Source organism: Echeneis naucrates, chromosome 3, assembly GCF_900963305.1.
Source record: "Echeneis naucrates chromosome 3, fEcheNa1.1, whole genome shotgun sequence".
Classification (NCBI taxonomy): domain Eukaryota; kingdom Metazoa; phylum Chordata; class Actinopteri; order Carangiformes; family Echeneidae; genus Echeneis; species Echeneis naucrates.
In genome coordinates this window covers 9181294-9238442 of record NC_042513.1, presented here as the reverse complement: position 1 = coordinate 9238442, position 57149 = coordinate 9181294, and the positions used below count along the sequence as shown (strand labels likewise).

General features: G+C 41.1%; 1 protein-coding gene across 1 annotated transcript; it reads right to left on the bottom strand.

The window, feature by feature from the left end:
• Nucleotides 1-11522: 11522 nt before the first annotated feature.
• Nucleotides 11523-38558, bottom strand: acsf3 (acyl-CoA synthetase family member 3). The gene is made up of 10 exons (XM_029498306.1): nucleotides 38530-38558; nucleotides 37138-37915; nucleotides 33416-33571; nucleotides 30075-30229; nucleotides 29355-29500; nucleotides 26273-26370; nucleotides 25967-26093; nucleotides 16663-16797; nucleotides 15122-15233; nucleotides 11523-12983 (listed from the first exon to the last, which is right to left on the bottom strand). Exons 2-10 carry the CDS (start codon nucleotides 37849-37851, stop codon nucleotides 12869-12871), a joined length of 1758 nt encoding a protein of 585 aa, XP_029354166.1. The 5' UTR covers nucleotides 37852-37915; nucleotides 38530-38558; the 3' UTR covers nucleotides 11523-12868.
• Between the last annotated feature and the right edge of the window lie 18591 nt (nucleotides 38559-57149).

Here is a 57149-nt window from a genome sequence, read left to right as displayed (position 1 = left end):
GTCTTGTTCCCACAACATTAAGAGAAAAGAAAAGAATGGGAACATGTCCAGGGTCAGCTTAGCGATGCCTTTTACGATGTATTATGATTACTTTAAAGACAATCTATAAAATACCCATTAGGTTGTAAATACAATATAAAAACAAGTAAATGCAATAAAACATAACACAATCAATTGCTCAGACCAACTGCAGGAGACACAAACATAAACCGTCGGAACGGAAGAATAAAATTTCTCTGATCATTAATGTGGCTTCGCCCTGAGAACAGAATACACATCAACTATCTCTGTTTTTTTGAAAAATTCTCCCATCTTGGCTCTCTTTACATCCAGATGAGAACCAGTCTGCTCCTTAGCTGAGAAGTCCCTATGCAAAGACAGAAGTCAAGCAGTCAAGCATTTATATCTATATGGCTAACAGTGCTCTCGCCTCAGTGACCTGCCCATGGCACCTGCCACGAGGGGCTTTCAGACCGCCCGTCAATCAAACTGCCTCCTTTTTCTTCCGACTCTCATTGGTAACTCATTACATGTCCCCCCTCCCCTCCTCTCAGACTGCCAGTTTCTGCACAATGATGATATCTCTGCATGTCCACCAGAGCACACCGACTCCCTGTCTCACATTGCATGTTCGATGTCAACCAAAAAAATCTAACGTGCTCTACAATATAGCTACAAAAATGAATTTTGTAGCTATATTGTAACATATTCAGCTATAGGCTGTAGTTGTGAGTCTGTATTCTGAGCTGTTATGAGCCCATGTGAAGATTTCTATTCTACAGGATATTAATGCAAAGCAGCTTTAACCAGGAGCAGGTCAAGTGTCACATTAAAGTCTCTGCACTGCAGACTACTTGTGAAAAGACTGATTAGTGTTAAAAAAAAAAAAAAAAAAAAAAAAAAATAGAGTGCTGTGTTAACTTCAGTGCTTCCAGAAACTAGGGAATTTTCCGGGTCAGGTTGAGAGGCTTTTATGATTAATGTTAATTTTTGCCTCAGAAATAAATTGCATGATTCATGAAAAGTGATCAATGAGATAAAGCTTTCATGAGGAATCCTGATGCTTTTTTATCAAAATACACCCGCTCACAAACACTGAAAACTGTAAAACGGACACAAACGCGCACAACTACACACGCTCACACACTCCTCCTGGCTATGAGTACCCATGCTCCAAGTGCTCCCTAGCTGCAGTCTCCATAGCAGGCAGAGAGACTGTCTGAGTGCTTTATGTTTGCTGTAACACAGAGTCATCACTGTCAGAGCCATTGATTTGTCAACAACATAGTGATACACTGTAGATGGATAATGGCCCATCTTGTGCGCAGTTGCTGCATTTTTCTGGCAAGCCAAGGAGTATCCGCTGTTCTCCTTTTTCTCTCTCTCTTTCCTTACTCCTCCTCTTAAACCTTCCTCTGCTTCACCCCCCCACTCACACACATCCCTGCAGTTTGAAAACAATAAAAGAAAAGCAATGTGTCTTGTTCAGCCACTAAATAGCTGTCTGGTTTGAGTCTTCTGAAGTGGTTGCACATCAGTGGCCAGCCCATCCATCAGCCCAATGCACAGCCCTCAAACCTCCAGGTATAAAGATGATAAATACCCCACCTACTGAAAAGGGCATGGAAAAAGATGGATGGATATGGAAAGAGAGAGACAGTTACAGATATCGAAATGGAGTGACTGTGGGAGAAAAAAAGTGGTGAGCTGAGGGAGAAAAATGAGAAGAAATTCATGGTGAAAGAAACTGACAAACAAGAAAGAAGGTGAAAACAGAAAGAAGGACCAGGATGCCCTTTCAGTGCACCAGAATCTGCTTGCAACTGCTCGTCAGATCTGCTCTTTCTGAAGAATTTCCAGAAGATTTCCTAAAATACAGATAAAGGCCTGAGGCTGTTTGCTTATTTATTTATTTAAGTTTGTAAGAGTTTGTGATTGTATTGACATCCAAATTAATTACCACCAAAAAACCAACCAAACAAACAAACAAACAAACTCTATTTTACCTGTAATTGGCAGGCTACCATGTTGGATGGTTCTTCAAAACATCTTAGATGATGAGCTTCTTTGGAAATAAATTAGAATTTACCGACCCATAAAATAGCTATTTTAGGTGCTATTAACACATCACTGAATTAAAAAGGGTTTCACCACATAAGCTAGGTACCTTAGTTATTAGCTTGAGTTCAGTCATCAATAAATATTTCCATACAGCAATTGTCAAGTACTTTAAGACAGCTAAGTGAGCTGATTAGCAAAGCTAATGTTAATTACCTAATATGCTTCCCGTTTAAAATAAAGGCTAAAAATGAACTAATATGAAATAGGGTCAACAAATATGTCAGTACAACTTGAAATTTGGTTTGATAATTGTGTATTTACACTACAAATTACATAAATACAGCACTCATTTAATTTATAAACATTTTCAGAATGCCAAAATCTAAAAAGATTTTACCCAGCCATGGACTGCAGTGATGTTTACATGAAAGGTAATTCAATAAAGCACAATTATGAAGCTAGCTAGTATTATGAAGAATGTGAGGAGTTTACACACAAAGTTAGTTATGAATAGCTCATGCAGCCTAGTCCCGACTCCCCATTATTATTCCTTATTCCCTCCACTGTTTGATTAAACAGCATTTTCCCCCTTATCTGGGCTGTCGCTGCATGAAGGAGCTATCTGCTGTATGACTCGCACACTACTGCCTGCTGCCTCTGATAGCATTCCACTTTGGTTAGGTAAATAGGAACTTAACTGAACTGAGACAATTTAAACAGCCTAAATGTAAGGAGATTAAAACTGGCCAAACAGTGGCTGAGCACAGGGATGCATCACGCTAGTTATGCACAACCGCAAGAACGAAAAATACACATGAACTGTAGGCTTGTGCAATGTGTGCACGTACCAAAGTCAAGCAGAAAGAAATAGGTATCCGAGATGCTCAGACAAAGACATACAAAGCAGGAGGACATCAAGAGGCAGCCTCTAGTGTTTTTTGATGCTTTAGTGCACCCTGACCCACAAAATCTCTCTCTATGCTTGCAAAATCACACACACACATACACACAGAGGGACAAACAAAGAGATACAAATGGCATGAGGCAGGCAAAGCAGGATGGTCCTGGGGACACATTTCCGCCTGGACGCCCTCATATCTAAGCCAGTCCTGCCCTGATCTGCCCACAGGCCTTCCCAGACTGGCCAGTCGAGTGAGTGACCTACCCTGACTCTAACACTGTGTGGCAGGGGGACCTAGAGACAGATGCTCCCTGCCACTGGCATGGTGCCGAGGAGGAGATGGTATCCCAGGCGCAAACAGTATATTTGTCTGTGAAGACAGAGTGAGAGACACTGAACACTTGGATGGTAACATTGGGAGGAAGGAGGAAGAGCTGGTGAAGGTAGCAGTGTTGCAGTGTACGCGTGGAATGCGCGGTATGTGTGTGTTCATGGAGGGTGGGGGTATAAAAAAAGACGTAAATCAAGTCAAAGCTATTCATGGCAATAACTGCTGCAATGTCATTAGGAAACCTGTCACGCAGTCAGCAGACAGATTGACAGCAGGCCAAAGAGGAATCTTCATTTTTCCTCCAGTCTCACAGGTCCCACCTCAGATACATTTCCCAACCATTGGCTCACGCTGGAGGCACGCAGCCTCAAACTCATCCTCAACATCACCGGCACGCCGTTAAACTATGTGTACACAGTTTTGAATCAATTTCATTGCTTTTTGAAAAAATAAACCAGAGCCACCTACTTTGCAGTATAACATTGTGGTGTGTAATGCAGACTGAATGTTTTTCAAACCAGACCTTTCTTCTCTTTATATTAAAAAAAATAATAAAAAATGTTTTACTTAATTTCAAGGTGTATTATTTCAACTCTAACTCTGCATCAGTAGTGTCATGGACACTGCAGGGGCTAGGCTGAGAAATGTGAATGTCATCAGGACTCGGTGCCTTCTTTGGGGCTGTTGTGCCTGCAGGGAGGTTATAGGTGGGTCATGGTGGAGTGGCCTCAGCCCGTCACACAGAAGGAACTTCAAAGGTTCGTTGGTTTTGCAGCTCCTACAGGAGGTTCATACAGAGTTACAGCTCTATTGCTGCTCCTCTAACTGCTGGTACCTCTCCCGAGGTTTCCTTTTCCTGGTCCGTGGCTACTGAAGATGTTGGAGAGGGAGCCATCTTATTCCAGCGCTCCCTAAAAAATAATAAAAATCGCATTCATGTGCTTTTTCCAACATTGGCAATCTTGAACTGTTGGTTAAGATGCCATTAGAAGAGTGGAGACACTGGTCTGGACAGATCATACAGATCACTGTTCGTTGTTTGTGGTCCTTCCTGCTTCATATCCTGCCAGTCTTTATGTACTGCCTATTGAATTTTTAATTTGTGCTTGTTAACCCGGTTTGAGCCCTTTGTGCTTCTGGCTGGTAGTTTGGATTTTTTGGTTTTTAATCTCTGGAACAGAATGCACTTTGCTCTGCCTCTACCTTCCATGAAGTCACTGTATTGCCTCCACCCTGTGATTCTGCATTTGGGTGTTCTGGGGCCTGTGCCGCCCAGTGGGATTAAGAAACCCCAGAAATGTTCCAGTGATCCAGCTTCACTTCATGAAACACCCTCGTTTAGCAATTTTTCGAGTCGGTAAGTCAAGCCAGGCCTGTGTGGTTGTCAGCGCGTGCACATAAAAGAGGTGGCGTCAACAGCATCTGACCAAGAGGAAACATGGACAACTCTTTGGCAGAGTGGCTTACTTCACTAATGAAGTAATTATCATCAGCAAATTAGAAAAATGTAAGGACAGCTGAAGGTAGCACTGCTTTACACTGTTTGCATACTGAAGCTTCCAAACGATGGAAAAAAATGACAACAGTGTAAATACATAATTTCTAAAATCTCTAAAATACAATGTAGAAGGTTCTGATATTTGATTGGTCAATCATGTGGACATGTTTCTGACAATAATTGCATCGCCAAGTCGTCACATGGGTTCCTGATAATCCGCCCTCTGATTACAATCACTGTGATTGTGAAATATTGTACAACACGATACGTCACTGCTGCATCTTCAAGTATCACACCTGATGCCTATCATTACATACTGCACTATCTGTTGATACTTCCACTTATTTACTTAAGACCTCACCTGAATTATCTATCAATTTGTACAAATTATTATCAGGTCTATTTATTTATTTATTTATTTTAAATATAGATAATATTATAATTTGTTTGTACATATTCTTAGAATATTACGACTTTGCTCCCTGAGTAAAGAACAGCATTTCTCCTGGGGATTAAAGGAGTATTTCTGATTCCGATATCTAACTTTCCTGCTGTATCATAGCAGCTCTCTGTTATGGCCTGAGATCTCAAGTGTCCTGGGAATACAGCAAACCCGTGACTCTTCTGTGTAAAGACAGACAGTCTGTGGGCCCTCAACGTTCCTCTGAGTACCTCTATACTCGTACAGCTCTAGAAGCTGTCTCATTCCATCGGGTGAATATACCTCATCTGTTATGATGGTGTCTGAAAACTCTTGCTCTTCTGAGATTCCTAACAATCCGCTCTCAGCTCAACGGGGCCGTCTTCAGATTGTGATGTCTTTTTCTGAGAGACTCGACTGGTCAGAGTGCGGGACTTTTATACTGAGTGATCTCCAAAATAACCTTCTCTGGAGCAGGTTAGCCATTCAGCACAAGTTACTGTAATTATATATTCCAGTAAGAAGTGATTGTAGGACGGAAAATCCTGATTTGAACAGTATTTACATTGATAGCTCTGAATCAAGCTTTGTGGTCCAGACCCCTGGTTTGTTACACAATGACATGTAAACATAGCTTAAAGGGGATGTGGTGGAGGCATGGCACTGAGCTGCTGTTACCTAGTTATGGCGTAATTAGGCTTTGCATCAGCCTTTCACTACATCAGCTTGCCGAATCATTTTCCAACATTTGCTCAAATTGGTAAAACGTGTAACGCCTTCCTTTTCAGGTGTCAAATGTAAATGATAAGACGACTTAGTTTTATGTGTCCACTTTGCAGAGATGTGGCAGACCAAAAAACTGAAGAGGGAACGTTTTTCCATTTGAGAAAAAGTTGAGAGTAATATTTTTATTTGAATTCTGTTAACTGAAATTCACGCACAAATAGCTTAGAGCGATGAAAAGACATAACTGTGGCTGAAGTATTTCAATCTATACATTACAGATGGCACACTGATCTTGTTAGAGATAACATCTTAAAGAAACAGTGTACCAGCAAGAAAAAGATTAGTATTAAAAGAGTAGTTAGGAGAGAATTCGCACCACAAACACACACACTCTTACACATGTTGCGTGTCTACCATTGAGCGAAGAGGATAATGTCGTACCAATTCTGCTGGAGCAGAGCAGGGCAGAATAATGCTGCACATTTCTCCTTACAGCTGCCACTTTAATGAGCAGACAAAATGGCCACCGCTGAATAATTAATATGTGGGTCCATTAACAAGGCATTAGAATGCTTTCTATCTCTTATTGATTTTTTTCCCCAAGTTTTTTATTTATTTATTAATTTTTTTTTTGTTGAAAACTTTTACTCCATCCACAGACCACTCTGCGTCCGGCACTGCAGTGAGTGAAATATGGCTGTTGCTGTTTAAATGTCAGCCTTGTAATTACACATGGAGCCATGAGCTAGGCTATCCCATGACCTGAAGGTCTCTGATTTATGGTCAGGCACTGAAGGTAGCAGCTCACACACATATAGCCAAAAAGTATTCACATATAAAGCATCCTTTCCGCTCATGCTTGTACACATCACACCTGAAATCCGATTACAGACCTTTACACATTAACACGTTTTCATGTAGGAAACAAAGTAGTGAGTACTATGCAATCTGGTATTCAAATAAAAAATAAAAAGTAAGTAAAAAGTAATTAACCTAAATTAAGACGTCATATATTTAATAGGGACCATGTTACCTGCAATCTGATTCATTTAGATGTTTGCCTAATGTGCTGATTACATCATGTTTGGTCTGTGCCATTTTCAGAGCGTTTATCGTTTATGTGTAAGCACAGGAAATATAACAAGTTGAAAGATTTCAAAATCTTTAATTATATTTTTTTACTTAGTTACAAGTTAACTTAAATAATAATAGTAATTTATTCAGATAAAATTGGATCTACTGTTTTAAGCTTCTTTTTGCTGTTTTTTCTCTTTTTTCATTACATTGAAAATGTAATTTTTTTTTTTTTATTTGGATGAAATGTGGCATGAAAAAGTCAGTTTGGACTTTCAGCTATGACTCCTTATGGACATAATTAATCAATGAATCTGAAAGTAATGCAAAAGGTTGATAAATATTGAAAATGATATTTACAGCCCTGCAGCTTTACCTTTACCACTTCATTCCTTCAGAAATAGAAAGCAGACTCACTCTTCCACCCTGTATTGGTTACACTTGTCTGTATAAGTATAACCTTCCCTCCCTCTCCTCCTCACAGAGCGTTTTTGCTCAGCGGTCTTACACACTCTAGTGGCGTGTGGGACACCCTGGTTCAATACACCCTCTGAACGCACTCTGCCCATCACTCACATTCTAGGCCCAGATACCTGCTGGGAAAAACCAATCTATATCTGGACGAATGGAAGAGGAGAGGCAAGGCCAGATCAATGTACAGATATTGATACACGCAGCCATGCAAGGAGACTACACTCACTCTGAACTCATTCTCTCTCTCTCTTTCACAGAAAAAATTAGGAATTGAGATGAACTGCTGAGTAAGGTGTGTATGTGTGTGTGTAGATGACAAAAGAGACATTGTAACACACTGGCTGATAGTAATGATAGAGCAGTGAGAGGGAGCAGAGAAGAAGGAGGGAGTTGAGATGCGTAGTAGAGACACAGATTACCACCACAGAGCTCAGTAATGGTGTGAGGGGAGCACGTCAATAATAAATACCTCCCATTACACCACAGTGGACTGCTGCAGGAGCCTGTACACCACGACACCTGCTGACTCCCTGATCTACCTCAAATTACTGTGATGCTCTCACACTGAGCTTCTGTGTGTGTCCAACACACACTGGATGCATCAAACATGGGCAGATTTACAGCAAAGCTATGCACAAATACATGCATTAAGCCGAACATGTGGCCGCAGCACTGACTTCATTTTCCAGCACAATACAGAGGTTGAGCATAAGGTTTGATCCCCTTCCATGGCTCGCTGTTGGGGTCTCAGTTTTTTTTCTCCTTCTCCTCCCTCCTCCCTCTCTTCAAAGAGACAAGGCTTGACATCCAGGTGTTTTATAGTATTTGTGGCTCTGATCATCCATCAAGCCGATCGATCACTCTCCCAGCAGCTTTTATTAATGATCTTGTCAGCCAGCCCGCTCTTGGGTGCAGCCGCTTGTCCAGAATGATAGATCATTAGCTAGTCTGCTTGCTATTTATACTCTCATGACCTTGTCTCTCTCCATCGTGGAGTGGGCCAGGTTATGAGAGCTAGAACATGATAATTCAGTATTGATTGTTTTTTTTTTTCCCCCCCCTTTCCAAAAAATATTTTAGGGCTATGTTCAGCTGCAAAGATACAGATTGTGGTGGAGTGGCAAAAAAATGGCAATTAACAGCATGTTATAATCAATATAAGTAAAAACTTATATACATCCATCTGAAAGGAAGTAGCATTTAAGTATAAGCTGGAATAAAATGGAAGCACTAAAGTACAGAACAAGTTGGACTTCGGTACAGTCACTGAATAAAGTGAGACATCTCAAATAAATTACATTCCACCAATGGACATGGAAGTTCTGCACAAGTGTTGTCTCTTTCATTTAAAAAATGTTGGGTAACGTCATAGGTTCAAACAAGATAAATACAATAAACAGCGAAGGATGAGGGACAGAGAACGGACAGGAAGAGAGCGACAGAGGAATGCAAGAGGGGAAAAAAGTTAGCAGGGAAGACTGCTGATGATTAAACGAAGAGCGATTCAGCAGGAGTTTCACAGGAACAAAGTCCAAGGCTGAGCTACTGAGGTGAGAGTAGCTCTGGAATAAACATGAGCGCCACATAAACAACAACCTGCCACCACAAGCATTGGTTGCGCAGGTTACGAGGCTGAGGAGCCTTGACTGTCATCCGACCATCACTCCTCCTCCTTCCCATTTACATGCATAAAGCCTGTCATGTTGATCAAGTAGCCGTGAGCCCGAAGCTTTTTGTGATTGTCAAAAATGTGAACCTGAGAGCTGAAACTGTAGCTTGATTTTCTGTTTGTGTCTGAAATGTTCAGTTGACCAGCTCTGCCTGAACCAAAAAGCTGTTGTGTGTCTGCGGGTTATTACTTCATACTGACCTGTTTATTATGTGGCTGGTGTTCAAAGAGAAGAGGTTTGAACTTTCTCAACTCCAGAATCATTCATGATGGATCTCTCTCTGAAGCTTCTGAGGAGGCAGAATAGCAGGATGAGTTTCACAGTAACACACTGTATGCACACATGAAATGAGTGTGGGCAAAACAACACTGCAGTGTTGACAGTGAAATGTAAATATAAAATGGTGATTACAACCCATAAAGCTTGGCATACATATACATATAGTCTGTATCTATAGATATACATATAGTGACAAAAAGTATCTTGAGGTAAAAAAAAAACAAAACTAGATGTTACCAGAAAAGAGGTTGAAACTAAAGGGAGACCGTCTGCCTTGGAATAGTTACCGAATGATCATCAGTTCATGAAAAAGAAAACAAAATGATATTGACATCTCTGTGTAACAGTATAGCTGAGTTCCAGCACTGGAGATCACGTAGCTAGCTTAATCTAGTCTGGGTCTGTTCGAACATGCAGTCCACTTCCACATCGTCATTCAAGCTACACAAATGCCAGGAATGAAATTGTTTTTGCTAAATTTTACTTTGGAGTTACATTGGTTTTAAATTGGCTGTGAAACAGTCAATCAATTGAATAAAATTCACTACCATCCATAACTGTGATGTCACACACGGTGTTACAGAGCTACATCACAGTGAAAAGGTAAGAGGTTAAATAATTAGTATAAAGTTGCTCTTTAGATGCAAAAAACATCTCCATACGCTGCGTAGATGTGATCACATAATGGCTTTTTTCATCCATACCTGAGCTTGTGTCCATGTCCTGAAGAGGAGGCCAAATGAGTCTAGAGAACTTCATGCTGTGTTTGAAGCATATTTACATAAATCGTGGAACCTGCAAAGGGGGCAAAATGACACCAGCACCAATGTATCAACCTAAATCCCTGTCATTCAGCTCTCTGTAATCTCTGTCGCCTTCAAAACCTTTGTCACTCTATCCAAATTCTCAAACACATGAGCAGTCTCCCCTGTGAGCGACCATCCACAACCTGAGGGGCCAATCAGCGGCCATCTACAGACAACTTCTCTAACCACGCTTCAGCAAGCACAGCCATGGAGTGTGTGTGAATGTTCGAGGGAGCCACAGAGAGGGGAGCTGGACTTAGTTCAAGGGCACTAGAACTCCAACAAGCTTCAGTCCAGGGAGTATCCACCAACTGCCCCTCCCTGTCGTGTGCAACAGGAACTGAGGCTTTTCCTAAACACAGACACCTACTACTGTACAACAGCTCAACACACTTGGTTTTGATTTTAACCCTCTGCTGCTGGCTGCAGTCTCACCCTGGCCAGCTCAAGCGTGGGTGGTGAGGGGGGTTTGGGGGCACTGACGCTGTCCTCTGGTGCTCCTGAAGCCCTGCCTGCTCATCCATCCTAGCCTGCCAGCCCACAGATCGATAGCTCTGCTCTCTTAATCAGGTCTCTGGTGACTGTGGGCGGACCAGCGTGAGCACGTGTGTGTGTGTGTGTGTTTGGACAGGAGCTTGTATCAGCTGGAGGTTGCACTTCCATCTTCAGTCCTCTGGGTCTTTGTGATGACACTTTATCTCCATCCTATTTTAGCAGCTCCTTCTCTCTTTCCCTCCATATCCTTTGCATGTCATTCATTTAAAACCCTACGCTGACGTATTGTTTTTGCATTTTTAGTTCGTTCATTCCTTCCTCTGTAAAACTTTCTCTAGCCAGCTCTCGTGGAGGCTCCAATCTCTCTGACAGTCCTGCTTTCTATTCTTCCTCCTGTGTGGCTTCGCTTTCATCTCTTCGTGCACTCTCTCTGCCTATTATGGCTGCATGCCAGCAGTCGTTCAAAAGTCAGAGTCAAGTTGGCCTTGGTGGCACTGCAATCTGTTTTGACTTGTGACGAAGACAGAAGAGGTGAAGTATTGGAGGAATGGAGATGAGACAGGATGAGAGGTGAGAAGAGCGAGCGGAGCACGAGTCAGATGGCGTGCGGGGCACCCAGCTGTGGTGTTGTGCCTTGCCAGAGAATCCGCCTGTGTAACCACAGCTGCACAGATACACACAAAAACAAAAACAAGTGCAACAAGACTGTGGCTTATGAAAAAAAAAGCTAACAAAAATAACCCCCAAACACTTTTTAATTTTGATTGTATAAAACTTTTTTTAATTTTCAGACAAACATTTCGAGTGTATCAGAGTGTGTACAGTGCCGAGAAACGAATATTAACCATGTTTACTCAATACCTCCTTCTCTACCAACACATTGTGTTGTATTTTGTTTTGTTTAGTTTTTTACCGAGGGTGTAATTCAATATGATTCATGATTATGAACACACCAAAAATTTGTCGTTCTCTGATCACACTAGATATGCACCAGCAAAAAGTGAAAGTATCAATAAGAGAAATGAAAGTTTACCATGAGGTTTCAGTGTTATTACAGGAACAGTTGAGCGCGTAGCTCAGGGTACGTGGTTATGAGGTTATTTATCAGGAACCGAGGCAGACTCCACTAGCTGGTTCCTGTCTGATTATGGCAGATAGACCCAATCTGAGTGCAGACACTTCATGAATAAGTATAGTGTCTTTGAGTTCTGTCCTTCAATCTAACTGAATACAGCATGTATACTGTTTCCCAGGTAATGGATGAACGGCACAAATTCGAATGAATTAAAAAAAAAAAAAAAAAAGAGACAAAATGTTTTCTAAAATACTTTTGATTTAGGTTATTTGTTTTCCAAGAGCTGTCTTACTATCATTAAGTTATTTCAATGTTTCAGTGGCTGTGTGTCACATAAGGTTCTGTGCCAGTGTTACTACATGAAGCTTCTAAATATATTCCTTCATAGTTTGGATTTGAACTGCCATTTGGTGCTATCAAAAGATTTTTACTCTTGACTAATTCATGTTGTGCTATTAATTGATCTGTTTCATAGTGCCTAAAATTTTTTAACCTTGAAAGCGTTTATTTCCAAGCCTGTCTTATACAGTAACTGATAAAGAATCCATCCATTATCTACACAACTTATCCGTCTGTGTTGCCAGGGATTGGAACACACCCAAGCTTACATTGTGTGAGGGCGGGACCCTGGACAGGTCATCAGTCAGGGGTTCAGGGCAGACACACAACCATTCACACTCGTGTCAGTAATTAACCTACGGGTGCATGTCTCCATACTGTGGGAGGGACAACCTGGAGAGAACCTGCACAGACACAGGGAGAACATACAACCTCCACAGAGAGAGGCCCAAAGACCTTTCGTGTTGTCGAGCAACATTGCCAAACATAAAGAGCACTCTGAATAATTAGCATTAAATTGATTGACAGAATCCCTTCATAGCATTTTCTGTAGCTGTGATTGAGTTACCGTGTCATTTTCCAAGTTGGTCATCTCTCCACTACTTTGTATTCCCTCCGTCAACCAGTCTGTGATGTTTACTAGATCTAGGGACCAGCTGGAATCGCCAAGGAAGTGACCAGGAGCCTGCGTGTCGTTATAAATATTAAAGTGGTGCCTTCATGGGAAGAAGAGCTGCAGGAGGTCCTTCTTGTTGACCTTGCCCATCTGATTCCTGGGCATCTCATCCACCAGCACCAGGCCCGTGGGTATGGTGTAGGGGGGCATATGTTCCCTGCAATAAACACCGGTGTTAATAAAGTGATGACAGAATGACGCAGAAAGACACACATAACGCTGATAGATGCACAAATGTACTGAATGTACTTGTGCACACGTGTAACAGCAAAAACAGAAAACAACTGCAAAACAAAGTCGAGCCCTGTGGCAGAGTAGTCGAGATAAGGAAAGAAATGTCCTTCATACACTCTGCAGCTCTCCTCCCTAATACCCCCAATTCGCCTTCCAGACACAGACAATTCCCTTCGTACAAAACAATATAATCACTGTGAGATGAAATAAAAAAACAAATAATAAAAAACAGAAGGCTGGGATAATTAAAAGTGCTTTATTTTTTCAGTTTTTAGTGTATGGTTGTTACATCATGTTTCGAAGCCTGGAGCTTTTTTATTATCTTCTTACTAAGTTTGTTTGTTTGTGTGTATGTGTATGTCCTTGTGTGCATATTTGTGGTGCAAGTGAGCATAATGAGTCATACTGCTGCTATCAAACACCACTTTCAGCAGATGTCTCTGTCTCTCTGACTCAGAGAGGTAAGTGTGAGTGAGTATTTGTGCATACATACACGTCTGTGTAATAGGGCTTCGCTCGTGTCACCAGTTTCTCCAGGGCAGTGTGTGCGAGTGTGCGTGTCCAAGGCAGCACGGGGCGCAGAGGCTGTGATAGAGATTCAGACTGACAGCTGAAGCCAGGGCACTGAAGAGTGAGCATCCATCTACTTGTTTATGTCTCATTTTATCTCCCACTCTCTCCTCTACATCCTGGCCTCAGCAGTGGGCTGTGTGCTGGCACTGCCTGTCCGCTGGCAGCGCTCATGGCTGGAAACACGGCGTGTGTTTTTAAGTGTGCATTTGTGTGTGTGATCCCTGGTAACAGGGAGCAATAGCAATCCACCATGCTAGACCAGCAGACCACAGCAGTAGGATCTAACACCTACACACCATATGGAGCTCAAAGCACACACAAACACTCACTCACACACACACACAAACACTCACTCACACACACACACACACACACAGAAAATAGCACGGCCCCCACTCAAAAAATTTACTTGTACAGAATTGAGAAATGTGAATAAATAGCAATGGCGAGGATATTAAAGAGGAAAGAACAGGAAGAATAGGGTGAAATGCAGCACGAGAATTAGTGAGGGAGTGTGGAAGACATGGGTAATTGCAAAGTTGAGGACTGCATGTCACCGGCAACTGTGAGCGCAGAAGACAAAGCTTCCCGTAACAATCATTTGTTCGCTCTCCCCACATCTTTTTTTTTTTTCATCTCCTGTCCTTGCTTCAGCTCCCCTCATTAGTCCATCTCTGGCCTCTCTTTTTCTCTCATCCTTTCCTATTGATCTGAAGACTTCAGGGCCAGTCACTGAGGATGCGTTTACTGAACTGCTGGGAGAGTTGCAGAGTCCACGAGAAGGGAAGTCATTTGTTTAGCACGGCACTGACAAATAAAAGCCGTGAAAATTGTCTCCTTGAATCACCGTTGTTAGATGGGATCAGTGCTCCTTTTCAGCACTGAGATATCATGCTCTTTTTATGTTTTGCTTTTGTGACTCCAGGATGATGGATTTGTCGGAAGTTATTCAGGTCACAGGCTCCACTGGTGGTACTTTCTGTCTACCTGCTGCTGTAAAGCACTTTTAAGGGTGGCAGGTGGTCCAGTGGTTACTTTACCCAAACTGGTCGTTCAGGCCAAAAACAGCTCTGCGAGGGGCTATATTGGTGGGGGCATGTTGTTTTAGGTACTTGTAAGATGAAATATAATACAGGAAGGCCAGCTCAGAGTAATACCTCCATTAGTAGTATGACTTATTAGACACTAAAACACTGCACTGTTGTTTATAACATTAGGAAAAAGACTTTTTAAAAGCCTAAAAAAATTATCACAGCATCCATAAATTTGTGCTCCATCTTGTCAGTTGCAAAACAGTATAATTAAAATGTTCTCATTACAAAGTCCAAGCAATTATCAATCCTACCTCTAACAGATAAATGAACTTGGGCGTTTTAACTGGCACACATTGAGCCTGGCTGGATGACGTTACATTTGGTCGAGACATCAGTTGCAAAATTGCATCAGTTATAATCCTTTAAAAGAGGATTGAGCTGAAGGTCACAGTACCTTGCCCAGGTCTTCAACTCTGGCAGCGTCATGCTCTGCCCCTTCTTTAGCTGAACCACCGCAACCACTTTCTGACCCCAAATGGCATCTGGTGCCCCAATGACAGCCACATCTGGAGAGATAACACCACACAAAATTGAGACTGTGTTGCACAGCGATTAGTAATTAGAACATTTTTCTCATTTTTCTTTGTTTTTTGTTGTTGTTGTACCCACTTTGGGCCCCATACTGCTTTCTGTGTATATATGCTGCCCCTGCGTTTCATCTTCAAAAAATATGATATCTCATTCCATTGTTTTGCAGATGATGTGCAAATTTGTTTGCTGATTAAAACAAATAATACATACTCTCTGCAACCCCTCTGTTAGAGATCTAAAAAATTGATTGGATTGGATCTTTCTGTGCTTCAATGAAAATAAATTATAACCAAAGTTATTGTGTTTGGTTGTTCTGATCAGCTGGATGGAAATGCTGCCACTCTTGGCCCTTTAGGATCATACATTCAACCATTTGTTAATCATGTGGGTGTTTTTCAACAGTACATTTAAATTCCGCAAAAAAATTAGCTCTGTTGTCATAACCAGCTTTTTCCAGCTGAGGCTTAGGGCCAAAGTCAAGCCATATCTGTCTTGTGTCATACATGCTCTCATAACAATTTGGCTGGACTATTGTAACTCTCTTTATGTGGGTTTGGACCAGTCACTACACTAACTGCATCACTCTGTCAATTGGTGCTGCTCCGCTTTTAACTAAAACTAGAGAAAATGAGAACATCATGTTTTGTTCTCACTTCACTGGCTTCCTGTCCACTTCAGGATTGACTTAAAGATTTTATTGTTTGTTTTTAAGGTTTCAAATGGCACAGCACCTCCATGTTGATGTGAGCTTTTACGCATCCACACCTGTCAGTGTTATTAGGTCATCCTCAGATATTGCTGGACATCCCTAGATTAAAAAATAGAGGTGACCAAGCCTTTTCTGTGACTGCTGCTTACCTTATGCATGCAAATAAAAGCTGCTGCGACCGTTGAATCTTACTACTCTATTAAAGATGTACTTTTTTTCCTTTGGCTTTTGATGTGAGGTGATCTTTGATATTTTGATTTCACATATTGTTTTCTTATGTGTGTTTGCCGTGTATTTTGTAAGTTCCTTTGCTTGTGAAGCACTTTGGTCAACTCTGGTGATAAATAAATTTGACTTTGACCTTAAAACACTGACCAGAGTTATCTTTAATTAAATAGAGGCCACATTAAAGGCCACATTAAATGTAGCCTTAATAGTACTTTATGTAACAGAACACTATCTATTCTTGTTTGCGTGTCTAAGATCATTGTTTTGCTGCAATGTCTGCATACTGTAGAAAAAACAACCACAGTTTTATAACATTAACCAACGTTGGTATGTAAATTCCTGAACACCTTAACCTCATTTAAATTAACAGACTGTGATACACAACAGCTGAACAGCTGAACTGCAGAACTATGAAAGGTAAATTACTGCCCTCACGCTTACATACTACATATGAGCAGCGGTCTTACCCATGATGTCTGCATGAGCCAGTAAGTGACGCTCCACCTCGAGTGCACTGATCTTGTAGCCACCACTCTTGATGATGTCGACGCTGGTGCGACCCAGAATCCAATAAACACCATCTTTATAGGTCGCCGTGTCACCTAAACCAAGTACAAAGACACACAAGGAAGTCATGAGTGAGAAAACTTCCAGGTATATTTTAATGATTATTATTTTCATTTATTAGGTTGCCCGAGGATGTAGCTCAGTGGTAGAATGCTTTGCATGCAGAAGCCCCAGGTTCAAACCCAAGCCACAACACAAACCAGTGGTAGGCTTGTGCTGGTACCAAGCCCGGATAAATAGGGAGGGTTGCGACAGGAAAGAAACCTGGCATAAGAACTGTGGCCAAACTTTTTTTTTTTTTTTTTTTTTTTTTCAATGATTACTTTGTTAAGAAGTGGGCAGCACAGCAGCATAGTTGTTAGCGCTGTCGCCCTACAGTGAGAAGGTCATGGGTTCAGTTCCCAGCCTGGGGCCTTTCTGCATGTTTGCATGTTCTCCCTGTGCCTCCGTGGGTTTCCTCCAGGTACTCCAGTTTCCCCCCACTGGCCAAAGACATCATGTTTGGGTTAACTGGTGACTCTAAACTCTGTGACTCTACGTGACTCTGTCCGTAGGTCTGAGTGAGCGTGTGAGTGGTTGTTGGTCTCTGTCTGCCTCTGTGTGTTGGCCCTGTGATGGACTGGTGACCTGTCCAGGGATTACCCCGCCCTCACCCAGTGCGAGCTGGGATTGGCTCCAGCAGCCCCCTGCGCGGAAAAGCGGAAGAAGCTGGCTGAATGAAAGGTTGGAAATAGATAAACTGATTTAAAAGAAGGAATTCATTAGTATGTTTTAGTCAGGAGAAAATATCAATTGTAGCACATTGTTTTGATATTCAACTACACACATACGTCCTACTATGTAAAGCACATTCTAAGCTAAAACAGCATGACTAACTTCAAATGGTCATGAATGGTGTCTTTCAGCAGTAACTATCACAGTTCTACAGTTTAACAGGTTTTTTTTTTTTAATTCCATCTTCATGACACGAGGAAAGAAATATCAGAAAAGTAGAAGTGGTTGAATAAAGGATATGCATGTGTGTATGTGTGTGCGCATGCAAGTAGATGGATGAGACTTACGCACGCACGCACGCACGCACGCACGCACGCACGCACGCACGCACGCACGCACGCACGCACGCACGCACACACACACACACACACACACACACACACACACACACACACACACACACACACACACACACACGGGTGTCTTGGGGACAGGTGTTGGGGAGAATGAGTACAGTACGTGGGACGAGGAGCTCAGCTGGGCCTTGGAATGACAAGCAGAAGAAATGGGTCAGTATGGATGAGTGGAAAGAGACAGAGGGAGAGAAAAATGGACTTAGGATGGGAGAGAAGAAGAAGTGGGAACAGGAAGGTGTCCTTTTGTATTACAGGTGGGACCGAGGAGAGAATGGATGTGTGTCTGGCCTCTTGGGGTTCAGGTTGGAGGGCTGAACAAAGGCAGAGTAAAGAGATCAGTAAAGCTCAGGGACAGACGCTGGGGCAGAAGCTCCTTCACAACTGGGGACAACACATCTGTTCTATATCTAAAAGTCTGTCTCAAGGTGTTTACATTTCAAACGTTTAAACAGACACAGCGAGTTTTAAGTTTGCAGGCTAACTGCCACTTCCCAATGTCCCCTACCATTATACAAATGTTATGCAAAACATGCTGTTTTCGGTTGGAAGGTGTTCAGGGAATAGTCTGATTGTTAATGGGTTAAATGAGGAAATTGATGCCACTCTAATATTTCTTGCTGTCAACTGTCCTTCCTGGGTGTAACCTTGCTGGCACATTTCCACCAGTTTAACCTGGACCTGTCTACAGACAACACAGTAGGAGTGTATGGAAGCCTGAAATATGGAATCAATCAAAGAAACCAACTGGGCCTGCTGAAGCTGAAATCAACATGAGGCATTACAGGAGACGTATTATATTTTGATTGTAGTCTGTCTTTACTGCCACCTTCTGCCTGTCCTCTGCTCCATCATTGAATCTTATTTGTTTTCTCTCTTAGCCGGGTATCCTTCCATTTTTTCAGCTTCTCTTACTCCAGTGTTAGACAAACATACCCAACTGCAGGATTTTTTTTATTTATTTATTTTTTGTATCTTTGCCCTCTGTATTTTTCTCAGAACGTTGGGAGCATCTCTCATAACGTCTCATGTTTCCATCTCTCCACCTATCTTCCTGTCTCCCCTTCCCCCTCTTGCCTCTTTGCCTCAGCATCAATAGAGGGCCCATCTGTTCCCATACATCACGCACTTCATTTCAGTTTATTAGCTGGGATAAATCATAAATATTTCATTATACATCACGGGCGGCTGTCGCCTGCACACCGACAATTTATCACCGCTGCCCTCTCTGCCGGCTTGCCAATGCGGCTATAAGCTTTCCAGTCTATTAAACAAGATTGATACAGTGTGTAAATTTAGATATTGGGAATTTCTTCACAGACCACTGCTCCGCACTGATAGGCCATGGCAACAGAGGAGGAGAGGGAGGATGGAGAGAGGGGGAGAGAGTGGAGGGGGGAGTAACAGAGCTTGGTTTGCTGTTAACACCACTAACAGGGTAGTTCTCCTCCTCTTTTGGATTGGACATAAAACAAACAAAAAAAAAAAAAAAGAAAAAAGAAAAAACTGAAATAACTTGGTTAATGTAATTCTCTCATCTCATCTCAAGTATTTACGAGGAACGAGAACGCTTACATGGACATTATTAACCTGCCCTAAGTGTGCGTATTCACAAGCTGAAATGACTAAAAACACCATAATATCCATTAATTTGACTGCAAATGTTTAGGCATGGAGTAAAGATAGGACAATAATGAAAGAATGTCTGATAAAAGTGTTTAAAAGAAACACTTTCACTTGAGTTAAATTTCAAGTACAGGATTCTGACCTTGTCTCTTTGAGAGGAAGAAAATAATGCATAGAACAGCATATTTGGAGAGAGGCACAAGTGGGAATAGTGATTGGAGAACACAGACTGATAAAAGAGGAAAGACAGGCGGGAGAGAGATAGGTGGGAACTGTGTTACTAGGACACACACACACACACACACACACACACACACACACACACACACACACACACACACACACACACACACAGTGTATATATACATAGAGACATGGATACATACAAAAACTACTTCAGGCATCAGAGACTCTCTGCCATTATGTGTTATGGCATTGGAGGCAGATATGGCCGAATGGCTTTCTTAATTAAAACGATAAGAGAACCTAATTGCACTGGGCTTTCATCTCATTCTGGGACATTAAAGAAAGTGAAGGCAAACAGTGTGGAAAAAAAATAAAAACAAATCAAGACTTCAACTGAGGATGGAGGGCAGAGAAAACTTCTCTAATGTGTTTCTGAAAACAAGAAAATGACATGAGTTGGTTCTGCAGAAAATCTTTTTGTCACTATAATTGACATGGCAGAAAAATTATTATTATTATTTTCTTTTTACATTTTTTCCATTCATGTGACCGCACACACAACTGCAAACCTTTAATTATAATTTCATTCCAAGGAATAAGTCAGCCCAACCACTTTTCAGTGAAATGCTATGAATTGCTTTCTGTGAAATGGGTTATGTGCTAAAACTCTTACAAAATTGATTGGTTTTCATTTATGCTGTGATATTTTTTTATTTATTATTAAAGAAATCCACATTGACGGCAACATTTTTTATGATAAACCAACAAGATATATTGAACAAAGTGGAGCAAAAAAGGAATTCTTACTTTTCTGCTGGGACAATTGTGAATTTAAAAGCATAATTTATCATTAAATGTTTCATTCCCATACAGCAAAAAACATTTGCAGAACATTTAACTTAACTGCACAGTAAAGTAAAATTAAATCGACTTAAAGATGTATCTCAATACATTTAAAGGTCACATTTTTCTATTTTTCTTATCTACACATCTACATTTGGTTTCAAGTACCAAAGATCATCTCAGTTTAATTTGACATCTTCTCTCTGGAGTTCTTATTAGGAGGTCGTGGAGCTGAGACTGAGTGATCAAATAAAGAAATATTTACACAAATTTCCGGCACACCAAATCCTCCAAGGTTGGATGGCAGTCTCGATTGTGCTGGGCTCGTGCATTGGTTCAGAGGAGTTATGAAAGTCCTTGCCCTTTGTTTAAAACACTTTCAGAGAAATATTATAACACAGACCTGCTTCAAATTCCAAAAAGATAAGAAATTTTCATCTAATGTAAACTAGGACTTTTAACACAAGTGTAAGTGTATTATTACAAGACCACGTGTGTCGTACCTCGGATGGAGCTTAGATTTACCCCTGTAGAGTCAGGTAAAATCCTCCTGGTTGCACCAGGCTGCGGGTGCTTAAACCATTAAACAAACTCTTTGTCTCTCTTGCTGAGCACCCACTCAGCAAACACTCAGAGCTGGCAGGGAAGCAGCACAGGGGGCTCCACAGTCCCAGTACCATGTCATTTCAGAAAATGTGAACTATGATTTCATAAGATTTAAAAGATGCTGGGTGCTGTCAATGTCTTGCCCTCATCATTAATTGCCAACATGCTGGTTAGGTTCTAATGCAGGCAGCGATTCAGATTCTGGACAGAGTTCTTCTTTGGTAAAAAGCGTGAAAGAGTAGGGCCAAAGATGACATAACACAAAGGCCAACAGCACAAAAACAATTCAGCCTGTTGCCAGTACCATTGCTGCTGGAAGTATTAGGAAAGAGAGAAGAAACTAAAAATGCAAAAGAAATCATTTGGACTTTCCAGCCCTAAAACACAGTTCAACTATCACTGCAATGGTTAAAATAAGTGCCACATGAGTGTTTGTAATCGAATGTGATTGGAGTCTAACCTTGGTTTAAGTACTGCGTGCTTGTTTTTGTGTGTGCACTCCACTCAATGCAGGAGATGCCGCATGAAAGTGCACACTCAGAGATAAAATGAGAACTGCCCACATTCACTTTATGGTCTTATTCTGGCTTTCACTTTCTAAACACGCAATCCAGACTCCAAGAAATAAACAAAAAGCTAATTCATCCAACCAAGGTTTCTTTGCTTTCCTGAGAGAAATAATGAATCAGCATTATCAGTCAATGTTAAGTACTAACATATCAAAAGAATCAAAACTCACTATTGACAATAACCAGAGGGAAATGAAGATATTTTGACCTGACCACTCACAGCTCTTTTGGCAGTGCCATAATTCCTACTGGCAATTACTATATTTACATTTTAAAGTAACTACACTCAACTAAATATTATGTAGACCACATGTCTGCGCACACACAATAGCATGGCAATATAAAACTTTGTACAACTGAACATCTTTAACTAAAAATTCAAATGTTTTCCGTCAGAAAAGTTGACATTTCATAAACACTCTTTGTCTGATATTCTGTGTTTATGCATGCCTCTGCACTTGCGTCACTGAAGTGTCTAAAGTAAGCCTGCTTCTCCTCTGTGAGAAGGTAAAAGTGGTGTCACAGTCTTTCATCGCATTCAGCATAACCTCAACTCTTACACTGTGGGTTAAAGCTGAGTGCCCTCCACCGCCGTGGAGAGGAAAGCCTTATCTGAAAAAAGATGACAGAGGTCTGCATGTGAGTCGTGCCTCTTCTCAGAGCGACTGTTAACACTTAGCATATATGAATATTAATGTTCCACATTAAAGCCCACGATGCCTAGATAGAAGAGTTAATGAGGATAAATAACAGACAGCCAAGCAGTGAAATCTCAGCTCTGACATTATTTATCATCCTTAACTTTTGTCACCGCTCCTTTTTAGTAATTAATATCATACAAGAAAGCTCTTTGCACTTGGATGAGTGATCTAATTTGTTTAATATAATGCAATTAAAGGAGCGTGTATTGCTTTATGTTAATGCTAGTGATTGTATTTCTTGCTGGGCTGCCTCTCCACAAGCAGATAACAAGCTGAACTTGAGGATTGATGTCTGTCTCAGATCTGACATGTTCATGAAGAATATCACTTAAATGTTGTTTACATGGTCCCTACTCTGCACTGAATCACACAAATCTCTTTGTCACCCATCAGCTCCAGAACACAGCCATCAAAGATGAAGTCTGACTATGAGCAGGGCTTGGGACCCAAGGGCTACTTCAGAGGGTTCCTTGGGTTTCCCAGAAAAAGGGAAATAATTCATTTTGATAATTCAGTTTATTAGTAACATAAGTGGTGCAAGAGGGAGCACTGAAGGAGAAGGTGAGAGCCCCTTATATGACACTAGAGAAAATGCCTCTGGTCAGATTAGAATTATCGATTCTAACTCTCACGCTCTCTCTCCATCTCTCACCCTCCACTCTTCTCTGGCCACCTTCACCTCTTCACCTACTCTTTTGTCATTCTAATTTATTACTTTCATTTTCTTTGCAGACTACATTATCATCATCATTTTATGTCAGTTTGTCTATTACTAGCCAGACATTTTCATTTGCAAGGATTTTAAACCTGTATTTTTATTCAAGCCCCGTGCAGTTATGCTGGCGGAGCTAACAACAAGCTGTTTTTAGGTTATGAATGTACTGTAGTAGGCTAAAGTGAATCTATGTGTATATTTGGATAACAGAGGGGGGGTGACTTTCTGCAACAGTAACTGTATCTTCATTCAACCACTTATGCTTATGTTTGACTTGTTTGTCTAAGGTGTGAGTTTACACACTGGAGAAATGTAAACAAGTAAATAAAGTAAATAAAAGTAAATAAAGTAAAAAAGTGAAATAGAAAAATACGCCAGAATAATTGGATTTTGAAATTTTCGGTTAGGGTTAACTACAGGTAAGGCTACAGGTCAGCTTCCTAAAAAGAGATAAACTAAATGCTGCACTAACATCATGTTTCCGCATTCTCCTTCAGTTGTGGTTACTCTTAATAACATTATCTTAATAAGCTCTCTTCTTCTGTTGCTGTAATGACACCTGGCAGAACTTGATATGTCTTGTTCCTAACATTGGAATGAGAGACTTTAATTGTTTTAAACTATTACATTATTTTGAGCTTTTAAGCTTTGTAATTAACTGTATATTACTAATGCGCACTTGTTGCATCTTACACTAACCCTCTTCAGTCATAGATCAGTATCCAGCAGATCACAATAAAGCATCAGGAAAGTTTATAAATACAGGGTTAGCCTGTTCTCTTAACTCCTGCGTCACAGTTAAAATGTTGACAGTGCACTCAAGTCATAGGTTTCTTTGATAAATGGTAGGTCAACCTTCTATCCTGAGCCAAGTCTCTTAGGCTGCATTCAAATCCTGCCCACTACACTTAAACTGGAACACGGGGGGTTTCAGTCTGGATGTAAATGGTGCTTAGCAGGCACTATTCAGCACTTCACTGTGGTCAGGTTAGTGAATGTCTGAGAGCTTGTGGATGCCTCGCTGTCATTAAGTTAAACATTCACAATTTATTGAAGAGGTTAACGCACATCACTTTGACAACCCGTGACCCATCTTAGCCGGATCCCTGAAAAGCCATCTAATATTCATCATCTTTCTTTTTTCTCCCTGACCTGTACTATGTAGAAAAACTGTCACAAAAAAGGTATGTAGGAAGGGGGCAAGAGATCATTGAGGAGTTAGCAAGTCAGGGATGGAGTGTGTGAATGTGAAACAGGGAGCAGGTGTGAGGGTAAAAAAGCTTAGAGTAAGAACCTAAGAGGTGGTTTAGACACAAAACTAACTTCATCTAACACCCTCTGATTCCTTGTAAAGTGAATTGTTGGTTGATGAAGTATTTATTTTATCCAATCATTACTTTTATCAATTCAGATTAAGATGCAGATGGTTCTTTTAATGATAATCTTAATGTTCCACAACAAAGCAGGCAGTAATTTAACAATATCACAGGTTTATAGTATTATAGTATGAGGCCTCAGTACTAATGATCTGAAGAAACCCGCCAGTTACATGAATCGGTTCAAATGTTTTCCTGATGCAGCAAGTACTTAGCTTCGCTTAGCATAAAGACTGAAAAGAGGGGAAAAACCATTCACCAACAAGCAAACTGCAGGAAGGATTTGTTGCAGGAGTGTTACATTAGTTTTAGCTAGGTGTTCCGGATAAACTGACAACTCCATGTGTGAGTTTAATTTAGCATCAGGGAATATAGTCAGGTGTGTGGCAAGGAATATGTTTGATAGCTTCCTATAATGCACTCCAGTGTGTGTGTGTGTGTTTGTGTGTGTGTGTTGCTGGAGGGACTGGTCTGTGGGGAGCTGATTGCACGGGCTCTCATTATGTGGCCAGTGGATGTAATGGAGTGTGACAGCAGCGTGCTGTGCTCTGGATCTCTGTCCTTCCAGCCTGCAAAGCCAATTAAACACAGTCTGCCCTGCTCTCCCACTGCTTCGTCCTGCTTCGCTCGCCACTCACTCCTTCCTTACTGCTATTCCTCCACAACCAACACTATCAGCTCCCCATCCACCTTAGATATCCCCCGCTCACTCTGGGGCCTTAAGTGCCGCCCTTTGTATCTGACGCTTTCTAACCCCCATACCACCACATCGCAAGCTCAGTTCTTAAAGCTCTTTCCTCAATCTTTTGCTTCTGGCTTGTATTTCCTGTCGTCTACATAACAATTCATAGTTTGAATTGCTTCTCAGCCTCAGCTTCACCCGTACCAGCCTAACACCTGTCTACCAGTGGCTTTGCAGTGAAGCAGGGCTCCTGGGGTGGGTGGTGGGGGGGCAGAGAGGGAAGTGCTAGGCTGCTGCACATACACTGAAGGCAGGGAGAGACGGAGGGAAAGAGCAAGAGAGCAATATTTGGTTCCTCAAGACTCAGAGCAGTCATAACCACTTAGGAGGAAAAATGTCCTGCAGCATGAAAAACACACAAAGTCCATTTATCACTCCCTCATAGTCCCCCAAAACGTGTGCATGTACACACATACTCTACACATTTCCTCAATTTGTGTGTGTTGGTGCCTGCTTGACAGACTTTTTTAAGTGTCTAAAATCAAGCCCTGAAAGTGCTGTCTGCAGCACAGATGAAAAAAAATCTTTTGACATCTTTCCTCCTCCTGTGAATCCCTCAGACAGCACCACTCATGTAAATGCAATTAGTGGCAGAATTTACTTCCTCTAAGGGAATGTGTGTGAATGTGTGTGTGCATGAATGGTACTGACGTGCGAGTTAAGAAAAATGGTTGGAGGAGGAGGAGAAGAAGAAGACGAGGAGACTTAGGTACCTGTTTTGAACCACCCATCATCGTTGAAAGACGCTCTGGTCTCTTGAGGTTTGTTCCAATATTCCTTAAAGACGGATGGACCCCGAACCAGGAGCTCGCCCTCTTTCCCTTCCAGGCCTGGACATACCTGGGGCATATTCACACAGGGAATGGTTTCAAGTACGGTTTATTTCTAGTTCCAACATCTTTGGCCACTATCTGCATTCTTGCTTGTTGAAGCTTTTGAAACTAAAACACAACTGGATTCAGTTTTTTTTCTGCTGCCTGTATACAAGTCAATTTGTAACCTATTCCTTTAGTAATTACCCAAGTGTCTCTGTGATTGCCCTTGACAATGGGGGTGTTGGTTGTGTTATTCATGACAATTCGAACTTCCACGCTTGGGAGTGGTGAACCCACAGCCCCTGTGAACAAATCAAGCACAAGTACACACAGGAATCACATGAGCACACAGGGGAGGTAACTTCAGAGCAAGATGGGATCGTTTGCGTCAATTTTTTCACAAGTTAAACACTTCTACTGAGAGTAACCAGCATAGTAATCAACATCAGCCATCAGTGCAGGTTTGCTGAGCTTGTGAAACATTGTAGATCAAAATCCAATTGTCAACACAATGCAGATTGGTTTGGCGGTGATAGGGATTTCCAGAGAAACACCTGATGTAGCCATTTCTAGCAACATCGACTGACCACCAAACGAGATAGTTGAATCTGGTTGTTTGTCTTAGACTCTTAAAAACATTGACATTGACCTGCATCATCTATGGCATGATGTCAACCCCAAATCCACAACCCCACCCTCTGTCTCTGTGCAGCAGATTTCAGTGAGTAGCTCCCACTACTTTTAGCTTTTTTGATTGCAGAGGAGCGGCATAAAAAAATGTGGTTTTATGTATGCTCTACTCTAACGTTGAAATGAAACTATTAGTAAGAAATGTTAAAGTTCTGTGCAACAAATTGAAAACGTACCTACATATACGTCTCCCTTGGTATGTTCTCCCGAGTTAATTATCACGTGTGCAAAAGTGATACACAAAGATGGGCTCAGTGGTTTCCGTGTGTGTGAGTGTTGTGTAAGAGAGTGTGTATGTCTGTCTTAAGTCTATTATGCCATTTCACAGATCACTGCTCTCCAAATGAAGAGCAGGTCAGGTTCCAATTAAAGTCTGTTTCTCTCACTTCATATTGATCTAATCCACTTCAGTCTTGATTGGCAATGTCCATCACATGCCCTCCGTCATTTTCACTCAGCGCAGCTCAGAAAGCCAGCTGACCATAAAAGTAGACTGTTAAACTGTTATTTGATGGACAAACAGGACAGCAAAAAAGCTTGAGTCAGGGGGATACACAAGCTGAATATTTATTATTATACATTTTCCTCTAATATGCTGAAAAGACTTCAATATAAAATGAAAAATGATTCAATGATTCAGCAAGATAGAGCGTAATTTTGAAGAGTAGCAGGCAGTTTATAAATAGTGCATACTGGGTGGAAACGGTCTATGTGCTGTTGAGCAAGAAAGACAAAGGTTTGCACTGAAGTTACTCTTCCAAGAAGTTAATGAAAGATTACATCATGTTTGAGCTTCAAAATGACGTTGGAAAGATGGCATCTATAGAAAGACTTTGGATGCTTCTGTGATATCAGTTAAATTTTAGGAATTCAAATATGACCTTGAGAGTCGCACTGTTGTTCGTCTGGGATACTCCACAAGTGTAGAACATCTGACCAGTGAGGTTATTAATAAAACTATGATCAAAATGTTGTTATATAAAAGCTGAGCTTTCTCCAATATAGTTGGTGGATGACACACACACACACACACACACAAAAAAATCTGTTTGTGTGAGAGAGGGAGAGAGGGCGACTCCACTCCACTACTCTTCTGAGAGAGTTTCCTGCGGTTGCTATTGATCCATTTTAACCTACTGAAAGACAAGACAGGAACACACTGACTCAAACAGCCACAAGCTGATGCCTGCATACACTTACACCTAGATACAAACACACAAACATATACACATCTTCCACAAGTCTCTGTGTTGTGATGGAAACATCAATAGAACCACAGACCTCTTAAAGCCATCCTTAATAATCACCTGAGAGGAATCAAACAAAGCCTGTTCAGTTTATTCCGAACATTAGCTGACAAGCAAACAAAACAATACCCCAACAAAAACAGCATCACAGGATTACCTGATCCACTTGCAAGCTAATTAGCATTGCCTGTAAGAGGAAGAGTTGGCTGGGGAACGGGAAGGGAAGCAGAAGGTTGGGAGTGAGAGGAAGGAAGGAGGACAGGAAAAGACAAGAGAAGAACGCAACCACCACCAGAATGACCTAATTTTCAGACTGTGCCTTTGATATTGAATGCGTGATGGAGGTGTATTTGGGATTATGGGGTTTTACCTGACATCACACCAGAGAAAACTGACAAAAATCAAGGCACATCACATGAAACAAGAGCACTGAATTAAATTGGCGAAGGTGGTAGAACAACATCAGAGATGCTTAAAGTCACTGAGTGCAATGTCAGAAAAACAGTTACTTTAGTCAAAATCGTAAAATAGTACAAGAGAGCTTAACCAATATTTGTACATTTTCTTTCAAGAAATATGCCCTTGAAGTCTGTCAAGACACTACACTACATATTGAAATATAAAGTGGTCATTTTTATCATATTTGTCACTATTGTAACAGTGTCAAAGTCCCAACAAATGAACAAAACCACACCTAATGGAATATGCTACTTTCAATGACTCCGAACTATGATGGCAGTAAAATTAAAAGGCAGAAAGCCTTTTTCAATCTAATTTATTTCAATGAAAGCCTCAAGCTCTGCCTAAAACCATACGCTGCCCATATTTCCTGGACAGAGACTGTCCAGAACATATATTATGTGTTATCATGTAGAAGAACTCGCTGATCACTTGTTTGTTTGCTTGTAGCAAATTTTGGCTAAACACCTAGAAAATCTATCCAACTGCGTGACTACCAACCGATACAAAATTCCAGTGTTAAGCTTCACTGAAACAGTAATGACAATGATGCCGGATAGCACAACAACTAAATCAGCTGCATTTCAATAATATGAGAACCTTGTTCCAGCATTTGTGAACAAAAGTTTTGGTATTAGTATGCTTATTATCAGATAACAAGCTTTCCTTTCCTGGCTTTATTACCTGATACTGATCAATGTCTTTTTACGTTGTAACCTCACCATGTTTGTTTTGGAACAAGACATAGACCCACATTTATTTTCAACCTTGTTAGGGTTGTTTGTGAATTATATTATTGTCTTATCACTTTGAAACACAGTTGGTTTGAGTATGACCTTAAACTGTGCTTTTACTTGGTTGCATATAAATGTACAGCAAAACCTGAGTACCTGGGATCCGTGAGCCCTTGAGAGGGTTGGACAGTGCCATCCCAATTTCAGTCATGCCATAGCGTTCCAGCAGTGTGTGTCCTGTTATTTCCTCCCAGCGCTGCAGAGTGGGAAGGGGAAGAGCAGCCGAGCCCGAAACCATTAACCTGAAGATAGAGAGGGCAAGACATAAGGGAAACACTCCAGGCTCCAAATAAGTCATTTATGATGCCATAAAAACTTTGTAAAACATGTACATTTTAAGTCCATTACAACTGGGAATAGGCAGTGTCCTGCCCATTAGGAAACTTTTTTGTACATGCCCAATATACATCAGGTGTTCACATGTAAGGTGTTTGAGACTCATTGCAGAGGGAATTTCATCTTTTCTTCTAGGCTGAAAACTCCATGAAAAAAATATGAGGCAGTCACTAACTTAGATAAACCTCAGACATCAAAAATGTATACTGTAAAATGATGAATGACATACATAACATAAGTCTTTGAACCTCTGCAGAAGACAGTGCCTTCTTATGCAAGACAGTTTTGAGGATGGTGGTAAAGAGCTCTGTCTGACACCGAGATGTTGAGTCAGGCTGAGAGAACCACAGCATGTGATTCATATCATTTTCATACTCAATGTTTATTTGTCACCAGTCTAGAATATACACACAGATACATCTGCACACTAATACATCTAAGCATGTTTAAGCTGTCTGTCATTGAACCAGCAGCTTGTACCTGATCCTTTCTTTGCAAACCGCTTTAACAAAGTCCTTGACATGAGGCTGTGTGAAGTGCTGATCATAGTACTGGATCAGCTTCGAGTAGACAGTTGGCACAGCCATGAACACATTGACCACAGGAGCCTTGGAGCTCAAGAGCATCTCCCACACCTGTGATGAAGAGAGAGAGGAGCATTACAGGAAGCAGGACATAGGATAATGAAAGCAGAAAAGAAAGCAGTTTATGTAATGATGTGGCCATGCCAACAAACTTATTGCATCCAGATTCCATCATTCGAGTATTTGAGAGAAAAAGTGATTTTTTTTTTTTCCTCCTTTTATTTGATGTAAATGGCAGAGTAAAGTCCAGACAGAAGCCTTGTATTAAATCTGTCAAAAAGACAAGGGAAAAAAAAAAAGTCTGGACTTGTAAAGGTCAGTGGGAGGAAAAGAGCAGGCTGTGGGCCAGTTAAAAGGTGACTTCTGACAAATGTGCCTTTTGACTGACCACAGAAGGAGTCACTCTGCTTCAGACTCATATGGAGGCTTCTTTGATGGACACGACCATACATCGTTAATGACATTAAATATAAAAGTACTATTCAAATACCACATAAACTCCCTTGATCAAAGACAAAGGCATTTTACACATGCTGCCCCACCCAGTCCACATCATCACGCAGGCACGCATGCACACTACTCTGAATACATTGCAGTAGATGATGGGAGGTTGGGATGACAGCATGAACCAAGTGAAGGTGAACGACAGCTTCTCCAGCTCCACTCTAACCCTCAGAGACAAAGGCTCCTCCCCAGCTGTCTCCCCTCTTCTCTCAGTCTACTTATCCTCATGTCTTCTTTCATTCTACATCCTTTTCCCAAATGCTTCTTTTTCATTCTCCACATCCAACTCTAACCCGACATCTTCCTTCCTCACCTCTTCCCTTTGTGCCCTATCTCACATTCACTTACCTTGTCTCTCCATTTCCTAATTTCCTGCTTCGCTGCCTCTGCAGTTGCCCTCTTTCCTACCCTCTCTTTCTGTTGCTGTTACGCACGCGCACATGCACACACACACACACACACACACACGCACACGCACACGCGCGCGCACACACACACACACACACACACACACGCACACGCACACGCACACGCGCACACACACACACACACACACACAAATACCCACACACAGAAAGATGCAGTCTCTGCCATAATTTTTAACTATAATACTGCCACATCATTCTTAATCTGCCAGAAATTTCTAAACTCGTCCTTCCGCTTCTTCTTTGAGTCACCTTGTCGTACCCTCTACTAATCTATTATCTACTCACTTCTCTTTCAATCAGCCAAAAAGCTTCAAATAAACTACTATACAAAGTCTGAAATAAAAGTGTGTTGCTTCAGACTCAACAGTGTGCTCATATCCTAATGTTATTTCTTACAATAACATTACTAGACAATGCAAGACTTGCAGGTTTTCACAGTCCACTTATACACATAGAAATGAAATAAAACTCGACGCATAGAGAAGGATTATTAACTGAGCGTGCCCTGACCATTCTGGGTGGTGTCTATCAAGTGCAGTGGAGCGCTTCCATCAAGTCCAGTCTGGAGGGGAGAGGAAGGCAATTTATGCCTGTCAAAGAGTTGGCCTCCACCTAGGGGACAGGATGTGGTGAGAGCCCAAAGCCATGGCCTGCATCCTAAATAACTCTGGTAGCAGCAAAGCCCTGCATTTGGCATGAACTCCAACATATCCAATGCCAATTCTTCATGAAAACCTTGACATCGTAAATATCAATGGCTCTGTAACTCTGAGAGTCAACAACTGTCTGGTATCAAACGTTGGCATAAAATCTCAGTCAGACCTTTAATTTAAATATTTATACTTTAATCAGCTGTTTCCTTTGATCAGCTTTGATAATTTTTTGCACAGTAGCATATGGTTTATCCTTCAAGGAAGATGAGTCTTTACCAAACTTTGTACCAAAATATTTCAAGAGATAAGCTGTCAGACCTGCACTATAAGAAAAGTGAGAGAATCGTCAAAGCCAATGAACTCCATGCACTGGGGGACCACAAATTCATCAAACAGTAGCTGAGATATATTTTCAGAAATATTCACAGAGATACTCGTGCTGTATAGAAAATGCCATCTATAAAGCTTAGACATTTGATATGTGCCTGCAAGTCTTACCTAACCTAAACATTCTGCAGCTTAATTTTACTTATTAAAATGCTTTTTCTAATCCACCCTCTGAATTAATATCTCAACATTGTCTGTTGTTGTTGAGATGTTGATGTTGCTTAAGTTTTTCTTTTGTATTGAATGAAAAATGTAACCATGCATAATCAAAATAGGAATAGCTTGTATTCAATGGGGGAAATCAAAAAACAAAATTGGGTGAGGAAAGAGTATCTGCCCCTGTCAGTTGGCAACAGTACACTTGAAATGGACATATCTGTAATTTACTGGATCACAATTACAGCACTGAAAATTTCTTCCCCTATCTCTAGGCAAAATCAGTAAAAATCAATGCCGGCCTCTGCTGCCTCGGCTACCCTTCAGAGATCTTAGGGGAGAAAAGAGACAGACTATTGATCATTTCATCAATGTACTGTAACTTCAGGAGGAGGAGAATAAAGGCTTTTTTTCTGAGGGTGAAAAAGGGGGTTTTGTGGTTTGGTATGCAAGGTCAAGGATAACAGCTGAATACTGATGACTATCATAGTGTTACAATGCCCGTGTTGACAGATACACATGTCCTTTTAAGAGCTTTCTTTTCACGTCTACTTTCTCTACTATTAAGCTGTGGAGCCTCTGACATACAAAGACACACACACATTGGAAATAATGTGCACTCACACATATATATACACACACACTTTGCAACCCATCTTCCCCTCCCTTTCCAGGGCCAAATAAGCACTATCATCCTTCAATGTCAGCTCATCGATTGCTCTGCTGCTTAAGCCCTTGCCGTGAGTCGGCATTGGTCAGATACAAAGCCACACAGGGCAATTCATCACTGAGCCCCAAACACTTAATTTGACAGGCAGTGCAGGAGAAGGAAGAGGAGGAGAGACTACCAAAGGAGAGATGGAGACGAGATGAAGCGACGAGAAATGAGGGAAGAAGAAAAGTGGAAAGGGAAACACTCGTAGAGAAAGAGGGAATGATGTGTAAAGAGCTGAAGATTTTCTTCAACCAAGCAGTACTTTGTGCATTCAAGACGTCTAACTTTAACATACTCAGCCTGACTGTCACTCACCGAACTGCTTCTCATGTTCAGGGGGATTAATGAATGGTGAACTGGGACAGGAAAAAGGCAGAGAAAGTGTAGTCCTAACCTTGTGGGGCTGGAATTGAGGAAGTATGATGCAGGTGGCGCCCACACAGAGGGGACACAGCAGCTTGTTAACGATGCCGTGCACGTGATGTAGAGGCAAGGTGTGGAGGATGACGTCTTCTCTGGTCCACTCCCACTCTGAAACCAGACACTGGACCTGATGGGGGGGTGGGAGGGGTGGAGAGTCAGTCATATCACCCTCCAAATAAATCATCTCAACCAGCCCCCACTGTCAGAAACATGATGACCTCACTTATGTTGCCATTTAAACATACCAAGTACAGAATGGATTCTTGTGGCTTATTTGAATTCTCTGCCGAGGTATTAGTGTACTCTGGTGATATGTATTTTATTGTTTGTAATTGCATAGCAATTTCAGTGGTTTATGGATCAGTATAATAAAGTTAGATATTGAATCTTGACCCGTGGGGAGCTGAATATGAGCTAAAGTTACTCCTAAAGTCATGTGTGATTTTGTCGGCTCGGATCCTGCTGTATTCACATCTCAATTAGTCATTTCCTGGTTATGTCCCTTTCCCTACGGACATTAAAATTATAATGGTCTACTATTGCTCCTAAACTCTGTCTGTTGAACAATTAATTTCACTCTACATGATATGTAAAGTGAACACAGATCATATTTAGCAAAGAACAAAAAAATCTAATGTTTGACTCTCATGTTTTGAATAGTAGATTTCTGCTGTGACTGTAGCTGCTCGGAAATAGAGTATCTCAGCATGCTACAAGCAACATCCAGCATGTTTTCATTTCTTAGCAAGAATAAAAGAAAAGTCCCAAGCAAACATTAAAAAGGCTCAGAAATCCAACACAGATCACCAAAAATTGTTTGGTACCACTGTTTTCTGGCATTTTCACTGCATAAGATTTTCTTATTTATAACACTTAAGAAGCTGCTGCAATTATTCAATGCCAAATTATAGATCTTGTGTAACTGCCCAAGTACTAAATTTTAAGTGGTGCTTGATTGCTGGATTATTTTTAATATATATTAGAAACTATATACAGAACCTTTAGGAGATTATAAAAGTTTCATTTCAAGGCAAGCATAGTGAGTTGTACACTGTAGCTCAAAACAACTAAACTAACTTTCAATTTAGCTTTGTGTAGTTGTGACATTACAAAAGAAGGCATGTGAAATGTAATTTGTAAACAAAGTAAAATGTAAGCTGAAGACACTATCTTTGTAAAGTAGCTTGCAGAATCAACTTCACTTCACCTTACGTCCAAATAAACACAATGAATAATAACCTTGGTCTGTTGCTGTGAATCTTCATCTTTGCGCTTTAGAATGTAAATGCAAAGCAGATATAAATTTTTGACTCACTTGAATCTCCAGTTACAAATTCTCTAAGAATATGCATTCGAAAACACATCAATCACCAGGTCTTGAAGGTCATTGTAGGGTTGTTTGTTTTTTTTTTCTTTTTAACTGATGTAACTGCAGTGTATGATCACTCAGGTGGTATTCAAGACAAAATGTTGGCACTTTTACTCAGCCCCCGTCATCTTGCCAGAGTTCAGGTCATAGTTCCTGCCACTGTTTACTGTGATAGCGCGGTTCACTGCTCATATTCTATTGAGACTAAGAGGGGCCATCTTTATCCTCCACAGTTGGCACACACAAGGCCTTATCAGAAAGGATGAAGACAAAAACACGATCCTATATAATCCGGTCAAAACACAGTTCTAACTAAAGATGAGTGAAGGAGGTAAAGGACAAGACAGATAATAATTTGATAAGCTTGTAGCAATTTATAATAATGGTACAGATTAGCCTTGTTTGGGTAAGGAACAGAAGAGTATTGCAGCCATGTGCTGCCAATCTGGGAGAATGTAGGCTCTACAAATCCAGACAGACATCACTCTCCAGCTCTTTAGATTCCAACCACAGGAATGTTAAATTCATATCATGTGCAAAACACTCCACAGGTACAGGGCATCGCAATATTAAGATTGGAGATCCAGTATGTAAGCTTTTCATTTTTGTACTCTCAAAATCTTACAATGTTCTCTGGCCCCATGAGGAATTTCAGCTCCTTAAACGGATGCAAAGTATATTCACATACACATTGTCATGAACATCAAAAGCTACAAACATGTAAATGAACAACACATTGTCATTAAGCTTAATGTTGGCAGCAAATGTATTTTCTTTTCGAGTGTGTTCATTCATTCGCATTAACCTTGCAGTGTACCTTTCCAAAGAGTCTGACAACCTGATGTTGTTGCCGTCCAGGAAAACAGACAGACTCATTTAATCAATCACTCACTCTCTCAATTACTTCCCCAGGCCAACTAGAGGCAAATGAAGCTCTGCTGTCTTTCAGAGTGATTTGATTTTCCACACTATTGGACATGTAGGTCAATTTCCTGTAAAAATATACAGGAGAATCCTCTAAAGCTCTTTAATGATATTAATGAGTAATTATTTAGAAACCAAGTCTGGAACAAAAGAGGAATGATGCTGCTTGGGGTGTCTGATGTGGGTTGCATATCTAAACATGCATAGAAATCCATCTGCCTTTATTTAATAGCTTTGTGGAGCTTGTCCGTAGTCACTTCTTAATACTGTCCTGCTCTTGGGAATATCTTGTAGAAATACTTAACACAAGCAAGCCCTGACTCTAGAGTTCAAAATCCACTTTTAGAAACTGGTACTTGCATTTTTTGTCGGTATGAATAAAATTGACCAGGACATTTATGCATTCTGCCAGTTGTTTGAGAAAGATGCTGGAAAATATATAGATATTACACTGATGACTTTTCTCAATTCAGTCCATGAAATGTGGCTTGTTGATAATTTAAAACTAGGTAATAATACTGTATGGGTAAATTTATAGTAATGTGGCAATTCTCCAAGGGGGTCTGATATTTAGGGTCAAATCATTGTACCTTTTTGGAGATTATTCCTTGTAGGTGCATTAATGAAAATATTTGATATCTGATGATAAGTATCTCTGACCAAAAAGCATAATATACAAAGGCCATGTTTATTGAAGCCAAACCAGAAACATGGGCAGAATGAAAAAGAGTGCATAAACTTTCATTTTTGTAGATATTGCACTCACTATCAGTCACTGATATCTTCATGTCCCTCAAGAACCGATTGACTTACATAAACTGAGCAGTTTACTTTACCATTTTCTAATCCATCTCTCAGTGTTCGCTTGTCAGCAATGTAATGGAGATAATCTTTCTGAACAGCTTCAATCATAGTTTTTTCTCTGTTTTGGGATCCGTTGACATACATAGTTATTGGTATACATCAGCTTGGCCAACTTGTTCTACAGCTAATATACATTTTTGCGTACAAAGCGAGTAAAGTATGTTAAAAGTATGTTATATTTTGTGAAATTATATAAAAAAAAAAATTAAAGTTTAATAGACTTTATTTAAGTGTTTCCCTAATATTTAAAATGCTAAATATTGAATGCAGAATAATACTATTATATATACTAATATATAACATTACTATCATAATTAAAAAATACATTTGGAGAACAGACAATGCTTATTATTATTATTTAGCCAATGGCCCTTTGGTCCAGCAGTAACTCTGCACCCCATCTCATGCTTAGTCATGACCTTTTTCAGTGAAAGTAAGCATCTATTTTTAATCAGAGTAGGAGCTGATGAGTATGACCTCTACGAGTTGAAATTTCCCATTCCCATTGCAATTATGGTTTAAAAGACAACACTAACCATGGCTTGGATGGAGCTGTGTGTATGTAGCACTCCCTTGGGTCTCCCTGTGGTACCACTGGTGTAGATGATCATAGCTGGTCGATCGGCCCAATCTGTGATGGGTACCTCCTTCTCCTGGGTGTCTGTCCCAGCTAAAGTCCCCAGGTCAGAGGTAGGAGGTAGTGTCAGGTACGGTAGCCCCAGCTTCAGTGCCAGCGGCTTGAGGGACTCGGCATAGGGATGACCAAACACCAGCAGTGAACTCTGGGAGTCAGCGATTACATACTCTAATTCTGTCTGAGGATGTTTTTGATAGAGAGGAACTGCCGTTCCACCACTCATCCAAGCTGCCCACTGTGCCACTGTATAAGAAGCATCATTAGCACACAGGAAGGAGATCCGCTTTCCATCAAGACCCCCAAAGCTCGAGTTGAGAATGTCGCTGATTCTACCTGCAAGACCTAGACTGCTCCGATACAGCTGCTTATAACTATGGCTGCCACTGCTGTCAATGATAGCGAGCTTATCTCCAAATGCTGGAGCCCTAACAAACACCGGATCCTGTTTTATCCTGGACGATGGGGTTGCAGTCCACCTGTGAGCCCTTCTGTGAACCACACCTCCCAGCAGCCACTGCCCAGGCTCTGATGGGACACACGACCTGTGCAGAGTGACTTTCCAGTGTGTCCACTTAAGAGAGCGGCTGGCAGCAGAAACAAGCTTTGAAAGCATGTTTGAAAATCAGATGTTCACACCCTCCAGTCTGAACCTCAACATGGCATCGTCCTGATAGTCTCTGTACACACAAGGGAAATAGTGTATGAGTTAAACTCCACAAAACAGTACGTCAAAGAGCTTTCCCTCACTTTCATTCAGCCAACACTGCAGGAACCCAAACTCACTGCGAGCCACTAACAGGCGCAGATTTCCCTCCAAATACTAAACATGGCTGGCAGAAGACGCGACAGAGCAAACCATTTAAAGATGTCAACTTAAATAATAATAATAATAATAATAATAATAATAATAATGTTATTCCAGAAATAAAGCTGGCTGTTTACGTACTCCTTTCATATTATCTGGGGTAAAAAGCATTTGTTAACTCATATTGTAAATATGATATGAAACAATGAAAGGAGTGGTGATAACTGATGTGACATCAATCAGCACAACTGTCAGCACCCAGATAAATAAACACAAATAAACAAACTAAACACAGTGCTCCTTCGGTCAGACTGTATAAACCTCACGGTGACCAGGACATTTGGCTTTATTTATCAGGGCGGACTAAAACTAAAATACAGCTCATTGTCCTTTTTACAGTGAAAACTGTTTTACACCGATTTCTAAAAGTAAAACAATGCCTGGCTCCTCTACACATGCAGTCCTCACAATTCATTTTCCTCTCACCTAAAACAGACAGCCGTCCTTCTTCGCGGTGCAGCGGCATCAAGCTTCCGGCATGAAACAACAACCATGTGCATGGTTCCTTGAAGCCGCATGTGAAGCAACCAGCAACTTTAGAACCAGTGATACTTTACATTGTGCTTTAAACTTTAAGATTTAAATGTGCTAAAACATTTTATGTTCTTTTATTGAATTCTTTCTGTATAATTAAGATGTTAAGTTAATTTTTTTTTATATTTACCTTTGTACAAGAAGAAAAATCAACTGACAGTCACAGTTATAACTAAGAATCGTTGCATATGCTGTACAAATTTTCAAAATCATTGAGAAAAAAAATTATTTACATTTTTTCCTTTGTTGATCCATTTTGAAAGAACATAATACCTGTCTTTTCAAGCTCAATTTGAACATGTAATACAACTAATGCTAAAATATTCTGTGTCTTAAAAAACTAAACATTAACTGAGACCTGAGAGATACCTAAGAGTCTGCAGGTCTTAATGAATACAATATAATGCCATTTCCACCAAGACCTTTGCTTAATTTTTAGTTGCAGCAAATTTATCTCTTGGAATACAGATGAGTACCCAATGATACACAGAATTTGGAGACTTTAAGGCCTGCATATCCACCGGAAAGATTGTACACCTGATAGAAGGGCAGTGGAGCAGAGGGACTAGAGAAGCATACATACTGTGTTTGGCATTGGATCACATGCCCGTCCCAACACCCAGTGTGCCAACTAGCTTGGTTGGCTTCATCATCACAGTGCAAGTGGGCATATTCAGCCGCCAGCTGGCAGTCGCGGGCCTCAGATAAGAGAATGGTACAGACATGGCACACGTTCAAAAAGTTTTCACTTCCCTTTCCAAACCCCCTACACTACAAATAAGGATGGCATGTTCCTAACGAAATTGGAGGCTTTGTTTCAGAGAACTCCCCTCCACTCTCAGGAGTAGTATCGTCAAAGATCACTCGTTGCCATTCGAGGGGGGAAATACTATTCAGGGGGACGCTATGCTACTCAGCTATGTCATTTTCAGAGAATCTTTCATTTGTAGGGAATTTACGCAGTCTTTTGTGCTTTTGATGCAGATGGTACAATCGCATTTTCTAAGGATTCAACTTAAAAATGACAGAATGTTGTCTCAGATGAATCGAAATGTGGCACAGACGAACCATGTTTTTGGATGTGTTTCCTGGAAGTCAGCCATATTTTTGCTGTGATATTTCAGGACTGGAATTCGAGCCATTGGGAGACTTATCTACAGCTAACGGAGACATGCAAGGATGGCTGAAGAGTGGATGACGATGAAGTACCTCAAGTATATGTTCTGTTTGTCAGTGGGAAGAGGACATGGCATGGCTAACATAAGGAGTTATGATAATGGTTACGGTGAGAACATGATTAGACAGAGTATCTCATAAGAAGGAGATGCTGGCATTCTGCTGCAATGGCCTGCTGCCAACACAGAATTCAGCAAAGACCACCTGAAAGGATCTCGCTACTGATGGGCAAGACGGCCGCAAGCAGGCGCCAACTCCCATCTTGGCAAAGGACTGCATCAGAGGAAAAGAGAAAGAGGGAAAGAGGGGACCCCCCACAGATCTGTGAGAGAGGCTGAGATGGTAACACAAGCCATGGGGAGTGCCCAAGCATGTGTCAGGTTGGCATCAATGTGAGAATATCTTGGCAAGCACTTTGTTCTCTCCCCTCCCACAACAGCTCACACACAAACACACTGTTGCCCTGCTTGGAACACACGGTACATCAGCAGCGGCATCTGGCCGCGCTGACACCTTGCAGCTGTGCTTCGTCTTCGCCAGTTGGGAGTCTTGGCACTGCCACTTCATCAACTACCTGTGGCTCCTCCTGGGCAAAAAGAGGAGCAATTAATTATTCCGAGGCTGCAGCTGCAAACTTGACTTTCATCCAAGATTCACTGTAAACATATGACTGCCTCACAGGGCACATGCCACCCACATATTAATGTATGGCTGACAACAAGGCTTGCATTCTGCGCAAAGGGACGTGGCTCGGTTCATTTAAGGTGAAGGACGGATGATGCTCTACGATGACTCTATTTGTTATATCTCTGTGAAATGCAAGTACTTTCAGAGAAAGAAAGAAAATCAACCCAAACATTAAACAATGGAACACTGGAAGATTTAAAAAAAAAAAAAAAAAAAGCAAAGTGAGCGAAAGACTGAAATATGTGTCACAGTATTCAGAAAGACATTGCATACCAAGCTCAATGCACTTCATCTGGCAGCATTGGTCCATCTCTTTGTGTTTGGAAATGGTGAAGAAAGCTCAAATGAAAAGGCAGCCAAGGATTACACTGAAAAGAATTTCCTTCCCATTGATGAAAAAATGGATGGGTGACCTTTCACTCTACAATTACTGCTTCACATTCAATGGCGAATATAGGTTTTGGTAACCGGGGGCATATGCCTGAACACATTTTAGTATGACACCATGAAACAAAAAATACAAAAAACATGTGAGACAACTGTGCCTAAACTTTAATTCATGGTATTATTTGTGTTCATTTTTGATTCACCTTTGTTTCGCGAATTTCAAGATGAAACATTGTATAAAGAATGTTATTGTGTTTAATGCTTGATTATTTCAGTGGCACCGTCCATTTGTTGTCTTTTGTCATGGAATATACCATCTCTACATCTGGATGATTTCATTTCATCACCACAGTATTGCAGAGATTGCAGAGAATCTGTTCACAAAGAACATCGATGAGACACAACTCAATTTGTCATAAATGTCAGCTGTGGTGCTATGTAGGTTTGTAAAAGAACACATGGTTTTTTTCACAATCATAGTTACACAATGGCAATAATGCAGAAAGACAGTTTTTGAAACTCCACAGCATTTCTTCAGAGGTCATGGTTTGGCCTCAGCTACTCAGCTACTCAACAGTGTAACCAAATTTGGATTCAAAACTTGGGTTTTTGGGGGAGCTTGTTTTAAGAGAAATATAGCTGAGAAACTGTTTAAATCTGTCAAAATTCACACACACACACACACACATGCAAATGTTTTATCTCTTTTTTTTTGTGGGTGTTAGGCATCTGACAGTGACCCAGTGGGAGTTTTCTTCTCCATCTGTGTTGGTCTGACCCATTTTACCCCTCGGCCACGTCCAACTGTTCCATGTCCCAAACATATGGGCTGTGGCAGGGGCATAAGTGAACCGTCGCCGTACGGGACCTGCAAACACACACTGTAGATATGACACTGGACTCTGCTTTGCTTTCTGTCCGTTTCCCACAGCATATGTCATCATCAATAATGGCTCAGAGGATTCACACCTTGGTGGTTTTGACAAAACACCTCTCCTGCTGCTCTAGGCCAAGGATGTCTCTGTTAGATTTTTGATTATTAGACCAAATGAGTTTGCAAAGGTTTTTTAGTCCAATTTATTTATTCCTGTTAAAGCACTTAATGTGGGTACTGTTGAACAATGTGAGTATTTGTTTGTTTTTTGTTTAGGTTTGTTTTGTTTTTCTTTTTTTTACTGGCCAGTACATGGTTGAGCACTTGACTTGATGGCTATCCGTGCTATGCAGATCGTTAGCCAGCGAGGGCAGAATAGTCTAACCAGGAAAGGGATTGAGGCTTTTTCAAAGTGTTCTATACTGGCAGATGAGATGGTATCATTGCACAGCTGGGAGCTGGGACACACTGGGGACCTTTGGGTGTGAGGCACATATGGGCAAACAGGCTGCTGATGAGCTGCTTATATGAGCCTCTCATCATGGCCTTAGAGAGGTGGGTGGGGGGGTTTCTACCAGAAGATTTTAAATTGGCTATATGCTGTGGATGTATATTATTTGGCACATGCTCTTGAATCCAAGCGGCTAATACATCAGATAAGTTTGCCTGGAGAGATGTTCTCCTTTTGGGTTTGTAGAAGATGTCATTCAAATTCAGTAGGGCCAAACACGGTATAACAATAAAGGTTATATGAAAATGCAACTTGGTATTATCTTAATTTACATGTCCTCTGAATAGCTGACGCAAATGGCATGCTCAGATGGATGAAGTTGATTTAACTAGTGTTAAGGTCTAAATTAATGACAGTCAACTTCCTGACCTACTGGCTATAATAAGCTTCAGATTGCTCTGGAATTTTGTGATGGCTTTCCACTAATGCTTTATTGATTGTCTTCTTTCCCTTTTAACTCCCACATATGGAAGTGGAAACTATTCTGTTAGACAGATGATCAGGACCCCTCCCCCAGTCTAATTCGGCCCACTTACTTGTATTCTCATCAATGTGCTGCCTCATTGAGCATCTAAGAGTTTACAGTATCAGGCAAAGAAATAGTTGCTTTTTATTATAACCAGATTTCTTTTGAATCTACAACTCTGTTTTGGTTTGAGTCTGAGTTCACGTCTGAGTTTGGTTGCTCTTAATGCTGCTTATAAATAGCGATGCAAATGTTTTGTTATTTTTAATGTATGTCGCAGGTTCAGTTCCTGTGCCTGAGTCCTTTTTGCGAGTTTGCATGTTCCCCCTGTGTCTGTGTGGGTTTCCTCCAGGTACTCTGGTTCCCTGCTACTGTCCAAAGACATCATGTTTGGGTTAACTGGTGACCTGTCCAGAGTGTAACCCGCCCTCACCCAGTGGGAGCTGTGATTGGCTCCAGCATCCCCCCGCTACCCGGAAACGGAAAAGCAGTAGCAGATAGATGGATGAATGAATGAATGAGTCATACTGCTATCTTTCCTGCTCCATCTCTTGCAAATATGCGCATGCTACGAGCAACAACACACACACGCTTAGTGACCCTCGAGCACACACATACATAGACAACACACAATCACACTCTGATGCTGCCAGGCTGCTCGGGTCATATGTTGTTCTCAGGGAGACGATGCCATATGTTGTCTAGCCTCCTGTGGCGGACAGAGCCTATCACTCTACTGTTATCCAGACTCTGAGGGAACCCCATCGCAGTACAACACCTCATGTACTGGTGGCCCTAAAATGTGTCTTATTTCTGTATATTCTATATAGTTTACCACTCAGCAGGCCAACCTCTGGAACTGTGGCTGCTGTTGCAGTTGCTTCATCAATGTTTATCTTGATAACTAAATTTAAATTTCATTTTTTAAAAATATGCTGAACCATTCAGATTTCATCCAGAATAGGTATGTGGATTTTTTTTTTTAATTATCTATTTAACCATTATTCACATTTGGATGTGCTGAAGAACAAGCACCTTTACTTTCTTTCTTTCCTTTTTTTTTACACTAGTGTGCTCAGTTGATCTATCAAAAAGTCAAATTAAATTTTCATCAGCTCTATTGTCTGTGTTTGTTTTTGTTTCCTCCACCAGCACCAAAAGGAGGAAGAATACTCTACATGTATGTGGACGACAGAAAGCACAAAAGTCAGTGTGAACACTTCTGGCAAACAGAAAACAAGTAAAGAGCTGTTGAGATATATTCAAGACAATGCCTCACCTTGCAGTGAGAACACCTGTCAATGCCTCTGCACATCTGCAGAGAAGAAGTCTTGAAAAATGTATTACAGTCAAGGAAAGTCAAGAAAAAGCTTATTACAGTATGTTCAGTAGAACTGTCTTGGGCTTTTTTCGAGATCCTGGATTTGTGCTCTTTTTTTGTTTTTAAAGAAAAGGAGGGACAAAGTTGAAAGTTGAAAGAAGTAACAGTCATTCAAGAGTGCAGAGCAATGAAAACAAAGTGTTTGGATAGCTTTGGCCAGCAGTGCGAGGTGATTGGAATGGGTGTGTTTGTTGAGAAGGCAAAGAAGACGGGAGTGGGTTTAAGAGTGTGTTTGTGCACTGACTAGAGGGGTATGAGATACGTGTTCAGAATTCATCTTATCTGTGTGTTCATTACTACTTTGCATTTCAGGCAGAGGGCTTGGGTGCTCCACTAAATCGCAGGAAGGATTGTTAGACACGCGTGTTATTAATTTTTTCAGGGTCCCTGTGGCGTCTGTATGAATCGTAATGCTGCTGACTGGGCTGCAGCTCTATCGACTTTCTTTAAAATATGAAGAAGCTTTGCTGGAAGCGCCTGGGGTCATTAGCTGAAGAGTAGGCGCAATTCCCTCACTGAGCCTGCTCCGGTTTCGCCATGTTAAATGTGCTCTTAAATTATTCATAATCATACTCTTGCCTGCACACGCGCGCACACACACACACACACACACACACACATATGCACACAGACAATCCACCGGGGACATAAGGGGATCAATAATAAAATGTATTCTTGTTTTGGTCTGCGGTTAATTAGCTGCGGTTCTTTTAAACCATGAAGTTTGAGAACAGATTAACAGTGTCTTTTTGTACACAAGATAATATTTACCCCTGTTGCAGTGCAGACATACATGAAAATTCATATCAGAGGATGTTGATGTATGGAAACCAAGGGGGGGGGGGGGGGGGGGGCTCTGTTGCTCTGTTGTTGTTGCTTCTTTAATATTTAACAAGAGCATTTTGGTATCCTGTTATGATAAGAGAAATGCAATAGTTTCTGTTTCACTGATACACTGTAACTTCCTCTGCAATATAATTCACTGTGGATTTCCATTAAATTAGCATGAAATGGTTAAAAACTTGTTCCAATGGAATGAAAAGGTGATATCATGCCTTTCCAATTGGTTTCTTGCTTGATCTGCTTCAAAAAGGCTGTTGTGTATGTTATCTATGTATTATTTATTAGGATAAATATTTTAAATAACAAGACTGGGGTATTGCTTACTGAATTATCTACTGAATTAAGATGTAAATATCCAAATAAAGTCATTACAAGGACATTTTTACAGCTTTAAACTGATTTTTGTGACTGGGTGCATTGATCCTTTCAGTAGTGGTCATTGATGGGTTGGAGTTTGTGGGGTATCTGGTGGGATTTCAGCCAACTGCATTTCACCAATATAACAGTTCTCATTGAAGCTTTGTTAGGAGCATTGTGAGTCTTCACTGAAGCTAAGATCAATATCAGCACTGCAGGTAAGAGGCTTGTGTTGATAATACCATGAGTCAGCTGGTGTGCAATTCAGATTCTTTCATGTGTACATACTGCAGGTTGGATGTACATTGCCAGCCAAAGGTTCTGACACACTGACCCATTCATTGGTTCTTCTTTTACATATTGTCAGCATTGTAGAACAACGATGAAGACAACCAAAGTTTTAAATAACACAAAGGATATGTAGTCAACTAAATCAAAATGTCATGGTAATGTTGGTAATATTGACACTGTTAGTGATGTATTCAAAATTCATTGTCCAATCTCTGCTCTCCAGTAGTGAGTGCTGGGAGAGTCTACTTTTTCAAAGTTCCTGTCCACGCCCTTCAGAGGTAAAACCAATCAGTCACATAATGATATATACTCAGGCCAAAAAATGTGTTTAATACCTTGAGATTAGGAATTGTGTGGTGCTTGTGTCACATGTAACACCACATAGACAACATGGGTACGATCCACAGGCATGCAAAATCTGAAGTCATAATCCATATTGCTTCAAGCATACTTAACAAATGAATTAATGGATGATGTGCATTCACCAACTTATGTCTTCCCTGTCAAGTCAAGGAGAGCCAAAAAGGACTGACCTGCTCTTACAAAGCACTTGACAAGAGTAATCTCATCTGCGTGATCACTTAAAGGGAATTAAATATGAAGAAAATGTAATGATAGGCCTCTTATATGTGCACATTCCCCCAATCGTGAAAGATGGCTTGTGTCACGCTCACTGTCCCCCCTGGTTGATTGTAATAATTTGTACCATCAACTGTTCTGGGCTGAACTAATAATTAGCTGAACATGACCTGCGTGGCACATACTATTTTTATCCATGGGTAAATTGAAGGGGGCTTAAGTTTCCATCCATCAAAGGATTCCATCATGTTTGTCTAACTGATGTTTGTTTGTGTGGCACACTGCTGGACAATGAATCAAGGCTGGCAGATGAATCACACTGTCAAAGCCATTTAGAGCAGAAATACAAGAACAATGGGTGCAGACAAGCACACGTGTTGGTTTGTGTGTGTGGATTTCCAAAAAGACAAAGTGAGTGGATTGAATCAGCACAGCCGCATGCCACTTTATTTCAGATAACAATTTTTCCAATGTAGAAAAACCTCTGATCGTAATATCAAAGCAATATTAGTAGAGCTGCACAAAGTTAAAAAAGGAGCTACTACTGTACTTTTTAATACAGTACACAAACGCTAACCTCCCACCTGCCACTGCATGTGCAATAGTTGTACTTTTGAGTATCTGGAACGGTCACACAACTACAATTTTAAGAATTAACGCTCAGTAGGCTAATACTTCCTAATTTTTCCTCAAGTATTGTTTAGTTTCAAAAACATTTTTCGTACATTACTGAAAAAATTGCATGGATACAATTCACACAAGACAAAAGCAGTTAAAGGATTTTACTTTATATGGAAACAATGCTTAACTTTCTCCAAGGAAAAGCTCTATCATGGTCACTCAAGACACCCGCCCACCTCCTCCCAGTGGTATGTACTGATCTGTGTGCAGCTTAATGTTGGTCTTTATGGCTATGCTGTGGTTAGACAAGCCAGTCGGAAAACTACTTACTCCAGCCCACTGTTATAACTGAATCAATCCATTAGGTGAGTATTGAAATTGTGGCCATTCTCGTACAATGTGTAGTGATTATATATGGCTCCAAATTGAATTATTCAATATGCAATTCAGTTATGAGCAGCATGTAAAAACCCAGATAGAGATGGATGTTTTCCTCCGGCCATAATGCATTACATCTATACATTAAATTGAAAATTGGGATCCATGACATTAGGCATAATTATGGACCACTCAAGAACAATAGGGAATGGAAATATTGGTATGGGTGCATATGTTTGTGTGTGCATGTATTTAATAGAGAGTGAGAGAGAGAGAGACAGACAGAGAGGGTATGGGTTCCTGGGAAAGTGACTGCTGTTTGCCCCCTGTCCGCTCTTCCAAAAGACTGTGAAATCACAAATTAAATGCTGCACCATCATGAAGCAGTTCAGCCTGAAATGTCTTCTTGTCTTGTAATTGTTTGTTTATTGGCCCTGTTCAAAAGCAATATTGTGAAGGTCTCTGCAGGCTCTGGGAGCCAGCCTGTAAACTGGAGGAAGGTCACACCATTTCAATCAGTATGAGGGAAAAGATAATAACATAAACAAAAGAGGTAATATAGCCACAATAAAAAGACTCGAGATAAACACGCATTCTTTGGCATTCACACCCATTTAAACATCTATTTTTATGCATGTGGTCAAAATATTCTTCATGATTTGTAAGTGAGCCTGAATGAGAGGGCAGAAAGACGCGACCTAACCAGCAACTACAAGCTGTTGAGGTGGTGGCAGCACAAACCACAATAATACTAACTGAACACAGAGGTCACGACCGAAGTGACCTTTTGACCTTTTACTTCTGTGGTCCATTGTCCACCACCACTCGAGTCCATTTGCCCATCCTTACTTATGTTTGGCTTTGTGTGTGGGGAGGGGGGCAGGGTTCAGGCCTAGAGTAACATTTCAGTAAATGAGATGACAGAAAAAAGAGACATTACGTGAAAGACTTGAGTCGTAGACCAATTAAAAAATATAGCAAAAGGCAGAAAGGGCTGTTGAGTGCAGGGACAGCAGGGATGTGAAGTGGCTTTAAATCCCGGACCTATTGATTAATAATCAGAAGTCTGAGCTTCTTCTTTTGTCATTGAGACATATTGATATATGTGCATATGTGTGCTATGTTAAAGTATGCTTTTAAAAATGATTTTACTTGTAATGTCTTTTATTTTGATATTGATTTTAATATTGATTTATTCACTATGACAAATAGTACAAATATATGTTAAAACTAATTATCGTATGAACAAGATATAGATAGATAGATAGATAGATGGATAGACATGAGCTTAGTGACAGCTGCAGAGTCTGAAAGCAGGTGTGATGAAAGGATAAAAGAGACTAATTTAAACATACACTTGTGGTACTGACAAGACCTATACCATGTGTACACGCACACAACCACACACACACACACACACACACACACATCATTTATGCTCAACACATAGCACCTCCCACCCTTCCAGGCACACAATGCCATATGGACCCACAGCCACCTGTCAATTGAAGGTAGAAAAGAATAGCAAAGATGTCTGCTAAATAATTCAGCTGAATATTCGCTGTGAGCTGACTGAATCTAACATTCTCTGTCACCATTGGACACACAGCATCACAACTTTTTTTCTGATTTTATGGATAGCGCCTTTCCTTTAGACCTGCTGCTATTTCTAACCCTTTAAGACAAACATCAATTTTCTTTTCAAACAAGAGTTACACATCTCAAAATATGTATGAAAAAATCATTGCTTGTAATATGACATCTTTCTCATGAAGACGTTATTGAGAAAAAATCATTAAATTAAACGGCTGGAATGGGCTTTAACTTTAATTAACGTGCTGTGTAATAAAGAATCAATGTGTTTATTCAAGTAACACTGTTTTCACAAACATTTTGATGGAACAAGTGATTATTCAAATAGTCTAATTTAGCAAAGCTGCAAGGTGTTACAGTCATTACATTGAACTGTGCAAATATAAAATAATGTAACATTTGTTTTTTCTGAAGTATTATTATACCATAAAGTTGGATATTCTGTTTACCTCAACCTTAAAAACATGCTTCCTATAGTGTTTTTCAGGCAGCCTTGTGTTTTGTTTAGCATTACTTTTATATAAGCAATTAAACAAACATCAGTAGACTAACAAGTGCAAGGCGGCACATTACATAGGTCTGTAGACGTGTACAATCAGCTACAAGGAACTTTGATTGTGAGCAAATGAAAAGAAATTAAGACAAAAGACCGGTGCATTGAATCTGTATTCAATCTTTGCCAGTTCACGTCAGTCCAGGGCTTTACAATAGATGCTAATGAGCTGTCATTCTTTGAAGCCTGAGCGATGGAAATGAACTCACACTGAGATACGATGTGTGAGATGAGTCTAAAATCTGATACAGGAAAAAGACACAAAGTCTGACACTGATTCCCAGAGCCCTGAGATATCTTTGCAGTAGATATGTGGATCGGGGAGGAAACGGTGTCACTGCAGACAACTATGTGCTACTGTGTGCAATGTGTGTGTGTGTCTATATGGGGGTTAGCCATGGATGGCAGATGTCAGACCTCTTTGCCCCTCCCCAACTATGTGACCACCTGTTGGACCAAGGCCATCTGGAGGATGGGCCTCTTCAGCAGACCGATTCCACAAGGATCTGACCTATCACGCCAATGATACACCATGCGACAGGAAGCATTACATACGTCTCGTATTTATCTGTCTATCCTACCATCTTGCTCTCTGGATTTATGAATTTATCTTTGTGCAGTTTGGTTTCTCTCCTCCGAACTGCCTCTCTGTTGACCCAATCATCGTTATTTGTTGCAGGTGAACAGACATCATTCTGAAAGAAAGCTCAAGGGATTGGATAAAAGTTTTCATTCATAATATAACTACCTTCTCGAGGTGGCAGCAGGGTATTGTGTCTGAAGCCTCGCCTGGTTCCCCTAACCCCCAGCCGTGGTTACTATTGTTTTTCTTTCTTTCTTTTCTTTTTTTTTTGGGTTGTGACCGTTTTTGGCTATCTGCTTTGGAAGTTTGTGGATGTGCACAGCAGAAAATCCTGGGATCTTAGACACATGATTGGGAACAGCCAGTGTGCTTGTCAAGCTGTCCTACACTTAGTTACTACCATTCTGGCATCAGTTTTGATATTGCAGAATAAAGATGTGTTGTTAAGAGGCAGTAGTAGCTGTCAAGGTTAAAATTTCATCAATTTGTCATCTCAGCGGTAAGTCTCAGAAGTTTGAGAGTATTGTGACACAGGTGGTGCAGCTCCTCTCAGGAATGGCTCAAATTCTACTTGTGTACATAATAGACAAGAGAGAGAAAGACATGTTGGTTCGGCTGTAAAATGCATGCAAATTTTACAGATAGCCAAGAGCAGCTTTTCCTTCTTCTCTAAAGAGGATTTTGGATGAGATTCATCATTGGATTGTATAATTAGGAAGAATAGGAGATGATGGAAAATCGGCCTTTATAAGCGGTCAATTTATTTACCATCAAACAGCCTACAGCTCCCATACATCGCACTGCTGGCACAGTGTAATCAATGGGCACAAGCTAACAAGCTCTGCTCTTGTCGCCAACGTCATTGTTCCCTGTCACTGCAAATATCTATACATGTGAATGATGAAATATCATGACTGATCTTAAAACAGGTTGAACCTGAGTTAAGGACAGCTTGACAAGCACACGTTGGCTGCAACAAACCACCAGTCAAAGAAACATTTACCTTTACAAGCGCCGGCCTCTGTCAATGGGAGATAAGGTAGAGTCAATCAATGCCAAGATGATGACAGCCCTCCTCATTGCTGTTATTCCTAAAACCGATGGGGACTTTTTCAATCTACATGCACAGTCCATGAACTGCGTTCAGTTCCCAAAAGACGCATACACCAGAGTGATGCTCACAGTAGTTCAAATACAAAACAGGTATGCACACAGTGGCTTTCTCAAAGGGCCAGCAATGTGCTTCTATTGACTTTCAAAGCTCCACAATGCTCCAAGGTTTTTCATTGGAGAGGCACTCACTGGTAAACATAGATTACCAGCTCTATCGCTATACATCAGTCTGAAGTGCAAAGTAGACTGGATTTGTAATTGCAAGGTTGGTGTTTCCTGGTAATTAATTAATTGGAATATTGTTTAACCTACTTGGTAATAGTTCCTGACATTTTAACTCAAGTCAGCTACTATATTGTTGCCAGCCTGTTGGGGAGTTAATATTCTCGTTGGTCAAAGGGACTTTTAATTTGGCATCCCTGCGGGGTAAGTGTGAATACCAGTCATATAATGGTCAACCCCCCCAGATGTTAGGTGTCTTGAATACCTTGTGAAAAATAGCAAGCAATTTCAATGAATGTGCGCCAAAAGAGCCACTATGCAATTTCTTTTTATTTTTTAAATTATGTAAGTAGATTTTAAGTGAAATGGTTCTAAGAGTGAGCAACTAAGAACGAGCTAAGAGGGTTTTGTTAGATGATAGGCATGCAATTATGTGGCATGCATATTTTTATATTATTAGGGGGGGGGTGAAAAGTACAAAGTTTCATTCTGCATGTTTGTAATGTGCTCGATTTATTTGCAAAGAGAATCATGCACATAATGCGGACTGTTATGTGTCAAAGCAACAATATAATTGAACATCCTGATCAGGATGGAATAGTTAAATGTTACTCAATCGAAAATTGTTTTGTGCATTTTACAACAGCACAACTTGCATAACAGCATTAAACAATACAATCTATGTAGACCAGTAATGAGGACTTCTAAAATAGCACTGATGTATTTTGTCATCACCTATTCACTGACTGGTTGTGAAGCTGCCTGTGCACATGTATTTGCACACACATGCATTTGAGTGTGTGTTTGGTGCCATGCCCTTTTTTGTGTGTATACATATGTCCAACTCTACCTGTGCCTGACTGTGTCTGTGTGTGTGCGTGTGTCTTTATCGGTGTATCTTTGTGTGTGTATATTATCACTTGTCTATTTTGGGGTCATATTTGATAAGCCCTTGAGTGATGTGGCAAGATGAAGTGACAGTTTGTCAGAAGCGGGTCATGGGGCAGTCACTGTGTAGGCGGCCCTCTGTGCCCATGTTCTGGGTATAATTAGGCGCTCATTACCATATCAGTCAATTACCAACAACCATTCTGGCTTCTTTCTCTCAGGAATCTGCCCTTCTGGACACCAGCTCCGAAGAAGGATAGATTTTTTTTCCCGGCTGCAGAAGTAATTATTTTTTCCTTTCTTTCTCCCTCATTCTCCTCCTTATGATTGCTACTGGTAAAACAATGGTTTCGGTTTTGTTGTGTTGTGTTGCTGCGGGCACCATCTGTGCTCGTGAGGAGGAGGCACAACAATACCCATCCATATGGTCAGGGCATCAGCAGCAGGCTATATATCTGCTCATCAACTCCTTTCATTGTCATCAGCCACTCTGCTCATGCACTAGTCCATGTTCATCTGTCACACGTGCACACATGCGCACACACATACATGCACACATACACACACAGGAGTGACACAGCAAGATATGGTCATATACTTATTCATGAGGAAAGATGAGGTTGAATGAGCAACTGTCCTGCTGAAGCATTTATGTTCACAAACAATGAATTTATAGAAAGACTGCAAAGAATTCCTAAATCGACTCAAATCGTTTAACTACGGCTTGCAACAGTCACAAATTCCTCAAAAATGTTATTTGCAGTCAAAAAAGTCGCACATTAAAATTTGAACTCCTGCACAGTTTTGTCAGTGAGTTCTGATAATCAGTTTTCATTTGTCTTAGTGAAATAATTTCCCTTCTCAACATCAATCTCAACCTGAAATCACTGATTGGTGTTGGAAGCTTGGGGCTTTTTTAGACATACCCATCTGCTGTCTCGCACCTCCTAATCTGTGGCATACACACACACACACACACACACACACACACACAGAATTCACTCAAGCAATATGCCTTTATGCGTTAATTTTCCACTGGTATTGCTGTAAATATTAGAGATGAATAGAAATTGCAAGATAATTTTTTATTAATTTATGCTAACTGCCCACCTTACTGTATTGAAACACATTCTTGAAAAGCTTCCAGGTTAGCGGCAAGACTCTAGGTGTTTTCATCAGGACGATAAGAAGATGAAGAAGGCATGGAGGTGCACGGGAGGAGTGAAAGAAAAGGAAACTACATTATACGTGGGGGGGTGTAAGGAGATGGTGTGATACAGGAGACAACATACCAAATTAAGCATGTTATATTGAAAGAGGACATGAGGACCTGGGCTTGTGGAAAAACAGATTACTTGCGAGAGATCGAGAAGAGATATAAAGAGATAGAGTGGAAAGGAGGGTAAGGGAAGGACAAAGCTGAAGGCATGTGAAATCTGTGAAAGCTGAGATAACCGGTTATCCCTGCGTCATCTCAGTCTACCTTTATCTTTGTCTGTCTCTTGCCATATCTTTCCCCATCTCCGAGCCTCACCAAATAATAAAACCTTGAGACAAAGCCCAGTGTGACTGCGGTTTTTAATTGGTCTTCAGAATCCATAATTAACACAGCGGCTTAACGTGCACACAACACTCTTCCTGCCATTATTTCAAGACTGCGCTAACGTTTTCATATATGACACTTTGTCCTGAGGAAAATTACAAATGTTGCACTTATTCCAGTTATACATTTAAGCATGATGCATTTGGTGTCTTGTTTGATTAGATGACTAGTTCTTAATAAATGTACTACAAAGAAATAAAATAAATCCAAAGGAAAAGAGTTAAATATCAAAGATGACCATGTTACATGGAAATGAAGAGGGGTTTTCTGAATTTTTACTTTGGCTGGCTTATTTTGCTGGTAAACAGGCCGGCCCGCATGGACAGACTAATACTCAGATCCCAGGGATTGGGATATTGTTTATGGGATCAGCTAAACAATAGACAGGGGGCCTTCCTCTCCTGTCTCCGATATGCCTCAGGCGTTGCAGCCCTGCCCTGTGCTGTCCTGTCCCTTTCCTCCTTCAGTCCAGGACTTTTCCTCATCTTGACCCCCCCCCCCGCCACCCCGCAACGTACCCTTGTCCTCTGCAGTCAGGGACAATTTCAAGGGCTACTTGTCCTGATTGTTGTTGTGGACCAATCATCCTCCAGTGCTGTTTGCCCTCTGGTCAGCTGGCCCCACACCACAGCAGAGGGGATTTCTGGCTGACAGTTGCCCCTGGCTAAGAGCAAAACAGACTGAGGGACAAAGTGGGTGATGGGACGGAAGGGGGTGGGGATGAGGGGTTGTATGGCTGCTTCAGTCTGCCCCAGCCCTGGGAGACAGCTGGACTTCCTCTCACCTCCTGGTTTGTGTAGGTCAGCCCTGTTACCACAGCCACAAGGTCCAAATCCTTGGCCCGGACAACGTAAGTCTGTGGTTTGGCCAGAAGGGAGGCTTACTACTACAGCCAAATTCATGCAAACAGCCCACCACTACTATGCTCTGTTGACTGTATGTGAAGAGAAAAATATATATTGTGAAAAAAAAAAAAAAAAAGGCTTTAATTAGCTGGTACATTTCCAGGGCTTATATCGCAAGACAACAAAAGACTCGGGTTGGTCACAAAAAAAAAAAAAAAAGAGGATGGAGGATCAATAATTCGTACAATGTCTTTTTCTGATAGTGTCTAACTTTTTAGGGGGTAGTACAAGCTTGGCAGCTGTGTTTTGCCTCTCTGATTGTCTTACACATATTTCCTTTTTATAAAATTTCCTGAAAGGTGTAATTATGTCGGCCCCCTTGAAATATCCCCAGCGTGCTTGCTCGTGTTCGTGTGGTGCTCAGCACATATAATTTAATTTGAATTCATCACTCCCCCTCCTGTCAGTTAATATATTCATGACTTCCAATTCCCTCAGAGCTGTCCCACCACCTGGAGTGTCCTCCCTCATCTGTGTCACTCCTCCCTCCTCCTTCTCCCCCATGCGTCCTCCTCCTCACCCCTCCTGGCCCTGCAGGATCCCAAGGGGCCCATGAAGGGGTGTTAGGGCCAGGGTCACAGACGCTGGGGGGCCCGCTGTCATTAGGGTGCAGTGGAATGTGTTAGCAGGGACCAGCTGGGACCAGCCATCTCTGTCCCGGCCCTTTCTCTGCTGGTGCTGCTGGTGCTGGGGTGTGTGTATGAGTGTGCTGTATGAGTGTCAGCGATCGTGATAGCACTCCGGAGATGGTGGCACCTGCAAATTAAAGTGATGAGATGGGTTTTCACACTGTTGACCTCAGTGATATTCTCTTTTTCAAAAAAGGTTCAACCGAGAATAGCAGAGTATGGATTTGTTAGCTGTGTTTATAATTCTGTTTTTGAGTCATTGCTTTGACAGATCCAGGTTTGAAGTCTCCAGATTCATATCCCAGATTGCACATGTGTATTTAATCTTTGAATTTGCTAACTAAAGAAGTTCACAGCGCCTTCAGCAGTCTGAGTGCCGTTGCACTGAGGACAAATTTCAGCTTTGGAAGAATGCAAAGCGAAAAGACTATGAATCCTGTTTGGATCAGAGAGAAAATACTTTCATGTTTCATCTGTCTGACTTCCACCTGCTCTTTGGGAAAAATATACATTATTTATCTTCTGTCAAAATATTACATCATTCAAAAAATGGTAACTAAGTTGCCCTGTTCCTTTGCAATTCTGTGGCAAAAAAGACCGAGCTTCAGCTTCAAAATGCTCCTCTCCTACTTTCATATTCTCACTATTTTTAATGTTGCACCTCTGTATCAGCGTCTCGACTGTCACTGACTGAATATGTCCCTCCTGTGTGGTAAATATTTCATGGTGGGAGCAACTCGAAGTTTGATCACTACAGGGCGCCGGTGTAGGAGTTCAAAGGAGACTGTGGGGCCCTCTGACAGCTAGCCAGAACAGAGTGGAGGAGAAGGAAGAGAGACTGGGGTAAGAAAGGAGGTGGGAAAGAGGAAGTGGTGAGCGGGGAAGCAAGTGAGGGAGGTACTGCTGTCTGCTCAGTTTTAAATTCAGCACCACCAATTTCCTGGACAGCTCCCTCAGCCTTCAACAAAGTGGAAAACAACAGTTGCACCTTCCAGCTTTTTTGTTGTTGTTGTCGTTGGATTGTTTTCAACCCGTTTCTATAATAAGACAAGATGTTATTGTTTTTTTTTTTTTTTAATCCACGTACGTAATTGAGGAGTTGAGAGTAACAGATATTCTTCATGCCAGCTATATGTGTATATCCATGCATGTACATACTCACTTTGCAGTGTGTGCACATGCATGTCTTAGTATATCGATGTGTGTGTTTAGTAGAGGGAATAAAGCGGGGGGTTCATTATTAATCAGGGTCCTTCCCTTAGTGTGAGAGCTGCTCACACTCCATGGCTTAATGACTGAAAATGAGGCATAATTATGGGCTGTCACTGTAGTCCCTGGCACCCCCTCTGCTCCTCCATCTCATGGGTCCATGTCCTCCCCTGTGTTGCACCACACCCAGACAGCTATCACTTCCCATCATCACTTATCATATATGTTTGAAATACTGTACCCATCAGTAGGTAACCCACCATAACCCCTTCCATTGTTGACCATCTAATATCTACAAACTACTTTGAGGGCAAAATTAAGAAAAGCACACGAATATATACATTAGCTTGATGTCTGTGTACTTCCTGTTTTTCAGTTTTCCGTCTCTTGTTGTTTTTTTCTCTCACCCTCCATTCCTCTTGCTCTGTGCACTTAAGCTCATTGTTATGCAGTGCGTGGTTTATCAGAGCTGATGATGAATTTGTTTATGAGAGAGCTGATTTCCCCTCAGTGGTCTCTCTCACTCTTACTCTTTTTCTTTTCTCTGCATCAGTCTATCCAATCAAAGAGAACCTTACTCGCCTCACGCCCCCCACCAGCCCTTCTCACCCCAGCAGGGTTCTCCACCAGTCAAGAATTTGGATTTAATTTCAGCCACTCCTG

Coding starts and splice junctions, on each gene's coding strand:
- acsf3 (XM_029498306.1), bottom strand. CDS start 37,851: ATGCTTTCAAAGCTTGTTTCTGCTGCCAGCCGCTCTCTTAAGTGGACA. Junction 33,572..37,137: donor ACAGCTCCATCCAAGCCATG/GTTAGTGTTGTC, acceptor CCCCCCCATCAG/GTCCAGTGTCTGGTTTCAGA. Junction 29,501..30,074: donor GTTTGCAAAGAAAGGATCAG/GTACAAGCTGCT, acceptor CTCTATCTTCAG/GTTAATGGTTTCGGGCTCGG.